The sequence below is a fragment of the Rhinatrema bivittatum genome, chromosome 2 (assembly GCF_901001135.1).
Source record: "Rhinatrema bivittatum chromosome 2, aRhiBiv1.1, whole genome shotgun sequence".
Taxonomy (NCBI): Eukaryota; Metazoa; Chordata; class Amphibia; order Gymnophiona; family Rhinatrematidae; genus Rhinatrema; species Rhinatrema bivittatum.
The window spans coordinates 784,957,999-785,030,087 of NC_042616.1; positions in this window are offsets into that span (position 1 = coordinate 784,957,999).

A 72,089-nucleotide genomic window follows, 5' to 3' on the forward strand; every position below is an offset into this window, starting at 1 on the left:
CACCTCTAACTGACTATTACAGCTGGTAAACACCTCAGACCAACCATGGAGAATTATCCTTAATTTTAACCAATTCCTTACCTCAAATAGGATTAAAATCATCATCAAAATCACTATCACACACTCATACACAAAACTAATGTTTCCTAAGATGTTTTGTCCTCTTCCACTTAGTCTAGGCCTCTGTGACAGGAACCTGTGACCTGGTTTCTCCCTTTCAGACTCTTCAGCTCAGCTCTGCCCTCAGTTACATAATTTGCTCAGTGAAAGTCCTCAGCAGAGATCCCTACTCCTCTGATGTCATTTTAGGAAATAGTACTTATCCACTTCAGAAAACCTACTTATTCTTCTAGGAACCTCTTTAAAACCCCTTGGCAAAGGAAAACATCCTCAAGAAGAATTTTTAATAAACTCAAAACATTTTCTTTCAGTAAATTACTTCTTAAATCTTCCTGTGCTTTGTCTTAATTTAGAATTGTTACACAGACCTGATCAATTAACTGCTTTGCATAAACATTGAGGTGGTCTAGTGTTGCTATATCATTGCTACAGCATTGCCTAGGGGATGGCTAAAGTAGGTTTTTTTTTATTTCTATGAGATCAGAACAGATCTTATTTTTGACTACCTTTCACATTGCCCATTAAAATGAATAGAGAAAATTAGTTGAATGAAACCAATAAAAACTCAATTCACACAGTTTCAAACCACATCAAATTCTCAAGTTAGCTTCCAAATAAATGTAACATGTGTTCTGTGTCTTTTCATAACCATATTAGTAATTCAAAGCACTTTTAAAGATAATTATATGTTTAACTTAAGAATAAAATATTTCTTCCCCAAGCCAAAGGTCAAAGCCATGTTTTTAGGATCCCATCTAGCGACCACCACCAAACCCCAGTTTCTGAAGTGTTTTGATCACTTTTTAATCTCAGGGACCCCCCTCAGAAAAATGGGTGGAATAACTCAATTAATATTCACTTCTGACCCCTAATTCTTAATGTGGTCAGGTTACTGTAAAGCCTAAACACTTCAAAATATTCATCTTTATTAAAATTCAAAAGTTTAATAAACTTATTGGTGCCAGGTTCACCAGGGTGATGTAACTTAGGTGGGAGCCTCTTCTCATGTTCCCCAAAATGCTGACTTTTTGAATTTTTTGAATTGCTGGTTTCATTTTTAATTTTTAAACATTTAATTTGCCTTCAGGCACTTCTCTGGGCACTCTCTCACTGACATTACTTGCCGATGTCAGCAAGAACCCCTGGGCCTGGACTGCTATAGTGTTGCTGGCAGCAGGAGGCCACCTCTTTCTCTGGACCCCATTTGAACCCCAGGGGAGCTTGCCAAGGCCCCAGTGCTCCTTTTTATCATCACGGCTACCAGCCGCTTTCAATTCAATTTCGGCTTGGACCTGCTAGCAGCAGAAAGTACTATGCTCCTCCTGGGCCACACAAAACAAACAATTGCTGGTACAGCTCCACAGAGGCCTTCTTAGTGCTAGATTACCAACAGGCTATCACTCATGGACTTCCTTAAGCCCCAGCTTGATATCGGGCCACTGCTGCTGGGCTTCCCTAAACCCACCAACCACCAGGCAGACAATTATTTATATTTTCACCCCTATTTACACATCTAAAATGTTTCTGTTTGCCGCCAGCCCTTTTCCAGCCTGCAGCAGCCCTCTCCCTCTCCCGTTCCCTTTCCTACTCCCACCCCTTCTTGGCACCCCCACTCCAGGAGACTCACTAACTCCATAGCCAGCTGACCCTTTCAGTCCAGCTTGCAGTCCTCTTGGCTCAGCCCATTCCTTTTTCTGACTGTAGCTTGCCTCCACTTCTCCTTACCCCTTCCCCTCCCCGCTCCATCCCCGCCATCTTTCCAGTGAATTCCCATTGACTGAGTGCTACAGAGTCTGTTGCTTTAGGGTTTCCCAGGATCTGCACTACGCACCTACTTTAAAGGAAGGGCAGGGAGGGAAAAACCAGACTGATCTATGCTGTTCCTCCAGTGCTTAAAAAGAAAAATGAAGCCCTGGCCGACATGGAGAGAGCCACAGGACTCAAAGCAGCAGAGCTCCAAAATCCTGCTTTCCTATGTTGATCCATTGCAGCCAGGGTTGGTGCAAGGTTTTAGGTGTCATAGGTAAAGCTTACAGCCTTGTACACCCCCCCAACCCCTCCACACACAATTACAAATTATGCATTTATAACAGTTTTAACCTTAAAAAGGCCATTGAAAGTATATCTTATGAGGTAAAAGTATTACAAGTACATTATATTTACATGCACTGCTGTGGTGCCAACCAGAAAACCCTGCAAAATAAAGAAACACTTATTTTGGGTGCGGATTTGGTTCTCAGAAAGCCTTGGGAAACCTGAATTACAATTAAAATATAGTAAGACTCCAATACCAAAACGGCAACACCAGCCAGCATTCAAACAGCAACAACACCACATATGAAAAGGCAACACTACAAATATTACACCGGGCCCTTAAACACCAGTGTGGAAATCAGAACAAGCTAAGCAGCGTTAGATCCCTACATACGGTAGCCGAATACCTCACCTCTGACGCACATGCAGAACACAGGTCAACCCTCACCAAATACAGAATACAGAGATCTTAAAGTATAAATAGAAATGTGCCAACAAAAGCTGAATTGGAAACCAATGGATCATAATCAAATCCCCTTTTGTATGTCAAGCTTTTAGGGTGGGGAGGGAAGGGGCAGACGGAAAGGAAGAAACAGGGTTTTGCATCTGACAAAAAGCTTCATGTTCTCTGTTCCAGACTTCATTTCTAGTATTTGTAGTTTTTGTATTCTCTAATGGAATCTACAGTTGTACCTGGCTTAATTCTTAATGGATTGGGGTAGTTTCCCAAAAACCAATGAAATATTTTAAAATAGCAGACGCATCCGATAACACCCAAAAATTAAAAACAATAAAAATTTTAAAAAATCCCCTGCTTTCTATACTTTCCAGTCACCCTGAGATTGCTTTGGATTAGTGGGGGTGAGGGAATGCACAAACCTTCTCTTTCTTCACACACATGCTGACACATATACCCGGTCCCTTGCACCTGCTGACTAGGATTGCCAACTGGCTCCAGTCAGGTTGACCCAGTCCTGATTTTACCCCACTGTATGCAGGAAATTGTAGTTCTGATTTCCCTATTGCAGTTTCTTAGAAAGCAAGGCTACAAATCTCTGCATGCAGTGAGGTAAATCAGGTCTGGAACAACCTGTCCTGAAAATCTGGAACCAGTTGGCAATCCTACTGTTGACACATACACACACACTCCCTCGCAACCAGTAATACCTAGTACATACACACATTCTCCCTTGCACCCTCTGACACCTACACACACACGCATGCTCACTTCCACCGACACCTACACTCACACACGCTAGCACACACACCCACACGCACACACACACACACATGCTCCCTCGCACCCAATGTCACACAAACACTCAAACAAGCTCTGTCACACCCACTGACACCTGCACACACACGGTCCCTCACACCCATTGATACAAACACACAAATGCACTCTTGTACCCACTGACACTGACACCTACACACGCACACCCATGCTCCTTCGTACTCACTGACACCTACACATGCACACATGTTCCCTTGCACCCATTGACACCTAGACACATGCCTGCTCGCACTCCTGCACTCACTGACACATACACACACACTCACCTTTGCATCCACTGACACCTATACATACACATGCTCCCTTGTGCTCACTAACACAGACACACACACACACACACACACACACACACACACTCTCCCTTGAGCTCACTTACCCATACACACACATTCATGCATGCTCCCTTGCCCGCTCCCATTCTCTCTCTTTTCTCCTGCCCTCTGAATATTTAAAATAGATAAATAAATGAAATATACTTACATTGGTGGTCAGAAGGTGATGGCCCTGCTATGGGAAGAGATTAGAAAGGCCCAATGCAGGGGGGTGGAGTTATTTTTTTTGTGGCCCCAGCATAAGGGGGGGAGCCGGCAGCAAAAATCAGTAAGAGAGGCCTTCGGTCATGGTGATGCAGCAGTAGGATATCTACTGGCTGCCTCCCTTGGCAAAGAGAGATGGGGGTCAGGTAAGGGAAAGCCATGGAAGCATTTCCACCACTGCCTTAGTGCAGGGAGGTGGGGGTGGGGGGTAGGAGCAGTCCCACAGAGATCAGCGATGCTGTGGGGAAAGGACAAAAAAAAAAAAAAAAAACAACGCAGGCCCAGAGAGCTGCGGTTGCAGCTGCGGGGACAATAAAAATGAAAGAGAAGCAAAAGCCACTGGAACCATGGGTTCAGTTGTGGGAAAACTGAAAAAAATAAAGAAAACCAGAAATGGGCGGAGAGCCTTAGTGGAGGCTCCCGCTCTGCCAGAACACCTGCTGTGGGGCCGGGTGTTAATCGCTGGAGGTCCGCAGCCATGGGGCCACTGCGATCAACACTAGTGTCACATGACTGTCCTGACTGGCCCACCGGGGCACGCCCGAAGCCCCAATAGGCCAACCCGCCCCTGTTTTTGATAGACATTCACTTTAATGCCGGTCTGTCTGCACGGTGTCAGATCAATGTCTATGCCTGGAGTGAGAGGTATAGCCTTCTGCAGAGATGGGATACTTAGATGGCCTGTAGGGTCACCCAAGCTGCTCTCTTGAATAGATTGTAAGGTCTACATAGAAGGGACAGTCTACAATGCTGCACGCATCTAGTAGTGTGATAGACATGATAAGTAGTGGGTGAAACAAAGAAGAGGACTAAACAATAGGGGCATGAAGAGAGAACATTGATTTAGTTTTGATTTTCCTGCTTAATTTTTCATTGCTTTTTAAGAACATAAGAAATTGCCTTGCTGGGTCAGACCAAGGGTCCATCAAGCCCAGCATCCTGTTTCCAAAAGAGGCCAAACCAGGCCACAAGAACCTGGCAATTACCCAAACACTAAGAAGATCCCATGCTACTGATGCAATTTTGCTGGGTATGCACATAAAACCAATGCATGTGCATAAAAACATTTATCTGCCTAAAGTAACAAAACAAAACAAATGCACGTCCCTATTAAATGGTCAGTTTTCCCTCTAGTTCCCAGGTAAAGAAGATGTAGCGCTAGAACTAGAGGCCTTGCCACAAAACCAGATTTAAAACCAATTTAACAAAGTATTTCTTTCATTCAACAGACAATTAAGCTGTTGCCTGAGGTCAAGGTCAGTAATACAGCTCGGTTTTAAAAAAGCCTTAGACAAGTTTCTGGAGACCACGTATTGTCCATTAACAACTATTAGCCAGGTAGACTTGGGGATTATCACCTCTTATTTCTTGGATTGAATCGCCCTATTTGGATCTGCCAGTTATTTCCAAGTGACCTATGATCCCTGTCAGATATAGGCACTTCTTATGGTTTTATTCTCCCAGGTACATCCCCAATATACTAAAAGCCTTCTGTCCTGTATTAGACCTTGACGTGAAGTTCTTTCTGAGAACAATTTTGTCTATTCCTCTGCTGCCTGCAGGTAGCTCTTCTGAGAAAGTCATAGATTTAGCTTACCAAGACCCCTCACAAGCACCTAGAACTGCTCTTCAACCCTTGTCATTGGTCATTGGTACCTAGATGCATAATAACAAAAGCCATTTCACTTCTCACACTTTGCATCTGTCTAATCTCTGAATCCTATTCCCCAGCTTTCTTTTTTTTGTAGCTCCCCTGACAGCACCGGTTTTCCATCTCCCTATGGTTATTTCCCTAATATACAGCTTTCACTATGGAGTCCTCTACCAGAAATTTGCATTTTCTTCTTCTGTGTTCCTAGGTGTCTATGTCATCCCTTTTTTGGGTCCCTTGTCCTCTCTCATCAGTTTTGACCTTAATCCTCATGCTGCCAGTGGCTGTTTCAGCAGCACACGCATGTTATAGGATTTTCAGACAGGCGCCGGGACATGGAAAACATCTCTGATCCTCAGTGCAAGTTCTCCCTGAGCCTGCAGTAACATAGATGCTCTTACTTATGGTGGGGGGTGGGGGCGGGGGGAGAGATGGACTGATTTGCTAGGGGGACTATATTAAGTGGTCTCCAAGTGGTTCTTTGAATCCACTCTAATTCATCCCGAGGTCTGATCATTTACATTTTTTAACCAAGAAAATTGTAAACAAATCTGGCAGTGTTGACGTTGCCAAATGTTGCTTTGAATACTGCAGTCACCAAGTACACTTTACTGCTCCATTCCCCTTGTCCTTCATAGGTAACATATTTTTATATGTCACCTCTGGTAAACAAAATAATTTCCTCTGGGTCAACTGCACAGGTTATAGGAGCAAAGCTAGAGAAAAAAAAAAACCTTCTGAAAATTGTGCACAGTATGTTTAATCATGAATATGAGGAGTTTGTCCTAATATAAGCTTGTATGATTTTGTTAGCTACAACAGAAAAATAATAAAGTTTAGCTATTAACTTGATCAGCTTTATTGTCTTTGCTTATATTCAACATTATAATAAAGAGGCATTTTTTATGTCCCAGGGGACATTCTATGCTAGCTAAATTGTAGTGCATACTTATAAACTCTACACTTGCAGACATAAATGAGTTTCTTAGTATACCCAGTGCTTTATTTTTTTTGCATACAGTTACCTGATAAATATGGTGGTTTCTAGCCTCCAGAGCTTCTAGCTTTGAAGTTAAATTTTTGGAAATTACTATTCCTGATATTTACGAAAACACTGTAGATGTAAATACACTGCTATGTGTGCCTCTCCTATTCTGTAACACTGGCACATATCGGTTGTTGATAGGGAATATAAATCAACACAGCAAAGAACCAAAAAGATGGAGATAAGTGACATGAAAACATAAGACTGGAAGTCGGGTGTAGTATGAAAAGGAAACTACATAGAAAGGTAAAAATTGAGCATCCAAAGAAAAACGTTTTAAGGCTTCAGGCGAATGTGGAAATAAGGGGAAACAGACAAAGCAAACTGGGAATGAGGAAGAAGCTAGGAAAAGATGGGATTATACAAAGTTAATAATGAGTTACAGAATTTTTCTTGAAGCAAGACGTCAGATAGATTATGGGGCAGTGCAAATACATTCCATATTTATAGTAAAATATACCAACATTAGCTGCCCCAACGGCTTAGTGACAGTGCTGTGCATACTTAGGGCCAGTTATGGAGTCCAGCTTCTACTCCCTGTTATGGCTGGGGTTAGGCCCCATGGATGGGTGGGAGTGTGTCCTAGTCATCTGCATTGTCTTGGGTTAATGGAGGAAAAGTTTAATGGGTGGAATACAAACAAGTAAGACACATTGTGTGTGTTCCTCTGAGATTCCTCAAGGTATTATGATGACCTAGTTTACAAGAGGCAGACCTTAATCTCATCACAGGAGTTGGGATTCATGAGGTAAGTCAGTGGACTGTAATGACAACTAATTGCCAGAGGTAGCAGTGGAAACAGGATACAGCCTACAAATATACACAAAGAAACAGAACCATAAATCAATACAGAAAGCACACAAAGAAGGAATAAAATATCATCATCATCATTATCATCATCATTTATTTATTACTTGCATTTCCAGTGGAGACTTAAAATTGTGTTTGAGAATGGCATTGTTAATACAGTACAGTATAGTGGTTCCATTATAAGATAATAGTTAAATATTAGAAAATGGTTGCTATATTAATTTGCAATAGTTAATAACATTGCCTGTATAAGGTACATTGTATAAATAATATGATAAGATATAATGATTTCATATAACGTGTTTAATATGAATTGTGTTATTGGTTGGTGCAAAATACTGCTTCAAAGAACCAATTTCACCAATTTTCTGAAGAATAGGAGATCTGGGGCAAGTCTGATATAAGGAAGTAAAGATTTCCACAGTGTTTGGGATGAATATGTGAAGGTTCTTAACCTGGTACTGGTAAGATGTCTGAGTTTGTGAGCATAGAGAGAGGGTATATGTGTATAGGGGTTGGCAGCTGCTACTTTGAATAGAAGCTGTCTAGGCTGTTGTGAAGGCAGCTACTGGGACAGGGAATAAGACTGGAGATAAATATTGAGGAAGGTGCAATGGGTCCCGCTCCCTGGATTGATAGAGGGAACAGTAAATCAAGCAGCCCAAATGAGTCAGCAAGGAAAAAAGAGCATAAGAAACAGCAGGGGGATTGAGTCATGGCCAGCCCATGGGAGAAAAGTAGAAGCCCTTATAAGGTAGGGAGGATAGCAGTTCAGAGCACACTCAGCTTACTGTTTGGGAAGAGAGACAAAGATAGCCTTTGAAGGAGAAACAGCTCTATTTTAGAGCTGAGAGGCACAGTATGAGTATTTTTTTCTATACAAGGTGAAGAAAGGAAGATTTGCTTTGATGATTTAATCTGCATTGGTGAAAGATAGAAAGACCTTATAAATTGATGATAGAGGAATTAATTTATAGCAGTTCAGGAAATTTAAGAGGCAAAACTGTTAGGAGAATCTCTAACAAAGTGAGAGTGCAGAGTAAAATTCTTTAACTGTTTGAATTTTGACAGTAACTTAAGTCCTGATACCTATTAAGCCAGGAAGAGTAAATTCATTGCATGAGATACAGAAATCACAGTGAAATTGTACTCAAGCTTCATTTTTTATGTGGAAACAAAGAGAAAGAAATAGTGGGAGCACTGAGAGAAGAATTTCACCTTGCTGGTGGCTGAAAAGAATCGGTAAGTACTGCTTGGGGAAATTTTAGAGCTTAAAAGTTTTGGGAAGAAGTAAACTATTTGGGTATATTCTTTAGTGTGTTTGTATTAAATAGCTAGTTAGAGGGTAGACAAAAACCAGGAGTTTTCTGTGTTTGTATTATATAGCTAGTCATATGGCAGGCAAAATAACTAGGTTCTTTGTGTTTGCATTAAATAGCTAGTCAGAGGGCAAGCAAAAACCAGTTTTGTTGGTTTGTATTAGGTAGTCAGGCAAAAACCAGGAGTTTGTATGTTTGTATTAAATAGCTAGTCAGAGGGCAGGCAAAAACCAGGAGTTTGTATGTTTGTCTTTCCCTCCCTCCCATCTCTCTTGACCCACCTTATCCTTTAACTTATAGGCATTCTCACTAAGAAAAAAAAAATCGGCCTTTAACTTAAATTCAGAAATTCCCGACACCTTATCAAGAGTTTAGTCATTCCCTTGTAGGTCACTACCAGGTAAATAGTGTATACGCCAGTACATTTAAAGGACCCTAATTGTACAAATTCCTACTTCCATAACAATCTAAACTTAACAAGGAACTGAAAAAATTTTAGATGAAGGAAGCAGACCAGCAGCAAGAAGGGGGCCTCCCAGTCTTTTGCATCAAGTGTCACAAGTATGATTTTTTACCCATCAGTGAGGAGTTGTATGTGTGCACCCAGGTGCAAAGAGTTCCTGACTCTCAGAGGACAAGTCTGATCTCTAGAGGCTACAGTGGTAGACCTGGAGGAGCTGAAGCAGACAGAGAAATATATAGATGAGACCTTCAGGGACATAGTAGCCAAGTCCCAACTCCAGTCTGGCAGCCCTGGTGCTGCCTTGGAGAAGGAAGGTCTCTTGATTGGAGATCATCAACCTGGTGTAGCAGGAAATAATCCTGTAGCAAGGACCTGCTCTCCAGCTGGTACATTGTTCTCTCACACCAAGGATGTGTCTCCCAGGAGGGAAGAGTTAGGTTGGCCATCATAGTTGGTGATTTGATTTTTAGGCATGTAGACAGCTGGATGAATGGTAGCTGTGAGGATATTCTGCTAAATGCCAAACTGGTGCGAAGGTGTTGGACCTCACGCGTCACTAGATATCATTTTAGACTGTGCTGGGGAGAAGCTGGCTGTTGTGGTACATGTGGGCAACAATGACATAGGAAAATAGGGAGGGAGGTTCTGGATGCCAAATTTAGGCTCTTAGGTAGAAAGCTGACATTTAGAAGCTTCAGGATGAAATGTTCCATGTTCCTCAAGCAGGTCCATCGAGGCAGGCAGAGCTCTAGAGCCTCAATGTGTGGATGAGATGATGGTGCAAGGAAGAGGGATTCCGTTTTGTAAGAAACTTGAGAACCTTTTGGGGAATGGGGAGTCTTTTCTGAAGGGATGGGCTCCACCTTAACCAGGGTAGAACCAGGCTGCTGGTGCTAACCTTTAAAAAGGAGATAGAATAGCTTTTGAACTAAATCAAAGGGGAAAGCTGTAGAGATGTCCGAGTACAGATCCCTGAGGCCCTCCACTGTTTCTCTTTTCCACTGAGAAAATTGACCATTTAATCCTACTCTCTGTTTCTTGTCTTTTAACCAATTTGCAATCCACGAAAGGACATCGCCTCCTATCCAATGACTTTTTAGTTTTCTTAGAAGCCTCTCAGGAGGGACTTTGTCAAATGGCTTCTGAAAATCGAAATACACCACATCTACTGGTTCACCTTTATCCACATGTTTATCCACCCCCTCAAAAAAATGTAGGAGACTTGTTAGGCAAGGCTTCCTTAGGTAAGCCTTGCGGGCTGTGTTCCATTAAACCATGTCTTTCTATATGTTTTGTGATTTGATTCTTTATAACAGTTTCCATGATTTTTCTCAGCACTGAGTCAGGCTCACCAGTCTATGGTTTCCCGGATCACTCCTAGAACCCTTTTTAAATATTGGGGTTACATTGGCCACCTTCCAGTCTTCAGGTACAATGGATGATTTTAATTATATGTTACAAATGAATTGAAATAGATATGAAACTTCATTTTTTAATTCTTTTAGACCCCTGGGATGTATATCATTTCAGTTTTTCAATCTGGCTTACCACATCATCCAGGTTCACCATGATTGGTTCAGTTCATCTATATCGTCACCCTTGAAAACCATCTCCGGAATGGGTATTTCCCTAACATCCTCTTAAGTAAACCCTGAAGCAAAAACTTTGTTTAGTCTTTCCCCGATGGCCGTATCTTCCCTAAGTGACCCTTTAACCCGTCAGTCATCTAACAGTACAACCAACTCCCTCACAGGCTTTCTGCTTCGAATATATTTTTTGATTAGTTTATTATTAGATTTTGCCTCTACAGCCAACTTCTTTTCAAATTCTCTCTTAGTCTGTCTTATCAATGTTTTACAATATACTTGCCAATGCTTACGCTTTCTCCTATTTTCTTCTGAGAGATCCTTCTTCCAATTTTTAAATGAAGATCTTTTGGCTAAAATAGCCTCTTTCACCTCACCTTTTATTCATGCCGGTAATCGTTTGATCTTCTTTCCACCTTTCTTAATGTCTGGAACACATCTAGACTACCTTTCTAAGATGGTATTTTTTAACAATGTTCATGCCTGTTGCACTCTTAATGTTCCTAGCTGCACCTTTCTGTTTTTTTATACTATTTTTATCATTTTATCAAAGTTTTCCTTTTGAAAGTTTCGTGCTAGAGCCGTGGATTTACTTACTGTCCTCCTTCTGGTCATTAATTCAAATTTGATAGTATTATTATCACTATTGCCAAGCGGCCCCACCACTGTTAGCTCTCTTTTTCCAAATCCACACTCCACTGAGAATTAGTTCTAAAATTGCCCCCTCTCTCATCAATTCCTGAACCAATTGCTCCATAAAACTGATATTTATTCCATCCAGGAACTTTATCTATCTAGCATGTCCTGTTTCACTTACCCAGTCATTATTGGGGTAATTGAAATCTCCCATTATTACTGCACTACCAATTTGGTTAGCTTCCCTAATTTCTCTTCATATGTCACTGTCCGTCTCATCATTTTGGCCAGATAAAAGGTAGTATACTCCTATCGCTATACTCTTCCCCAACACATGAGGAATTTCGACCCATAAAGATTCAATTGTGCATTTACTGTCTTGCAGGATCTTTTATCCTGTTGGACTCTATGCCATCCTGGACATACAGCACCACCCCACCACCAAGTTGCTCCTCTCTATCATTGTGATATAATTTGTACGCTGGTATAGCACTATCCTATTGGTTAGACTCGTTCCACCATGTCTCTGAGATGCCAATTAATTCTATGTCATCATTCACTGCTATATATTCTAATTCTCCCATCTTACTTCTTAGACTTCTGGCATTAGCATACAAACATTTCAAAGTGTGTTTTTTGTTTGTATTAACATTCAGCTTTTCAGTTGACAGGGATAAATTGGAATCTTTTAGCTCAGGTGAGTTTTTAATTATAAGGACTTAGACTGTTTTTCTTATTATTGGAACCTATCTGTTGGGATGCCCTAACTCTAATGCTATTTTAGTATCCTTTGCAGATACCTCCCTCTGAATCATGCGCTGCTGAGTGACTGTCAGCTTTCTAGGGATGTGAATCGTTTTTTGACGATTTAAAATATCATCCGATATATTTTAAATCATCAAAAATCATTAGACCCACGATACAATAACAATTCCCCCGATTTATCGTCAAAAAATCGTAAATCGAGGGAAGGGGGAGGGGAAGGGGGAGGGCGGGAAAACCGGCACACTAAAACACCCTAAAACCCACCCTGACCCTTTAAAATACATCCCCCACCCTCCCGAACCCCCCCAAAATGCCCTAAATTACCTGGGGTCCAGTGGGGGTCCGGAACGACCTCCTGCAATCAAATCGTGTTGTCTTCAGCCGGCGCCATTTTGAGCCGCCATTTTGCAAAATGGCGGCGCAAAATGGCGCCGGCCGTAGACAACACGATTCGACTGCAGGAGGTCGTTCCGGACCCCCGCTGGACTTTTGGCAAGTCTTGTGGGGATCAGGAGGCCCCCCAAGCTTAGATTTGGAAGAGTAACTAAATCTAAAATCCAAAACTAAGGCATCTATGTTTCCTCTAGTCCTTTGACGTGAGGGCTAGGGAAAGAAACACACCAAAAAAGTGAGACCTTAAATGGGGGTGGTGGTGGGGGGGGGGTTTGAAGAGTGTCTAGAACAACTAAATATACCCCAAAGAGTGAGCTATAGTATACCACTAATAAATAAAAAAAGCGGCAATGTTAAAAATTGGCTAATGCATGCTTTCATTATCCTACAAAATTAATAACAGCCTCTGCCCTTCCTCCTGGGCTTATTTTCCACTGCATGCTAGGAAGAGAAATGAGAAATGAAGAAAACAATCCCCAGCTACCTGGACTCTTTCCCCCGGAGAGCAGATAACATGTGGACAATTAGTAGCTTTCTAACCCCTGGGATGGAGACAGTATTCTAGTGACACTAATTATTGTATAGCCTTAGTTTAACCAAGGCGCTGGGGACCGTGCGCGTGACATAAATAGAGCACTAATGACAAGTTGCTTTTTTTTGCTGTGCTTTGCCTGGCCCTGCCTGTTTCTTCGTAAGAGAAAACACATAAAAGGGATCTCAGAACCTAGCTGCGCTCTTTTAAACACGTTCATGTTTTTTTTGGTTTTGGTTTTTTATTATGAGCTCAAGGGTGCTGTAAAACACTTTCCGCGCGGCTCTTCGAAGGTCCCTGTGATAAAGCCGCGTACGGGGGTGTGTTTGACAGCCGGGGTGAAGTGTGTTGTTAGCGAAAACGGTTTCGCACTTTGATGTCGAGTTGAAAAAATTCCACGCGAGGAAAAGCAGTTTGGGGATTACAGCAGAAGGAATTCCGGCCCAGCCATTTGATGTAAAACAAACGCCGGGGACTGTAAAATGGCGAGATGAGTGTTTGGAACGAAAATGCTTTGTCTCTGCTCTTTTATTTGAACTTCAGCAGCAAAAGCTTTCAATAATTCCCGCAGCCGGCTTTCAAGGGGTTGGACTCGGAGAGAATCTGCTCCCCTGTCTGTTGGGCTATGAAGGCCGCGCCCTTCATAGCCCAACAGACTATGATGTACAAGAGGCCCTGCCTCTTGTACATCTTTTGGTTGGAGCTCCTCTCAGGGGGAGACTCTCCTGGCTAGCACATGCATCAGTGGCTTCAGTCTCTGCTCTCCTGTAGACAAGGCAAGTCCATCTTGGGGCTTTCAAGGAACTCCCTGTGCACGTAATTTGTAAGCCTTTGTCATAGCCACAAGCTTGATTTTTTTTTTTCAAATACTTGCTTTGAACTTGCTAGAGTGTCATCATGAAGAAAGGTGAACTGCATTGCTATAAAACAAAACTATTCCCCTAATAATACGAATGGTAGATATGATTATCATTATTAGCGGGGGTCTGATAAGAAAAAAAATGTTGTTTTTTATTCATTTATTTTTTAAAATCTTTTTTCATTTTGGTTCATTTTCTTTATTAGAAGTGAAATAAACACCAAAGTGAAGAGAAATAATAAAGGAAAAAAAAAGAAAAGAAAAAAAGAAAAGGAAAGGAAAGGGAGGATCCTGCCTTCACTGAAACCTCCACCTAAACCTGCTGACATTTAAAAATTGACCCCCCCCCCCCGGCCTTCCACTATCCGCACACTCTCCCTGGATGCCTCTTACCCCAGTGCTGTACAGTTGTTCTATAAAATGGGGCTGGCTTCTGGCTTAACTTAGCCAGCTAGCACAAACTTCCTTCCCTCCACACCCACTTAAGGGAAAAAGTAAAGGGCCATGCCCCCCACCCTCATGGTTCCCTCTTTCTCCCGCTGCCCCCGGCTTCCCCCCTCCCTCTTGCTAAAGTGAAACAGGGTGGGAGCGAGAGCCCGCCCTCCAGTGGAACTTCAAAATTTGAGGGGAGGAGCCAACAGCTTCCATCCACCATCCCCCCTTTCTCCCTCAGAAAAATATTCCACAATGTCCCAAAACTCACCTTTGCTTCCACTATCAGAGCTAGCATGGTTTTTGAATGCAATATGGGAGCCAGAAGACTGGAAGGATTACAGGCTGCTCTCCTGGGAGAACGAGAACCAGTTAATGCCTAGAAGGGATTTGATGTGGTGGCAAGCTAGCAAGATCAGGCCATATTTCCTTGGGCTTAGATGTAAGAAGAAAGCTCAGGGACTGTTGTGGACCCTCAAAGGCAGATTCCAGGAGCAGCACCTCCTACTTTCCTTATATTGATGATCGAGGAAGTCTTTTATCATAATATCTACCAGTAGACCTCCTCACTCTTAGTAGAGATGCTGAAAAGAAAAAAAATGCATTATTCAAAACTTTCTTTTATATGACTACATTTCTGACAATCACTTCTAATCGCATTGTGATGAAACGTTTTAGTTTTATTTGTGAGTGCATCAATCAATCTAAACTATAATCTATCCCTAGACAAAAGAACAGTAGTAAAACTTTGGCATTTTACGATGCAGTTTTTGCAGAAACAATTATTTCACTCTAGCACAGAGGATTCCACTTAAAAAGACTCCTCTTCTAATAGCATTCCCCATTCTGAGCCCATTATTTCAAAGTCCCAATGTATTTCTAGAAGTAAGAGCACTCTGTCAGGAATTCCTGTCAGACCATACCTGTTTTGTCCTAATTTATTTGAATGTACAGTAGAAATGGGAAAATCAGTTCTGATTAAATGTGAAGTCCTTTGCCCTCATTTCCCTCTATGGATTACATGTGCTTATGTTTTGAGTGTACACTGCATCTGAATTTGATCCCAAAGGGCTTGACTTCAATGTATTTAACAATCAAATAAATGCTCTTGATTCTGTCCACAAGGGCCTAACCTAAACTGAAGAATTGTGTATATATAGACATTTTCCTCTAAAATATGCAATTCTGGACAGAGAGTCAAACTGAATTTAAAACCGAACCAAAATCCGAACTGAACCTTTATTTTTTTTTCTGAATTGGAACTGGAACCATTATTTGAAAGTCTACAATAAACTTGAACTGGAACAAACCCACTGAAAACAAATCCTGGTTATTGATTCAAAATAATGGTTCCCCTAAGGAAACAAGTGAGATAAGGGTATGCTTAGGGCCAGATTTTCAAAGGGTTACATGCCTAAATCCTCAGGATTTAGGCATGTAACCGCTCCTGCGCGCGCCGAGCCTATTTTGCATAGGCCCGGCGATGCGCGCATGTCCCGGGGCTTTATGAAAGGGATGGGGCGGGGGTGGGGGCGGGGCGGGACCGATGCATCCGGCACAGCGGATGCGTGCCCAACCTATGCCTGCCCAGAGGCAGGCGCAACTTATTAAACAAAGGTTGGGGGGGGGGTTTAGATAGGGCTGGGGGGTGGGTTAGGTAAGGGAAGGGAGGGGAAGATGGGGGGGGGGAGCAGAAGGAAAGTTCCCTCTGAGGCCGCTCTGATTTCGTTGAAGTTGGATTGGGTTGGGGGGTGCGAAACAACCATTATTCTTGTGTCACAGATATGAATTAGTCGTGACCATGGCCATTATTGTGAGGTCAGAAGTGGGTGAGAATCAAGGTCCAGCATGGCCATGACTTTTGTGCCTGTAGAGAAAGAGGGGGGGGGGGGAGGGTGGAATTCAGGGCCCATTATGATCATTATTCTCATTTTAGTGAATGTGGAGAACAAGGGATGCCATGTGTCAGGTGATGGAAGGGAATTAGGAGGGACCACAACATTATTCTTGTCTCGAGTAGTGGGAAAAAGGGGAAATTAGGTAGCACTGTGGCCATTATTATTGTGTCAGGGGATTAGGAGAACTGTGACTTTGAATTTTGTATTGGTGTTGGACAGATGATTAGGACAATGTATTCCCTTGATCTTGCTAAAGAGGAGTTCAGAGTGTTTTGTATTAGAGGAGGCCCCGAGAGCAGATCTTTCCCACAGTATGAAATGTTGGCATGTTGGCCCTACAGGCATACTAACATTTAACACTACTCTGAGATGGATGGTTAATTTTAAGCTTTAGTGAATTCACACAAAATAATGCATGGGAGAGCATGGGAGAGCATACTACGCAATTTCCTTTGCTCCTGCTAAAGTCTAATTTGCGTACGACATTCATCCTTTTCATATGAGTGTGCACTAAATGCTTCCAAGTATCTATTTAGCATGAATGCTAGAACTTTAATGTATATCACATTATTTAGCATATGCACTAGTAAATAGCCTTACATGCAAGCTAAGCTTAAGCACATAATCTCCAATGTATCTTACATTCAAATTGTCTCATGTGAACCAGAACTGCACTGATTCATGTGTGCCAAATTGCTTACTGGACCTGTGTTGACTTGAACTGAAATCCAACTGGAAAAAATTCAATTGCAACTGAATCCTAAGTGGAACTAAGCCTCTACCATGCCTCGGCCAAGGGTGGCAGGTAGAGGATTACACACCGTGACACTTATCTAGCCGCTAACTATATCTACGTGCTGAATATAACTGGCTAGTTTAAAGTTGTGAGGTTTAAACATGTGAGGTATTTATCATATTACCTAGAGTAATTGTGATACAACGCTGTGGGAAAGTATACTGAGAGTTTGAAGTCCACAAGAACAACTTTATTGGATTTCATATAACACATTTTTTTAAAAAAACAAGCAAAAAATATTGTTTATAAAAAAGTTCACATAAGGAGGAGGTTGGAGCTAAATGATTATAACATGCATTTGAGGTGCAGGGACTCCTACACGATTATATGAAACCTTCAACCAATTCCTATAAATATTCTAAAAAATAGTTAATGATCACACATTTATCACAATAAATTTTGTACCACAGTCGTGTAGGTTTTACAGATTCGGCATTAAAAAATACCTATATTGATAGTAAAAGCATTTTACAGTGTATGTTTAAAAAATGTTTTTGGTACAGCGATTGAATAGTTGTGTTCTTTTTTTGTGATTGAAGTATAGTTTAAAGTTAGCCAGATAAGTTTATCCAGATACCTTTAGGATGAGTGTATGGGCTCATCAGATTTAGCTGGTAACGTTATCTGGCTAACTATGAATACTGGAATTAGCCAGATAACTTACCGGCTAACTCATCTCTTCTCTATTATGTCATTTTCCTCCCACCACTTAGCCAGATTAATACTTAGGCAGATAAGTATTTACCCGACTAAGTGGCGCTGAATATAGCCAACACCGTGGACAATTTTGAAAGCTATTCATCTGGGTAAATACTATAGTGCTTTACCTGGGTAAACTGATCTGAAATGTGCTTTCTCTAGTTGGCTAAAAACATGTGTGGCTTCCATGGTGTATATATATTTGTAGCGGATTAAAAAGAGTAATTTCTGGGGTGTGATTAGGTCATAGGAGTAACACATCATGCGACATTAAATTAATATACAGACATCATTTTACAACACCTCCCCCACCCCCGCCAGCTTGGCCGTCCATATAAATAGCAGGTATGCACACCCTTTGTAGGCGCATGCAATACCCTAGCAAATTTTTAAAAAGAAACTAACCGAGTAGTTTCTTTTTGAAAATTACCTGCAGAGTACATGCATTACAAGTGGATGCACACTTGGCAGACGGGGGGTGGCGAGGGGGCTTTTTGCAAATTGTACCCATAATGCAGGGGAAAAGTGATTCACACATTATGGACTTTAAAAAGGTTACTAAAAGTATTCATGCAAAAAGTCAGTACTGAAATACAGAAGCAGCACTATAAACTCTTCACCTTATTTGTTTTCTACCGGCTTGCTGCTGCTCATGGGGCCTCCTAGGACTTGTCAGACGGGTTGGAGCTCTCATGAATTCTCACTCTTGTGTGACCCCCATGTGAAGGGAGCAGACAGCACAATGTACAGCACGTGCAGTGCTGAAGGGCTGAGTCCTAGAGAGAAGATCAATTATTTTAAGAAGATCGGAGGAAATGGCCTCTGACAATAGAGACTGTAGCTATGCAAGCCATAGGAAGAGTACTGACCGTGCAAAGCATGCAAACAGGGCAAGTATCTGCAGGGTCCGCAGCCTGCAGACCCCCCCATGGTTAGCTGCTTCATGCATTATCATCAGATACCTTAGCTTATCTCTACTTTTCGCTCTTTGGTCTTCTTTGCCTGCTGTATTCCTCTTTTTGATCTATGATTGATTTAATGAAAATGAAGGGGACAAGGGAGTCAATGCAGCTCAGGTTGTATGGAGAGATAATCCCCCCTCCCAAAAAAAAAACAAAACCCAAAACAAAACAACACAAAACCAAGGCTTGGAACAAAACAAAATCCCTGCTTAAACTGCTCTGATTCCTTTCAGAGCGTACACTACAAGTGGCAGAAGCACTGCCTCTGCTCTGCAGGAGCTGAGGAAGCCACGGGGAGCATGTCTGAATTGGCAGCTACTTAGTTTCAGTTGCATTGGAGTGATTTTATTTTGCTGTTAATGTTTTAAAGACTTTGGACTATTTGGTCTGGGTGATTGTACTAAATTGGGGACACTAAGAAGAGTCAACCGATGTTCCCCGTTCTGTTTCTCTTTACCTGTGTTCGTGAACACAGGTATAAAATTGACTAATAAACATATTTAAACATAAAGTTTTAGCTTTCTAATTCTGGATCCTTTCCAACATTGACCTGAGTAAATTCCACATAGAACCCTAGTTTGTTACAGCATAATCTATGCATCTAATGTCCCTTTTATGAACAGAGGCAAAAAAGTGGATCCATTTCTAAAAGCAATAGAGCAGTGGCTTAATGGTTAGAGCTATGGGCTCAAGGTTCAAATCCTGCTTCTCTTACTGAAGATTCTTGTGACATTTGTTAATCACTTCACTCTTCAAATATAATACTTCCTTGGGGTGTCATTTACTTACCTGCTTTAGGGTTTTGCCACAGCATTTCTTGTATGGTAAATGTGTTATCTCCACCTCTCAAAACCTGTTGAAACACAGGTATTATAATAAGCTGATTAACATGCTAGATACTTATAAGGCTACTCCTTATAATTCCCGCAGAGAGCTTAGAACATAAGAACATAAGACATGCCATACGGGTCAGACCACGGGTCCATCAAGCCCAGCATCTTGTTTCCAACAGTGGCCAATCCAAGTCACAAGTCCCTGCCAAGAACCCAAACATTAAATAGATTCCAAGCTACTATTCCTTATTGTTTAATAGCAGTTTATGGTCTTCACTGGGAACTTATCTAAACCATTTTTAAACCCAGTTACACTAATTGCCATAACCACATCCTCTGGCAATAAATTCCAGAGCTTAATTGTGTACTGAGTGAAAAAGAATTTTCTCCAATATGTTTTAAATGAGCTACTTGCTAACTTCATGGAGTGTCCCCTAGTTCTTCTATTATCTGAGAGAATAAATAAATCATTAACCTGTTCAAGTCCTTTCATGAGTTTGTAGACCTCTATCATATTCCCCCAAGCTGAACAGCCCTAACCTCTTTAGCCTGTCCTCATAGGGGAGCTGTTCCATATTCCTTATCATTTTGGTCGCCCTTCTCTGCACTTTTTCTAGCTTGCCCTAAACTTTATTGGCCCTCAGCTACTGACAGTCTTGCCCTCCTATGCATAAGCTCTTTGCACGGATGACAGGATGCATGGGTTCCAGCATGTGCTCTGGAGATAGACCCCAAGCCTTTGGAAGCCGTCATGAAGCTAATGACAGAGAGGAATAATGACATGAGATGAGGGATTGTCCAGCACTAGACTTCAGGAGAATGCCTGAGGAGGAGAATGCTGCATATTTTTCACCAGGATATCCAGCAAGGCCTGACTATTTTGCAATATGGCTCAAAGACAAAGCACAGGCATAAAAGGCTATCTACAGTAACTAGACTAACCACAGGTCAGTGATATGCATTAAAGGCAAGCAGATTTTTAAAATCAGGAAGGATCATCTCTATATTGGGTATCAGCATAAACCAAAGTAACAGTGTGAATTTCAGGGAAATTCAGCCATAAACCAGACAGGGCCTTCCATACACTACACTATATAAGGCATACAATAACACAGGTATTCCGATGTATTGTTGATAATTCTAGACAAAGGCTTTAGAAACTCAATTCATACTCTTTTTACCTTGCCTATAACAAACATTTGCACACATGGACAGCCCTAAGCTAGAGCTATTGTCCGAAATATAGAAAATATATGGTCGTGGAAAACATTTGTTTAAAGATACCTAATTAATGATATGGTACAATAGTAGCCAACTTTGTCTTAGAAGTATGTCATACTTCTCATGTCTATATTATACACATATTTTCAAGGGCTACTTGCTCTTCTTCCACAAACTTTCAATTTACTTCCAGGAACTAACCTAACTGTACAACGAAAACACGTTTTATTTCAGCAGCAATAGCATCCCCTGATGTTTCTTATACTTAATATCACCAAGGTAGCCAGGAGATTTAATGGATAAATAATGCTGTCTCCAGATGAGCACAAAGACATGTGTGCTGCCAACATGAGGTTCACATATGTCATTGGGGAGGACATAGCACACATTTGCACTGTGGCAGGCCTATTTTCAGACACAGCCCTCTTAATCACAGTTATCATAGTTAGCCTGGCTGCAGTTCAACATAAGAACATAAGATATGCCATACTGGGCAAGACCAGTCTAGCATATCAAGCCCAGCATCCTGTTTTCAACAGTGGTAATCCAAGTCACAAGTACCTGGCAAGTACCCAAAAGTTAAATAGATCTGAAGCTACTATTGCTTATCAATTAATAGCAGTTTATGGATTTTTCCTCTAGGAACTTATCCATCTTTTTTTAAACCCATAACCACTAGGGATGTGAATCATTTTTGAATGATTAAAATTATCATCAGATAATTTTAAAATCGTCCTAAATCGTTAGAGTGCACGATACAATACAAATGCCCCCGATTTATCATCAGGGGCATTTGTATTGTATCGTTAAATAGGGCACGGGAATTATTTGGGGGAGGGCGGGAAAACCGGCACACCAAAACAACCCCTAAACCCACCACGACCCTTTAAAACCAATTCCTTACATCAGCCTTACATCAGCCCCTATTATAGAGTATAGTATGATAGGGGCTGATGAGTAAAGATGGCCAGCGCCATCTTTAAAGACGGCGCCGGCCATCCAGTGCTCCTACCATGTGGCAGGGGACGGCCAATGGCATGGATACCCTGTCACATGGTAAGGGCAAAGGGGCATCGGCGCCATTTTTTTAGCGCAGCTGATGCCTGGGAACGGAAAATTGCTCACCGAGGCCCCCCTGGACCACCAGGTAATTTTAAAAGGTTTTGGGGGGGTCGATTTAAAGGGTCGGGTGGTTTTTTTTTTTTACCGGCGCGGGCCTCTGTAAAAAAAAAAAAATTAGCGATGTGAATTGGAATCGGAAACGATTCCAATTCACATCTTAACGATAAGATTCCCCCTCCCCCCCCCCAGCCGAACCTGATCGTTAAGACGATCTGGCACACGATTCACATCTCTAATAACCACATCCTCTGGCATTGAATTCCAGAGCTTAATATTCTTTGATTTGTTTTAAATGAGCTACTTGATAATTTCATGAAGTGTCCCTTAGTCCTTCTATTATCTGAGAGAGAAAATAAGGAATTTATAATAACCTGTTCAAGTCATTTCATGATTTTGTAGGCCTCTATCATATCTCCCCCTCAGTCATCTCTTCTCCAAACTGAACAGCCCTAACTTCTTTAGCTTATCCTGATAGGGGAGCTGTTCCATGACACTTATCATTTTGGTTGCTGTTCTAACTGGGGTAGTCGACCCTTGGGCTGGCCATGCGGAGTGAAGGCGGAACGTGAAGGAGACTCCGCAGAGATGGAATGGCCGGGAGGTGGCACAGAGCCAGGAGACAGAACAGGAGCTTCGCACTGGAAGCCCGATGTTCCCCTGGGAGGAGCCCGTGAGAACCCAGACCACTGGGACTTAGGAGGGGTGTCCCGGAATGGAGGATCAGCAGTATGAAGGACGGTCTAAGATCAGGGCTGGCGGCCGACAAGGAAAACCAATAGACGAATCAGAGTTAGGAACCAAAAAGTCAGTCCAAGGGTAAGGCAAGGCTGAGACTGGAATGGAGGCTGGTCATGAGCGGAGGATGGATCAGGAACTGTTAGGATCGTTGTCCTGGAGTTAGCAATCTGTTAGTTATTTAGGAGAGTTGTGGGTGGATCCTTGGACTGGTGGCAGATGACCACGCCCCCGGGAGAAGATTCCGAGAGGGACCACTGGTCAGGCTCAGAGTATGGAGACAGACACACACTAGTTCTTTTATTAGACAGTGTACTGAACCACCAGAGGTGGCAGTAGTGAGCTGGAATGCCCGGGTGGGCTGTAGTCCCTCAGATACTGGAACAGCGATCCCTGGAGCTGAGCTGTAGAGAAACTGAAATATCGTGAGTAGGCAGGGTATGCAGGGTTCATGTACTGAACCAGATGGGAACACTCACTAGGGGTGTGCATTCATTCCCTATGAATTGTGAATCTGCAATGTAGAGGGCCCTATTCGTTGTATTTGTGGGGAAGTGAAACGTATTGCGATTCCCCACGAATACAACAAATCTTTGCCGAATTATTCGGCTATCTAAAGGAGTCAATTTAAACAAACCCCCCACCCTCCTGAACCCCCCAAGACTTACGAAAACTCCCTGGTGGTCCAGCGGGGGGTCCAGGAGCCATCCCCTGCACTCACACCCTCGGCTGCCGGTTTCAAAATGGTGCTGATAGCCTTTGACCTACTATGTCACAGGGGCTACCGGTGCCATTGGTCAGCCTCTGTCACATGGCCATCGGCACCATCTTGTGCTCCTACCATGTGACAGGGGCCGATGGTCGGCTCCTGTGATATAATGAGGGCAAAGGCTATCGGCGCCATTTTGAATACTGGCAGCCGATGGCCAGACTGCAGGAGGTCACTCCCGGACCCCCGCTGGACTTTTGGAAAGTCTTGTGGGGTCAGGAGGGTCCCTCAAGACTTACCAAAAGTCCCTGATGGTCCAGCGGGGGTCCGGGAGCGATCTCCTGCACTCGGGCCGTCGGCTGCCAGTAATCAAAATGGCGCCGATAGCCTTTGCCCTTACTATGTCACAGGGGCTACCAGTGCCACTGGAATCAGGGGTAGCGGGTACCGATCACCTGGTAATGGCGTTTAGTCCTCTATAATCAATGCAGGGATGAAGAGATCCGTCCTTCTTCCCTACAAAGAAGAACTCAGCTGACCTTTGGAGTGAGGAAACTCAACCAAAGATGAGATTTGTGCAATGTTCTCTCAGCCTAGCTTGATGGACTCTCTACCTGGGTAACATCAATCTAGGTTGAGAGAACATTGCATAAATCTCATCTTTGGTTGAGTTTCTCACTCCGAAGGACAGCAAATCTTCACAAGGGAGCACTGTTCTGTTCGTACATCTCACTTTGAATGTCAAAGTGGTCCCTAACCCCTACACGCCTACCTAAACCTCACCTCGAGTAACTAGGTGGGCCTTATATAGAGGTATAAATACTTACATAGTATGAGGGCCTTATAGCTAGGCTTGCTCTCTCTCTCTCTCATTTTCTCACTCTCAGGCCCTGATAACTAGGCTGGCTCTCCAGCAGCTTAAAATACTAAAAACACTATTTGAAAAAACATAAAGCCATATCGCATGGCTTAAATCCGTGTGATATGGCATTACAATGCCAGCCCACTTGGCCCCAAACTCCTCCCCTTTTACTAATTTGCATCACGCCATGTATTATGGCATTTTCGCATGTGTTAAAGGCGTATTTCGCATGCGAAATACGCCTTTAACACATGTGAAAACGCCATATAGCACTTTGATAAATGACCCCCAAAGATAGGTCTGAAATATTAGTGCTGGGGGAGGAATAGGAGCATAGTACAAGGAATGCTGATCTAATTGTCTTCACAGTGAGAACCTTCCTTGAAACTTAGCAAATAAAGCATTGGTCACAAGCAGAATTTTCATATGTGCAAATGTTGTCTGGCCTTATCACTGTGAATGCTAACCAGCTGTCACCTTCAAGGTCAGAAGAAGCATGTAGGAATATGATGTTCATGGAGAAGGCGACATTATCACCTTTATAGCAGAACTACCAAGTAACCCTATTAATAGAGGGTAAAGGCTGTTCTTTCAAGAGTGCTCACCCTATTTGGAAGCATTATTGGTCCTGCTATATGTAGAAGCAGAAAGTACCAATAAAATGATCTCTGGGGACGAGCCTATAAGTCACCTTCCTGCAGCAGAGTCAATTTGTAGCTCTGAAGAAACTCCTCAGTGACAGAGTTTTTATTTTTATTGTATTTAAAATATTTATGTTTCGCCTATAGTGACAGTCATGAAGGCGAAAATGTACCTCTATAAGTCCCATTTTCTATAAGAATCTGCACACTTGTGTTGTAGAAGCTATGCGCTGGTGGTTTGTGTCCTGTTTCTGCAGCATTGATACAGACAATGAGCTCCCTTTCAGAGACTCTTTACAAACCAGGTCTCTCAATGAGGACAAGCTTGTTAGTTTCATGCAGCCTGTTGACTGAAACCTCTTACCTAACAGCCACATACACCTGATAGAGCTTTACCACACGTCCAGTACGTCTAACCCAGCATATCAACACCCTCACATGTGCCACTAATGGCTTCTACTTCTAAACTCTGCTGTCAATGCAGACCTAGCAATTAGGTAAGTAATAATCCAAATTCCAAGTTGAAATGATAGAAGTCTTTCAAATTTGGATACTTCTCTGCTTAAATAATTATTTGGCTATGTATTCAATAAATGTTGTTAGGGGCCAATTAGAAGATATTTAGTTTTTATCTGGCTGAAACTTATCCAGCGAGGGGGGGCCCTTTTGCATGGCCAATAGCTTTTAACAATTAATTTATCCAGGCATATTTCAAAATTAACCAGTTACACATGCAACCCTGACTACGGTCACCAAGCAGTATGGTAGAAATTTCTGAAGGGCTCCAGCTTTCCAAGTTCATTAAGGAGTGTATTCAGAGGGTTCCTGCTCTATTTAAGGTTATCCAGAGTACAGAGAGTTCTGGTATTGCAGAGATCATGTAGTTTACAGGGTTGGTGCACTTTGCATATGATTTTTCTGTTAAGGATGGGGAAAGGGGGATTAGGAAATGGTTTTTGCAGGGGAATATTTTTTAGATAAGGTATTACTAGTAGGAGGAACATGTCCTCTAAGGGAGGATGGGTATTTAATGGAAGGTTATTAAAGAGATAACAAATCATTTTGCAGATACATCAGAGAAAGGAGAAATGTCCAAAGTGATATCGTGAAATTGAAAGGTTAAAAGGATCAATGTGTGGAGAGAGATGAAGATACAGTGGAAATATTAAACAAATACTTCAGTGTTCACTAAAGAAGACCCTAGAAAAGGACCATCACTAGTTAACAAGACATTGGAGAGGAGTGGAGTAGGGGAAACTCCATTTACAGAAGAGATTGTATGGGAAGAACTAGGAAAACTGAAAGTGGACAAAGCCATGGGGCCAGATGAGGTTCATCCCAGGATACTGAAATGTGCTGGTGGGTCGCTGCATGACCTGTTCAATAGATCCCTGGAAATGAGAGTGGTGCCGAGTGATTGGAGAAGAGCGGTGGTGGTCCCATTTCATAAGAGTAGAAGCAGAGAGGAGGCTGGAAACTACAGGCCGGTTAGCCTCACCTCAGTGATGGGAAAAGTAATGGAGACCCTGTAGAAGGAAAGGATAGTGGATTATTTACAATCAGGAGGATTGCTGGACCTGCGGCAGCATGGATTCACCAGGGGAAGGTCCTGTCTGAGTTTTTTGATTGGGTGACTAAAGAATTGAATCGAGGAAGAGCACTCGATATGATCTACTTGGATTTCAGCAAAGCTTTTGCTACGGCCCCACAAGGGAGGCTTGTGAATAAAATGAGCAGCTTGGGAGTGAGCGCCAAAGTGGTGGCGTGGGTTACAAACTGGTTAATGGATAGAAGACAGCATGTGATGGTAAAAGGTCCTACTCTGAAGAGAGAACGGTGATAAGTGGATTGCGGCAATGATCGGTGTTAGAACTGGACCTGTTCAACATCTTTGTGAGTGACATTTCTTGTAGATGATAGATACTAAGGTCTGCAACAGAGTGGACACACTGAAAGGAGTAGAGAATGAGACATGATTTAAGGAAGGTTGAACAGTGGTCAAAGATATGGCAGTTGGGATTTACTGCCAAGAAGTGCAGCATCATGCATCTGGGGTATGGTAATTCAAAAGAGCTGTATGTGTTGGGGGATGAAGGACTGTTGTGTACGGAGCAAGAGAGGGACCTTGGGTTGATAGTGTCTAGCGATTTGAAGACAGCAAAGCAATGTAGAAGGCAATAGATAAAGCCAGATGAATGCTGGGCTGCAAAAAGAGAGGAATAACCAGTAAGAAAAAGGAGGTGATAATCCCTTTGTACAGGTCCTTGGTAAGGCCTCACATGGAGTATTATGTTCAGTTATGGAGATCGGATCTCAAAAGGGACAGAGACAGGATGGAGGCGGTCCAGAGAAGGGCGACAAAAATGGTGGGAGGCTCCATCAAATGACTTATGAGGAGAGGTTGAAGGACCTAAATATGTATACCCTGGAGGAGAGGAGGTGCAGAGGAGATATGATACAGATCTTCACATACCTGAAAGGTTTTAATGATGCAAATTTTACAAACCTTCTCCATTGGAAAGAAATCAGTAGAACCAGGGGTCACTAAAACCAAGGAAATATTTATTGATGGAGAGGGTGGAGCCTCCCACCATTTTTGTCGCCCTTCTCTGGACCGCCTCCATCCTGTCTCTGTTATCTATTATTGAGAATCCATACCCCCTGGAATGCCCTTCTGGAAGAGGTGATGAAGACAAAAAAGTGAAGGATTTCAAAAGGGCAGGGGATAAACACTGTGAATCCCTAATGGCTAGATTATGGAAAAGAGGAAAAGAGTGCATGGGAGTAACTTGCTGGTGTGACGGTTACTACCCTTAATCAACAAGCCTTCAGACTGTTGATGCAACTCATTATTGCTCTCTACTTTAACAGCAGAAGGAAAAGAGGTAAAGGGGAATTATTTTTGGACAACAACCAATAAGGTCATGAGTTTTACGGGCTGCGTGTAGCTTTGACAGAGGAGATGTGGACCCCTTGCCCGAGGGGGAGATGACGTTACCTGCCTTCATTTCTATGTTTCTATGTTAAGATGCTTTTCCAGGCATCTTAACAGAGAGCAATTTAGAGTTGGACTTGGGAGTTTAAGGACTCCTGAGACAGAAGGGACTGTTATTGCTTTGGGAAGAAGTTGTAAAGATTCCTACTGCCATCCAGAAGGATGACCCTGAAGTCAAAGGCATACTGTCCTTGCTGGGGAAGCTCCAGGAAAGAAGTTGACCCATGCTGCTCAAGAGACCTTGGGGCTAAGTGGTATTTTTGTCTGATTTCTTCCTCAAAGAAAAGTATTTGAAGAAGAAGTTTCTAATGTTCTTGTTTGAGTTTTGGATTGTATCCTGTGATTCAACAAGATTTCTCCTGTGAAAAATTGTTTTACCTTTTAAACTTTCAATTGTTGTGGACATTGAACTCTTTTATCTTTGGTAAGTCTTCCCTTGGGCCTCCCAGAGACTGATCTGGTATCTACTGGTGATCCCTGGAGGACCCTGATTGCTTCTGGTGCTGCAGCAGTGAAATAAACCCTTTATTCAGCCTCTGAAGATGACCGCAAAGTAAAGGGGGTTACATAAATGGCACCTGAACATAGACCCAAAGGGAAGTGAAGAAATTGTTCATACCTGGTTCAAAAAGCTGGTTTAAAGAATCATCTGATTTTCTTGTTTTTTCACTATTTTTCAGATTTTGAACGTTTCCCGCTAATTTTTCAAGATAGCCACCATTCCCATGGATGGCTGTCTGAAAATTCGCACAAGAATATGGCATACTCGTATCCACTGGCCAATGGAATTGGGAGGCGGACCTTTGAGCACATGAAGGACATGGTCCAATCAACTCAACTACGTTCTTCAAAAGAGCGTGCAAGGAGTGCCTGAGAGCTGGCGCCATCTTGGACTCAAATCCACAGCAAGGTTTGGAGTGAACAATCAAAGCTCAGGGTGTCTGACTTAGAATCAAGCAAGGAGACTATGCTAGCCGTGATGAGTGCATACTACTGATTGAACAATCAGGTATTGCTGGGTATCAATGATGACGTATTGGTTGCCAGGGTGGAGTGTTCTTGATGCTGCCACATTCAAGAACACAGGCCTGTGTTGCTCCAATGTGCGCTAGGCTCTGATCACCTTTTCCATCAGGAGCAGCACAGATACCACTGTCAGCCCTTGAAACGCTGTCCGGTCTTATTGAACATCTGCCTGTTTTACCTGATGCTGCACCAGACGAGATCCTTAATGGAGGAGCAATGGGATCTGGAGAGTTAGGATTGCCTCCTGTTACAGAGCAAGGGAGCCAAAGCAGCCAGGGTATTCAACTGAGCAGGTCAAGGACCATAAATCCACAAATCACTAGCAGCCTTTGGTGACCATACCCAGGAGGCGTCTGAGGTGAGTGAGCAAAGTGGGGCTGGAGGCAATTCAGAGAATCCTCATAGGGCTATAATTAAAAATACTGGGCATGGCGGTGAATTACTTCATCCCATTAATCGCCATAATAGCAGCGAATCCCGGGAAGAGGTTTTGGAGACCCCTGATATGCGGGCCTATATTGACTGGGTTGGGCCTATCTACTGGAGATAACTGTAGGCAAGGACAGGACTTAGCTAAGTGGTATGAAGACCCCCTTAGGTCTCGCTTGAGAGCTGGAACCTACATGGGTTGGAGGCCTGGGAGGTGAAGAATGTAATTGTATCAGTTGTGACTTCGGTGGCTAGCCACTGTATCCATACCATCAAGAAATATATTTGATCTGGGTTAATCAAGTTGGAAACTATACAAGACTATGTAGACTTCACAGTGGGGACATTAATGTGGCAAGCATCCAACTCTGGAATCTCTCTAGGCTGGTCTATCGCCAGCTCTGATTGGGATCAACAGTTGAGTGCTAGTAAATATCAGGGAGGATGAGGTGCGAGTAGGCCTTGCGGAGTGATGATGTCTTTCTATGTCCCTGAAGTAGATCTTTCTACTGTACTCATCACCAATGCCATGTTGAACGATCCTTGGATGGCTTCAGGCTGTCCGGGCTGGAGAAAATTGACAAATTAGTTAAAAGAGGAATTGTGGGTATGGAGGATGGTATCAGAATACTGGAGTTACATTTATCTTTACGTATCTCTCACCATCATGAGCACCGTCAAAATCAAAAGAGAGGAATGGGTGGCCAACCAGATTTATTAAAGAATCAAGCGGGAGGCTTGTTACAGGGGTCTAGTATCCGACCATCCAATGATCCAAGACACCATCAAGGTGCAGTGCAAACAATGGAAAATATGGTGCTGCATTAAGAAACACACCATGAAGATCATGGAGCCAGATGGATGGTTGCAATACTACTCCATGACAAGAATCCTGCCTGACCTGGCTTGATACAGCCCTTAATTCTGAGGCTGCTCTAGTTCAAGTAACTATCGTTCCACTTGCCTGTTGCAAGCTGGGATTTCCAAGGGCCCAACTGGCTTGAAGGGACATTTCTTTTTGTACGTTTGTAATTTTTTACAGGTGCTGAGACTCCATCAGCATGGACATTAGTTGCTGTTGGAGAAGCATTTCCCCAAAATTGATTGACCATCTTAAAAGCCTATGAACCAGAAGGCCAGAAGCCAATGTTTATGGACAATTGATTCTCATCTTGTATGGTTTTTACAGGTTTTACGGTGCCAAAAAGGACACGTTGATACAGTCCTTAATTTAAAGATGATTACTTATGAGTTTTGTTTAAATAAAAAATGGAAAAACTGAAATCAAATTTATACACTTTGAAAAAGGTTCCAAATGCCTGATTTTTGTCTTCTTGTTTAATTATCTTATTATACTCTATACTAACTTGTGTTTCCTTCACAGGAAGCTTAATTAATCATTACTTAAAGGTAGGATGGAGGAGAATTGGCTTTCCTCTGGGAGCCAATAACATGTAGTATGTTCTTTGATTAAGAGTGTATCTGTGACTATGCAATTAACATTTTCATCCCCTAGAGAACAGTGTATTAATGTTGCTAAAGGGATATTGACCCTTGTATCATGGGTGACCAAGGGATTTCTGCGAGGTTACTTGCAAATGCACAGATTGATCAGTGGAAGATATTATTCTATCTGACTACTAATTGTGGATTTTCATTGTTGTACCCTTGATTCCAGGTGGTAATGGTGTTAGGTCACATGAAGTAGAGGTTAAGTAACATCCAGAATATTGTTATCCATGTTTCTAGTTTTGGGATTCTTCTCCAAACCAAAAGAGTTACTGCTACTGGAGGGATTGCTGAATGTTACATGTCAAGATAATTGTCAGGGGAAATATGTGTTTCTATTATGTGGTGTTATTTATTAACTTGTTATTTATTTATAGCTGTTTATTCTTTACTTAACCTTTGAAATTCTAGGTGCTACCCTGTGCTGGATACAAGAATCCAGGGATATGGTACTAATCTTTGCATGGCATGGCATGGCATGGCATGGCATGGCATGGCATTATTATTTGGGGTGTCTAAAATCAATATACTGTATGTATGGTAGAAAATTGGTTCGTATATTTCACCACTTTTGTCTGCACGGGGAGGGTGTAACCTTGACTAGGGTCACCAAGCTGTGTGGTAGCAGTTTCTGGAGGGCTCCAGCTTTCCAGGTTCATTAAGGAGTGTGGCCAGAGGGTTCCTGCTCTCTTCAAGGTTATCCAGAGGACAGAGAGTTCTGGTATTGCAGAGCTTGTGCAGTTTACAGGGTGGGTGAACTTTTCCTATGCCCTTCCAGTTAAGGAGGGGGGAAACGTGGATTAGGACGTGGTGTTTGCAGGAGATGGTTTTTGAGATAAGGTATTACTAACAGGAGGAACATGCCCTCCGGGGGGGAGGGGGAGGGATGGGGATTTGATGGAAGGTTATTTAAGATGCTTTTCCAGGCAGTAGAGAAAGATTTGGAATTGGGCTTGGGAGTTTAAGGGCTCCCGCGAGAGAAGGGAATATTACTGTTTTGGGATGAAATTGTGAAGAGAGGACCAGAAGGAGGACCCTGTAGTCAAAGGGGTACTGTCCTTGCCTGGGAAGCTTCAGGAAAGCAGTTGACCCATGATTCCCAGGAGACCTTGGGGTTAAGTGGGATTTTTTTGGTGAAGTCTTCCTCAAAGAAAGGTATTTGATGAAGAAGCTTTCTGCTGTTCTTGTTTGAGTTTTGGACTGTATCCTGTGCCTCAACTGAAGATTTCTCCTGTGAAGAATTTAATAATTTTTATTTTTTTTTATTTGGGACCAACAATTGTTGTGGACATTAAACTCTGTTATATTTGGTAATTTTAACCTTGGGCTTCCCACAGACTGATTTGGTCCCCACTGGCAATCCCTGGAGGATCCTGATTGCTCCTGGAGCTGCAGCAGTACAAATAAACCCCTTCTGCAGCCTCTGAAGGTGACCCCCAAGGAAAAGGGGGTTACACGCACAAAACTCTTTCTGAGAACTAGGAATAATGGCTGCAAGAGGGGCAATTTCAGCCCTGCCGAAACAAGACTTAACATGTCTCTAAATATTCAGGCTCAAGCTCCCTTCTAGGGTAATGGTTAAGGGTATAAAGAGGTAAAGACTAAGCAAGCTGCCAACGTCCACCTTCCTGTTGTTAAAAGGGTGTCACTTATCTTGTTTGAAGATAGATGAGGTGGCCATCCAAGGGCCTTGATACCGCCAAGGCTACCAGGTTCTAAAGAAAGTAATGCACATTTCTTTTGTATTCAGATTTTATGTCTCCGTACTGGCCCCTGCCATGGTACGGCAAGCATTGCACTAAGCCGACTACGTTGTGGTTTCACCAGCTATGGCGTTTGTACAGAGAGAGAACGAGAGCGGTAACCTTTTTCATTGTGAAGCTTTCACTGTTTTCTTGCCACCAAAATCCCTGCTTTCCCTTCTTTTATGTTCTTCAGTAGCTCCTCTGAGAGTATGGGGTTTGAGCTCTACAAGGCCTTATGGCTTGGATTACATTTCAGCAGAAAACATTTTTTTTCTGTATGCCACAAGGCCAAAATGCAGTGAAATGGGACAATGTAAGGCAACTGGGGGATGTTTGACTGATGCAGCTCATACACCGTGTTGTGATACCTCTCCAGCTCCCAGCTGGCTAGTGAAACTATCAGGCCTGTCTTTTTTTTCTGTGATCCTACACATTTGCAGTGCTGTGGCAGATGCCATATGGCTACCAGATAAAGTAATATTATGTGCAGCTGCGAAAAACTGCTATGCAGGTAGGGGAAAGCTGATTCAACAGTCCCTTCTCCTGTTTAACTACCAAAAAAGAGGCTCGCCCTTTGCCCCTTTACTCTAGCTGTACAGGGTACACTTCATAGAACCGTCTGTCTGGTGCAACCTTCATGCTGCATGAGCATTGCAACTGTATGTGAGTGGTGAACTCGGCACCTGTATTGGCCATCTTCCCTTCTTTTAGGAGATGACAGCCAGGATGATGAGGCCATGGCTGGAGTTCACCAGCAGTTTCAAGGCCAACAGCAAGAGGCACTGGTGGAGTGAAGCAGAGCAATTGACCTCCCAGGTTTACAGGCATCACGGATGGAGGAAACAGAAGGTGAAGAGGTGGCCACTGTCTCTCCAGCCTCTTTGGAAGAAGACCAACGAGAAGCTGGACTTCAGGAATGCTGGTATTTGTACGGCAAGTGTCTGAGGATGTGCAGGGAATGCGAGCATCTCTGGAGCAGCAAACCCAACATTTAATGGTTATAGCCACATCACTGCAGCTACTTCACACAGCAGATAGCCCCCACAGTTGCAGCTGCTGTGGCACATCTGTAATGCTGCCCCATTTCAGAGGTTTTTTCCTCTACCAACCATGGCAGACTGTAGCTGCATGACTGGGCCCCTTCCTGGCACCTCACGAAGCAGCAGGCTGACTGAGAAACTGACAGAGAGGAGTACAACCTCAGAGGTTTCACCACTAAGGAGCACCACTACAGCCCAGCCAGTAAATTTCAGACCCTATGGAAGGGAGCTGGGGGGGGGGGGGGGGAACAAATGTAGTCACCTGCTTACAAATTACTTTACATTGCACTGTGAATAATTATGCACTAATCACCTCAAAATCTTCCTGAATCAATGATGCTCTTAGCTAAAGGCCCACTGGTGCTTGTACCTCCTAGTCTGTTATGTCTGATTCTGTGTTTCAGCGTTACTGACCTGTGGAGTCACCTCCTTAGATGATGAGATTCTTTGTTGTATAGCTATTTTGTGGAGACCCTAGCAATCCATGAAGATCTGGCAGTCCCTGTTTGGACTATATAGTAAGACATCCCTAGTCCTGTCCAGAAATCTAAAGCAGGTCTTCTAAACACCAAAGGTTCACTCTATGACCGATCCGATATGCAGGTGTTTTATCAGCAGGTGTCTGTGGATGTTTCACAGGGGTAATAAAGAATATCCTCTATCACTTGTGAGGAGGAGGGAAAATGAAAGTGTGGAGCTTAGCAGCTCTTAGGATGACAGGAGAACAGCATAGTACCAAGAATAGAAGCATGGATGTGGGCCCCAAGTGCCATGTGTGTCAGTTTGTAGCTATCAGTGTCCATTGTCTTACTGCAAAACAGCTTGTGCAAGAAAGGGCAGCTTATCCTTAGGGGGACACCATGGAGTCAGGGGTGGGTTCTATGTGGGAATTTGATTGACTTTAGGAAGATGAATATAAAATCCCAGACTAGATGGGCCTTTTTGGTTTTATCCACTATCTTTTGTGGCGGAGGAGTTTGGCTTTCCAGGCAGCTGGAAAACCACGTCATGGGAAGAAAAACTCCATTGCCATGTCTGACTGTTTTTTCCTTAAACCTACTCTTAGTATAAAGAAAATGTTTGCTCCGACCACAGCATATGAACAGCCCCCAGCTAACAGGAAGTCAGCAGGAAACATCTAGTGCAAGCTTTTCTGCAGCCCCAGAATAGCTCATGACCTACTTGCTTTTCACACCTAGATAATTTAATACAAATGCCCATGACCAGCTAATGACCTCCCCCCTCCCTGCCTGAAGACTGACCGCTTGCACCTACTGCCCACTTGCACCCACGTAGTAAAAGGTCAGCATAAACATTTATGTGGAAATATTGTAGCAGTAAATATGTGACGTATGTAATGATTTTACAATAAAAAAGGGGCTGCCCAAAAAGCTGGGAGCACGCTTCACCCTGAAGACCGTCTGAGGTGTTTTCATTGCGACATGTGGTGAGCCCGACGTGATGTAAGTCTTGATCCAAGGAGTGACCCGAGACGTGACAACTCCCTGCTCATTCGGCTGGACAGAAAGCCTAGATGCGCATCGTAAAACAGCAAAACTCGCTCCTACAAACGTAAGTATTTTTCTCTCAGCGAGTTTGCTCCCACCAACAGACCCGTCGTAAGTATTTATTCAGCGAGTTTGTTCCCAAACATTCGTGAGTATGGGAGATAGCATTTCAATTCAGCATAGAAGTCATGTGGAAGAATTGAAAATATTAGTGAAGAATCATTATTTAGTCACTAAGGGAGAAAGGGTACATATCAAATTGGGGGATATGGAAAAATTGATGAAAGAAATAGTTTGTCGTTGTCCCTGGTACCCCGAATCAGGAACTCTAAATGTAGAAGATTGGATCCAGATAGGTAATAGTCTGCATACATATCCACGAGCTCCTTTAAAGCAGTTATTGCTCTGGAAAAAATGTACAGAGACTTTAGAACACATCAGGACTAAAAATCTCAAGGCACCACTTTTAGTTCATGCGTCCTTAGACACAGACAGTAAAGAAACAGACAGACTGTCCGTCAGCACAGCTAGTACACACACTCATCCCTTACCAGATTTGCAAAATCCCTCAGGAACAGCAACTTCGCTGTATCCTCGGCTTCCCATGCCAGAACCCATGACGCAGTCCATTCAGACTTCCCAGTTTGCTTCAGAAAAACAGCTCCTAGGCACAATTGAACCACAACCTGGCCAGTGTGGTCCAATTTGCAAAGAAAATCTTACAGGAGAAGAATTATTAGAAGGACTTCAAGTCTTTCTCATTAGAGAAAGGACTAATGTACTAGGGAGGACAGAATATGAATCCATAGAACATCTGGGAACACACACTCACAAGGCACAGTCCCCAACCACGGCTCCCGTGGTTTCCTCTGCGTTCATCTCAGAGAAAAAACCTCAGGAAGCTAAAGACACTGAAATCAGAGAAGCTAGTCTCTCTCCGCCTTACCCTAAAGCTCTTTCACCACCCATAAATTCCCTGTATCCTGAACTGTCACTGCCTCCTGACCTTCCTGAATTGTCACTGATTGAACCTCCTGACCTGTCACCTAACCCTTGCCTCCAATCCATGCCTATTTTCCTTGAGAATAATGAGGAAGGCACGGACAGTAAGGAGGAAGTTGAAAAAGTCACTGTAGCTTCAGCTGTCGCTGGTCCTCCAGCAGCACAAGTTGCCAAATTAGAACGTTCATTTTTTTATGTCACCATTTGGGTTGATTCATTTCATGGATGGACGCTTGCCTTAAGCCCACAAAAAAGAGTTTGTCCTCTGGAGGGATCTCTGACAGCATTTGAATTGAATACCGCCCGGAATGCCGTACGCAGTAAAAATGCTCCCAGGTCTTCCAAGAAATTAGCATATATGACCTTGGGCCAGGCATTCCTAATATTGCAGCAACATTATAATCAAAAAAGGTTCCAACGTGAGAGAAATGATTTAATAAGACAGTACAATGCTCTATTGGAAACCAGAATAAACAAAACATACGTATTTAAAGCACATTTCCCTACAGGAAATGATAGGGGCCCTTCGCACATCAAAAAATATTCAATGTATGTTACAACTGTGTTGAAATTTGGCCAAGACACTATAAATTTCATGTGAAATGTTTCCCTTTTCACAAAGTTAAATTGGACCAAAATTAAAATGACCTCGTGATTCTGAACCTTATATTTCATAGCTATTGATTACATTAATAGTGCACAGAATTAGTTTTGTTTAGGATAAAGTAGATTAGGATAAAATCTGACTATTGATTCATTGAATGGAGTTCTCTTTCCTCTGTTTATTTTTCTCTTGAGAAACACACTGTCTTTCTGTTGTTAACTCGTGTGGGGGAGGGAGAACTTTTGAAAAGAAAAAAACTGAACTTAGTACTGCAGTTTATCTCTCTAATTTTGTATTTGTATATATCTGATACATTTCTTTAACTGTGCGCTGAAGCTCAGATCTTCTGCTGATCCAAATCTATTTTCCCTCAAGCTTCAAAACTAAAACTTTTTAATGCTTTCAAACTGTGTTAATACTGAATTGAGGTTACTGACAATCTGAAAGGACATTTTAACCACAGAGTTAAACTGTCTCTTAGGGAAGCAAAAGTTGCTTTACCGTAAAAGCACTGTTCTAGGAAACTGCTTCTGTCAGTTCAGTGCTGAGCAAAGAAAAAAAAAAAAGACAAAGAGGAAGTACGTTTTGTGGTGACAGGCACAGCACTGCTTATAGACGTATTCTTGTCAGTGACTTGTGCAGCGAACGGAAATAAGAAAAAAACAGTTACTTTTGTTTAAATGGAGCATATTCAAGCTCTACTCATTTGATAATTAACTGATGTTTAAGTTCTAATTATTCTAATTACTTAGTATTGCACATTATACTTCAGCTCAGAATCTTATTGCTTAAATTTATTCTAGGTTAACATCTATAAAATGATGATAGTGCATCCACTAGGAGGCACTGTGTTATTCTACCAAATGTTACTACCAGATATACCATATTGTTTTTTTGTTATCTTAATAACTCTTTGAATACTAGTTTTATTTCAGGAAACTTCAGTTTTATTTTCTTTTTCTAAATTTTATTCAGAATTCTGAACTTTTATTTTTTGCTCATGGAGGTTGCTACATCTAAACCAATCCCTCCCAAGTCTTTTCTTGCAAATCCAAATTGATTTTATTAAATGGTATAATAGAATTAATTCTCCAAGGTTCAAAATGTAACAATTTCACTTTAATCATTGCCTTAATAATTTTTTGCTGAGTGCTAGATTTTAATATTTTCCAGATTGACAGTCTTCCTGTCATGAGACATGTGAAGATGAACGCTTTACTTTGCAGCTTCTTTTAACAATTTTTTCAAACATTTCTTACACATCCTTTTGATTTTTGATCTTTGATCTAATTTATTTCTGTTACATCTTGCTATGACACTTAAGCTGATGCTTCATTGTTTTTACTCATAAAGTGGAAACACATTATATAAGATTAGTAATAGTAGAATTATAGCCATAATGAAATGTCATTAATTAATCTGAATTTCAGTTTTTTCCCTATATTAGGTACCCGACGCTACAAGAAACACATATCACAATTTAAGCCTTGATGAATGAAAAATTGATACACCTTGCTGTAAGATTGACTATGACATCATTAAATTTTATTAAACTTGCTGCAGCAGTCAGCGCAAAAAGCAGAACTAGCTGCAGTCATTCTACCCTTGCAATTTTTATCAATGCTAATTTCAACATTATTTCTGATAGCCAGTATGTTTGTAATGTTGCTTCTTCTCTTCCTGGAGCATAAACACAAACAAACAGAAAGCGGGAAATGCCATGCCATTGGACTTTGCCATTGGTCTTCCCCCTAAAACACTTTAAATCATCTAAATATATCAACTTCAAATCAGACCACAGTCGCGGATAATCATTATGGGACTAAAGTTAGTCACCCACAACCGTCAGTTTTGTATTGCCTAATACTGTCTGGCATGGTCCCGTTCCCGGGCATGCTACTGTGCTTTCTTTCACAGGTCCAATTTGGGTGCCAATCCATTGTATGAAGCCGTGGAAAGATGGAAAGGTGTCCGGATCCACAAAACCCGATCCCAAACTTCTCCCTGAGCCTCCACAATCCACAGACGGTCAGAGACCGGACTCCCCGCAAAAAGCAGCCCCTGATGACCTGGAGATAGATCAAAGCCCTATCCCACCAATCTGCACAACTCCTGGAACAGCAAGGCTTTGAGAAAACTCCAGAGAACTTCTTATTAGCTGCCTTTTCTTGCCTGAATGCCAACTCATTAACAATTGTGTTCTGTATACTCATATTTAGCTTCATCTCTCCTGCCATTGCGATGTCTGAACAAGAACTATTGACAATCCAATATGTACATTACCGATGCACAGACTTTATCACAACTATTGAACAAACAGATTGCTGGGTTTGCATACACATGCCAACCCATTCCAGAGAAGGACTATTGATGCATGCAGTTCTTTTTAACCTATCAGGATGGACTACTTACCCATGGACTTACCAATGGGTCCTTTCTAAATTCACCAGTCAATTACACAGTAATGTATTTGAATAGTAGGGTACAAATTAATGCTGTTTTTATTGGAATATAATTATTACAGTATCACAGGGCTCAGGGTAAGGGAAATACTCATATTGCAATCAAACCTTCATTCTGCACCACATCATATCTAGAAAATACTCCTTCCCTAATGCAACCATCACTGACCACATGCACAATTTCACAAACATCTCCTGGCTCCAAGTCTTAGAAAGACTATTCTCATTGCTATATATATATATCAGATTATAAAACAAATCTCACACATACCATAGAGCAGATAGAGGCCATGATTGCAGAAGTGCCACCCTCAGATAGTACACCAGCATCCCCCTGGGACTGGCTATAGTCCTGGCTTCCTAATATCGGTGGTATCACACGACTCCTTCCTGTTGCATTCCTGAAGATAGGCTTCCTTGTTTGGCTTGCTGCGTTCAGTACATTACCCCATCTCATATCCATTCTAAAACCTCAATCTCGGCCTGGATAAAGAGATGTTCTGTATGTTGCTTACAATTAAATAAAATTAAAAAATAGAAAAAGACGAGATATGGCGGAGGAGTTTGGCTTTCCAGGCAGCTGGAAAACCACGTCATGGGAAGAAAAACTCCATTGCCACGTCTGACTGTTTTTTCCTTAAACCTACTCTTAGTATAAAGAAAATGTTTGCTCCGACCGCAGCATATGAACAGCCCCCAGCTAACAGGAAGTCAGCAGGAAACATCTAGTGCAAGCTTTTCTGCAGCCCCAGAATAGCTCATGACCTACTTGCTTTTCACACCTAGATAATTTAATACAAATGCCCATGACCAGCTAATGACCTCCCCCCTCCCTGCCTGAAGACTGACCGCTTGCACCTACTGCCCACTTGCACCCACGTAGTAAAAGGTCAGCATAAACATTTATGTGGAAATATTGTAGCAGTAAATATGTGACGTATGTAATGATTTTACAATAAAAAAGGGGCTGCCCAAAAAGCTGGGAGCACGCTTCACCCTGAAGACCGTCTGAGGTGTTTTCATTGCGACAATCTTTTACTATGGGCCCCGTATTCAGGGCCAGTTAGCTGGATTAATACCGACTTATCCAGCTAAGTGGTGGTACCTGAATATCTGGCCATGCTTAGTGGCTGCTACTTAGCTGGATATCTACTTATCTGACTAAGTCAGTGTTCCCCAACCCTCTCCTGGAGGCACACTGAACCAGGATATCCATATGAATATACATGAAAGAGATTTCCATACATTGAAGACCAAATATATGCAAATCTATCGCATGCATATTCACTGTGGTAATCCTGAAAACCTGACTGAATAGGTGTGCCAGTAGCTGAAAATGCCAAGGATGTGGTCAATTTTATATGTACTTCCAAAGTTTGACTTCTCTGCATGGTATTCTCAAGATCTCCTTTTACCAAGTCACAAAACTCCAAAATAGTTTGCTTATAGTAAAGCTATATCTAGTGAACAATTGCTCTTCAGAAAAGTCTGGCCCTGTTTACACTTTGTAGTGATAACTCCTTCTTGTCTTTTTGCCTCTGCTGCTGAGCTCATCTCCTTTGATGCCTTTGTGCCATCACCACCATTTCAAGCAGGATTGTTATCTGGACAAAGTTATTTGGGTATTTTAAAAGTCCCACTCCTGCAGATTTCCAGAAAGCAGTACTAAATGTAGCTGCATACAAAATAATGAAGGGGAGTAAGTAAATTTGAAGGACAAGGAAAGTGGCTGGATTACCATTGTTGTGAGTATCTTTATTGATGTTGTGTTATTTTATATTGGATTTGAATACTTTCATGAATGTTTTATTGTTTTTATTTTTATGTAACTTATTGTTTTAGAATGTAAACCGGTATGATTTCCTTTGAATACCGATATATAAATTGAAATAAATAAATACAATAAACAAAGTTTTGGCCACATCCCTGATACACCCAAAATGACTTTTCCTTTAGCTGGCTAAATGCAGCCATCCAGCCAGCTGAACCACTGAAAATCCACTGTGATATGTCCTATTTAGCAGGTCTTTCTTAGCTGGATAAATAGTGCCTAAGTTTTTGAATATGGACCTCTCAGTGTCCTTTCTTCTCAATGTTTCGAGTTTCCACACTAACTCTTTGAGTACCTCTTTCTGCAATCAAAGAAAGATTTTCAGCTCCTTTATCAATTTTAGCATGCACATTTTGGGGTAGATATAGAAAACCAATCTGTTTTTCTAAATTAGGAAAATAAACATATCCAGCTAACTTAGGGGGTCATTTATCAAAGTGCTATATGGCGTTTTTGCATGTGTTAAGCACCATAAAGCATAGTGCAATGCAAAGCAGAGGAGAAGTTTGGGGCCAAGTAGGATGGCTTCACAATTTTGCAAAACCCTATTGCATGCCCGTAATGCTGATTTTAACTACAGCTTTTGCAAAGGCAGCCTAGTTATCAGGGCCCGCATACGAGGAAGGTATTTATACCTCTATATGAGGCCCACCTACTTACTCGAGGTGAGGTTTAGGTATTAGTGTAGGGATTAGGGGCCACTTTGACATTCAAAGTGAAACGTATGAACAGAACAGTGCTCTCTTGTGGAGATTTGATGACCTTCAGAGTGAGGAAACTCACCCAAAGATGAGAGTTGAGCAATGTTCTCTCAACCTAGCTTGATGGACTCTCTACCTGAGTAACATCAAGCTAGGATGAGAGAACATTGCACAAATCTCATCTTTGGGTGAGTTTTCTCACTCCGAAAGTCATCAAATCTTCACAAGAGAGCACTGTTCTGTTCGTACGTCTCACTTTGCATGTCAAAGTGACCCCTAACCCCTACACTACTACCTAAACCTCACCTCGAGTGACTAGGTGGGCCTCATACAGAGGTATAAATACCTACCTAGTATGAACACATAACAGCTAAACTCAGTCAGTCTCTCTCTTGCTCTCGCGCTCTCTCATTTTGATAAATCCAGGTCTTAGACAGGATATTCAGCAGCACAGCTATGTTGCTGAATATCCCCGAAGCAAATGCTACTTAAGCAGATAAGTCATATCCATTTAAGTTTAGACCTGATGTTCAGCAGGTCTAACTTACCTGGCTAACCTATCCGTCTAAGGCAGAATATTACTACTTGGTCAGATAACTTATCTGGCTAAGTAGCACTGCCCCAATCTGCCCACCACCTTCCCACAACTTATCCAGCTATGTAGCGAGCGCTGAACATAATGGGCTTTCTAGCACTAAACGCGCTTTGAATGTCCGGCCCCATATATCATGTATACATGTATGTGTGTGTGTCTGTGTAGGTAGATAGATAAATAATTTCAGACCAATGAAATGGCAGAAAAGTGATTCCTCCCCTCATGATGCCTTACAGTGTATGCATGAACACAATGGCATCATGCATAATGATGTTAATGTAGATACGTGTGAACAATTTTATTATTATTATTTGTACCACAATCGCAGAAGCCCACAGTGAATGTGGACATGAAAACAAAACAGTAGTTGCTTGGAAGTCTTCAAAAGAAAACAGTTTGGTTTTTCTAAATTTTGACAAGCAATGGTGCTTCGTAAATCCAATGCTACGTGCTAGATCAAGACCCTGTGACTTGGTACATCGGCACGGCAGGCCTTCTTGAGTGAAGGACCCTTAAACAATGGGCTGGGAGTGGAAAATGACATGGGGGTTGGTAGGGGCCTTGTCTTTTCCCCCTTGCTGCAACGAGGCCTGAAAATTCTGAGGGATCTTTTGGAATAGCCCACAAAACACCTGTGCTCTATTAACACATGTAAGATAATGCTGCATTATTTGTAAATAGTTCCCTGATACTAATTCATGTTATGTTACCTGTTATTTAATCTGATATCCTCTTACTTTTGCCTATTTGCCTTGCCTATACGCATATTACTTCCACAAGTCACAGTTTATGCTCCCTGTTTTAATGTAACTGCTTTTCACCTCTCAGCCTCTCCCTTGTTCGATGTAAACCGGCATGATGTCCCTGATGAATGTCGGTAAAGAAAAGCCTTAAATAAATAAATACATGTACTTTGTAGCTACTTTTGAAGGAGACACTACCAAGGCATCTTCTTTATGAAAATTAGCAGGGAGGGAAACTTTCAAACACCTGTGCGCGGTGGCATACATGCACGTATAAGTCAGCATGTAGAATCGACTGCCGCATTTTATAACCTGTGCCTATCTTATACGCACATATTATGAAATATGCATATCTTTCCCCCGGAACATACACGGGTATGTTTGCTTTTACGTGAATACATGCAATGCATTGAAAGCAAGTATTTCAATACATTGAACGTGCATACCTTTTTTTAAACCTATTTTAAAAATATATATGTGTGCGTATTTTACACGGGAAAATAAAGTAGAATTTACTCCTGTAAAACCTGATTGACATGCGTGCATTTGGCATACCCGCCCATTATTGGTATTAACTGGATTACTGTTCCACCACTCTTCCAGCATTTCTCAGGATTATTGAGACCCGCCTTTTTCTTTAGGCTGAACTCCCCATAGTTCACCAAGTGTTGCAGTCTGGGAAGCTGCAGTCCTGGTGTGGACCCTTGAGCCGAACCACCCTGGGTAGAGTAGCTCGGGAGGCACAGATCTTCACCCGGGAACCGGGAACCCCCCAGGAGGAGCCCGTAGGGTCCCAGAACCTTGGGACTCAGGAGTAAGGTCTCAGTCTCTAGGAAAGGCCTGGAAAAGGTTAAGTCACAGAGTCCAGTGGCAGGGAGCAGGTAGGCCCAGCAAGGGCAGGACAGACAGGTAACTGGAATGATGTCTGTGTAACCTCGTGGAGTATGACCGGCACAAGGCAGGACCGGAGCCAGCAGCGTGTAGAGACTCAGACTTGGCAGAGAGTAGCAGGAGAAGAAACCCAAGTCAAACTGGCAGCCAATGGAAACAGTCCTGTGAACAGACCGGGGTTGGAGGCTGGCGGCAAACAGGAGCGGAGTCGGGCACAAGCTGAAGTCGGAGGCAGGCTGCAGGCAAAGGCGGAGTCGGGTACATGCTGAGGTCAGGGCTGGCAGCAGGCAGAAGCGAAGTCAGGAGCGAGCAGAGGTCGGTGGCAGGCGGCAGGCAAAAGCGGAGTCAGGAACGAGCAGAGGTCAATGGCAGGCGGCAGGCAGAGGCGGAGTCAGGAACGAGCAGTGGTCAATGGCAGGCAACAGTACAGCAGAGATGCAACTAAGAACTACAAGCAGTAGCGACCCTCGTTGCAAGGCAATGAGAAACCCGATGAACGCCGGTTAAATCAGGCTTGGGGCGTGGCATGGTTAACTCAGGTGGAGCCAGACTTCCGGTGAGCGTGCGTCCATAACGCGCGTCCTTGCGAGCACGCAATGCCGCAGAGAGACGGCCCAGCAATGGCAGACGCCCCATAGACCCAGCAGAGCCGCGGGAGCGGCGTTCCCGGCATAGAAGGTGAGCCCTGAATACGGCAATTAGGGGGGGAAGCGGTGGAGACCGCAACACCAAGACCTCCGACCCAGTCAATAATACACAATAAACAAGTCTAATATCAGTTACGCCAGATAATTAATAGGTGTATAATTATGCAAGTTGCCAAATGTACCCACAAGTCTTTTAAAATAGCAACTTATGTGCATGACTATTGGCCGTACCCCGTAACACCCCTAGACCCTCCCCTTTTTACACGCAGATATGTATGCACGAAATGTAAAGCACACATGCACTTTTGACATTTATAAAATACCAATTCTGTAAGCGCAGGCTTCTTACGCACATATAAGCTAATTTTTATGCACAGCTCTCTTTTAAAATTCACGCCTTTAAGGTGAATTGTAAGAGCCCGGCATGCACATGAATTAGGGGATGCATGAAGAAGACAGGCTCACATGCATCAACCGTACTTTAAAATGGGCTCAGATATGCGCATAAATGCCGCAGCGTGCACATCTGAAAAGTTTCCAAAAAGGTGTGGGATATGGGCGTGGTCTGGGCAGGGCTTGGGCATTTTATGACCTGTCCAATAGATGTGCCCGTATGTACTTATGTGCTCCGGTGCCCGCCCCGGTCCCCTGCCGCATAACTTTACTTCTGCTTTGGTTGACATGTAAGTCATGAAATAAAAGGATCGAGCCATTCCTGAGAGGTTTAAAGGGTCTGGGGTAGCTGGGGGGAAGTGTTATCAAACCAGGGAGGTTGTTGGAGCTGGCTATTAAGTGGGGGAACTGGTGGATGAACTGGTAAACTGGGAATGGCGTGGGCATGTGCCCCCTTTAAAATCCCCCAATTTACACGGTAGACGTGGGATTTGCATGCCCAATTAAAATTAGGCACATATGTGCATGCGGCCAGGCTATTTTATAACATGCACGCATATATGCATGCAAGTTATAAAATGGCCATGTCCCTGGGCGTAGGTCGACACACGTGCAAATGTGCGTCCACTCACTGGTTGGAACATTACTGACCCAATGTATATGTACTAATAGCCCCTGCATACTTTACATCTGCTATTTGTGCTGGTGGCTGAGCCTAGGCAAAATAGTGCATATAGATATGGAAATCACATGTGCATGTACTGTTTTCCTCCTTTGACTTTAACACCACTTTTTTTAACCACAGGCACTTTTAACCAGATCATTTTAGCCAGGACAATTTACCCGGGATGGACCCAAAAAACAGACCGGAAGCTGATCCAAGATGGCTATGTAGCGACCAAAAGAAGGCGAACTGGATCGGTGTATAAAAAAGAGCCTTTATTCTGACAATATTCCAGCCTGGGTACAGTCCTGAGACTAAGGATTGGAGAACTGAAAAAAAAGCTGAAATGAAAATACCCCACTGCCATCCTCTGCCTGATCTGCCCCATGTGGGGCTGAAAGAGAACTGCTGCTGCTGTTTCCTGAACCTCCACTCAGTGCCAAGACTAAGGAAGGGGAATGGTACTTCTGTGTACCCAGCCAGCAGGTGTAGAACTTGCCTGCAGGAAACTGTAAGCCCTCTGGGGATAGGCAAATATCTACGGTACCCGAATATAATCTGCTTTGAAATGCCGAAAAGTGCAAAAAGCGGAACATAAAAATGTAAATTGTCCTATCAGAACAGATGAGCTCAAGATGCACTGGAGCCAGAGTGAGCTTGTGGTACTGCATGGCCATGCTGAGCTAGGGGGAGCAACCTGAACCCAAAAACCCATTACCAGTAGGAAGGGGGCAATGGGGGGGGGGGGGGGGGGGCTGGCAGAGACACGAGCAAGGGTTTGGCGAGATGGAAGGAAGACAAGTTGATATTCCATATTGAACAGGGAGAGGGAAGGGGACCTAGCTGGGGGGGGGGGGGGGGGGGGGAGATAGAAAAAAGAGATACTGGGGAGTGAAAGAGGGGTATGTTAGTCAAGAAGGAGGGGGGAGAGGGAGGGATATGATGGAAAGATAAAGGAGGATGCAGGAGGAGGGGGAGGGAGAGAGACAGATGCTGAGCAGGAAGAGAGGGAAGACTGTGACATGGGGGAGGGAGTGAGGGCTAATGATGGCCAGTGGATGGGGTGGGAGCAGAAGAGAGGGTATGCTGGCCAGACAGTGGGAAAAAGAGAGAGAAAGGCATAGTGGACAGGGAAGAGAAAGAGGGGGCTGTTGCTGGGCAGGGAGAGGAAAGAGAGGGAGCTGCTGTTGGGAGGGAATGGGTGAGGAGAAAGGTAGACTGCTACTGGGTGGAGAGAGACATAGGATGCTGCTCAGGAAAAGGTGGGGGAGGGAAAGGGGGAAAGTTGTGCTGGTGGTGCTGAAACTGGAAATGTGTGTGTGGTGTGTATGTGTATAGTGTGTGTGTGGTGTGTGGTGTGTGTGTATGTGTGTGTGGGGTATGTGTATGGAGAGTGTGTATATGTATGTATGATGTGTGGGGTATGTGTGTGTGTGTGTGTGAGGGGGGGGGGTATATGTGTGTTGTTGAATATCTGACCCGGGTGCAGAAAAAGCTGGTCCTGGAACTACCCAAGTGATTCATTTTGTTTTGGAAAATCAGATTTTCTCTGACATAAAAGAATTTTCTTTGTTATAACCAGGTCAGCTCATTACAGAAAATACTACAAAAGCTAGACATCTGAAAACCTATTACCAATAAAAGACAAAAAAAGATTGAATAAATTAATTCCAGGTAAGAATATAACAAATTGTGCAGTCAGCCATAGCTGGGCTACCATATCAAGTCACAATATTATGTCCAAGTGTTTGGTGTATTAGATTGTCAGAGGTTTACATCATAAGCATTTCTTTCCTCTTTCCTCTGTACTGAATGAGAAAGACCTCTAAATATACAATTGACCAGTTTTTCCCAGCTTCTAATTACAAATTCTACTATGCGATACCAAAAAGAAGTACATGGTGCTGTAAACCTCCAGTCCCCCACATATTATTTGTAGTTTGCTTGAACGAATGAAAACCAAGACAGAAAAATAGACAATCACCTGCTACAAGAAAGCGATCTCCATTAGTTCAGCTTTAATAAAAATGTTGTCCTTTATATATTCATTTCTCAGAGTATAAAGTTATCTATGCTTATAATATTACCTTGGGAGGCGTGGGACTGCCAGGGATGGGATGGGCTGCGGCACAATGTTTTATTAGCCCCTTTCATCTCTATTGTGCTTCTAAACCCCCTAATTACTGATAATGCTACTTGGATTTTTAAATAATCCCCCTTTATTCAATTAGCCTCAGAAATAGTTGGGGACAGACAAGGTTACTCCTACATGGGATCCTGTTAGAAAGTATTGTTCAGATGCAAATGTTTATTAAGTTGCATTGTCTATGCTGCTGTTCTTATGAATATTAGGGGGATGCAAAGACAATGATTTTGTTTTCCTTTGTTTTTCATTCTGTTGTCTTTTTACATTTCTTTTTGTTTATTAGGGTAAGAGAAGCTGGAGGGAGGGCCTGAGTGTGTTTTTTTTTCTTCTCCCATGAGCCACATTTAAAAAAGAAAATGAAGGAAAATGCAATTTGTTTTTCTTTCATTTTAAAAAAACAAATTGAAACCAAACAGGAATTGTGTTAAACTTTCACATTTTGTTTCAGGTGAATGCACGTCCCTAGTAGATATGATTATCTTGCCTTCTTTTGTCTTTAATAAAAATATTGATCTCTAATACAGATGGGCAATTTTGAACTTAATAACCTTTGAAATGCAAATTCCAAGAAACAGTTCATAAAAAAAAAAAAAATAGGACTAAACTTGATCAAAGTTCCAAGTTACAGCTTCCACTAAAGACTGGCGCCCAACCAGCTGCCATGGGTTGGCACAGTTATGACTGCTGACCTCTTAATTCCTTGTTCTGTGTGACTTGTCTCCCCGTCTTGCCATGATGCATCAGATAAAGCTAATCATGCTTTAAAGAGCCTGCTATTGCAGGGAGATAAAAGGCACATTATATCTCATCCTAGAATGTTAAACATCTGTGATCTGGGGCAGGAAAAGTAGAGATTAATTTTGACATTTGAATGAAAACCCTGCAATAAAAACAATTAGGACATTAATGGAAAAAGATTTTGTGTTTCTTAATTTCATTGACCTTTTTAAGCCCATTGAATCCCTTTTACGATATGAGATTGCAAAGTGTCTGTAAGGGCTCATTGGGGAAAAGAGCAATTTAGAGAATGGAAAAAAATGTATTCATTTTTCTTGGTTCAGCACTGCTACAGCTCTCCAGTATTACCCAGGAGATGCATTGCTGGGCTACCATTTCTAATGGCAGTGACTTCTAAAGCTGCAGCTCCTAGACAATTTCGTCTCCAGAAACGTCTAGGAACCTAGGCATGTCTGCTTTTCTGAATTGTCTCAGTTTTATAATCTTTAATGACAGAGTCCAATATGTTAACTTTTTTTTTTATGGCATACTGTACTAACTTTGCTTTGAAGCAGACACATTTACTTATTGGGAACACAAGTAGTCATGATTTGCACTCCTATGCTACACATAGAGAGAGCTTAGCATCTACGCACAAAATCCTACATTCTCAAGAACATGCACGTCCACATTTTCTGAAATATGTCTGCACCCAGTTTAGCACGTATAATTGTGTGTGAATAATTTTGGTGTGATAATTTCAAAAGGAGATATATGAGCATATGCATACTTTCAGCTGACACCTGCATGGCTTGACAGTTACTTCCTGTTTTTATTTTCCAAGCTAGGCACCATTTTAGCTCACTTTTCTCTGAGCTATGGGACAGACTGATTAGTTGTGTACATTGCTAGCTCAGAGAATTAAAGAAAAATTGAGAAAAGTGACTGAGAAGGCACTAGAAAAATTGTGAGGTGGCTTGACTCTGTTTGCTGTGTCCTTTTTATTTGACACGCTGTAACTGTGTGTCAAAATCCTTTCTTCTGTTTTTCAGTGATCACACACAGTGTAACTGTTAGTACTAAGGAAAAAAGAAGGAAAGTTCAGTCAGAGATCTGTATATGGGGTGCAATAAGCTGTGTACTGACAGAAGCAGTGACATGTAAACGGCAGGAATGCAGTGCACTGACTAGACACCACAGCAAAGGAACCAGGCTTGAATGTTTTCTTCTCCGAGTCTCATCTTGAAATGGAAGAAGGATTTACATTGCGAATACATTTTGTGCATTGTTGCATGCTGTTTTCCATAAAACGTGTCATCATCATCTCTGGAAAAAAACAGTACCACTACTGGATACAGGCAGGCATTCACTAGGAAGGGACTGGCATCCATCACTTTTATCTTTTCAGAAAAGTTGCTTACAATCTTTGCATTTTGAATTTCTCATTGTGAAGCCAGTTTTTCCCAATCATTTAAATTCTCATATTTTCATAAGCAAGTAAATTTAAAAGGAGGTTGTTTTTTTAACTCTTTATTTATGTGTTTATTCAATATATATATATATATATATATATATATATATATATATATAAGCATAACGTGCTGTGTAATACAGGATATTGGTAATAGAAATTCAATAAAAATAAGTAAAAACAAAACAAAAAAAGTATATCCCAACAAACCCTGTAAACCGAAGTGATGTATAACTATACGTACCTCGGTATAAAAGAATCTATAAATAAATAAAAATAAAATAAAAACATATTATAGGAAATACTTGGGGGAATCTGGAAATAAGGGAGAATAACAAAAGAAATGAAAAAAAAGAAATTTTTTCTTAGAGACAAATATACAATAACTACAACTTGTTCCACAGAGGCATTCCCCATTCCTACCCTCTGCTACCTCAGTGATAGAATCTGGGAGAGTTCCTAGAACTGAGCATCTGGAATCAATAAAGAAATGAAGCTGAGAGAGATCAAAGAAAAATAACTTTTCTGAGGTAAATGTGACCAACATTTACATAGAAATCTTATAAATCAAGCCCCAAGGGCAACAGCTTCATGACGCATATTAAGACCTCTTTTCCTATGCTCTTGGGTAGCCTTAGAAAAGTCAGGATATATCCAACTTTTAAAACCTATAAAAAGAATATGAGAGCAGCAAAAAATACAGCTTGAGGACCATATCTTGATCATGTAATGAAGTAAAAGTAATGAGCAAATTAGCCCGGGAATCTTCATCTATTAAAGTGGACGCCAAAAGTTCAGTGAGATCTAAATCCAAATCTCTTTGGTTTTCATCAGACCCTCCAGGATTCCCTAGCCACAGCTCGACCACCACCTGGGAGGTAATAGGCCATCAGGATAGAGGGAACAACTGTGGGGAAGATTTTAAGAATGTCTCTCATGTAAGATTTAAAATGTTCTTCCAGAGAGATCATGGAGACTGCAGGAAAATTAAAAGTCTGAAGATTCAGATTTCTAGCCACATTTTCTAGCCTCTGATTAATCAGAATACTATCTTGAACCAAGGAAGCTTGCATAGGCGACAACCCAGAAGTCTTTTGTTGTAAAGTCTCAATCTGTGAAGTATGAGCTTGTAAAAGATCTTCATGAGATTGGATCCCACTGTAAGCATTTGTAGGAAGAGCAGTAAGGGAAATCAAGGACTCTTCCACAGAAGAGAGTACTTTCCAAATATTATCAAGTGTGATAGGAGAGGGTTTTGGAATCCCAGATGAAATCAAAGCAGGCTGGACAGTTACAATAGAGCATTGTGCCTCAAAATTGGGTCTAGTTGATAGGGATGTGCATTCATTTACAACGAATTTGGCAATTTCAACAAAATTGCCTAGTTTGTTCTGATTTGGGAGACCTGAATCCCAAAATGGACTTTTCCCGAAATTCAGGAAAAATTTGTTTTTTGGGTTAGCATGGGGGGAGGGGCACATTTATTTAAAAAAAAAAACCAAAACCCAACCCTACCCTTCCAATTTTCTTAATTACACCCCCCACCATCCCAATCAGTCCCCAAGACTTACTGAAAGCCCTGGTGGCGCCATCTTAGAAAATGGTGCAGGCTATCCAATGCTCTTTCCATGTGACAGGGGCCGAGCAATGGCACTGGTAGCCTCTGACACATGGTAAGGGCAAAGCGCCACCAGCACCATTTTGATTACTGGCAGCCGACGGCCCGAGAGGGAGAGATCGCTCCTGGGACCCTGCTGGACCACCAGGGCTTTTAGTAAGTCTTGGGGGGGGGGGGATTGGGATGGTGAGGGGATTGTAATTAAGTAAATTTGAAGGTTTGGGGGGGGGGGGGTTTGGTTCATTTCCAAAAATGAAATGAAAATAGTTTTTGAGTTTGGGGAGTGCCCTCAGCCTCGGCTCCTGCTCTGGCCCCAGGTTCTGGCAATCCATCAACATTGCTCACCAAATGTCAACTGACTGGAGAACTCACAACAGTAGCCTGAAAAGGTCTCCTTGACACCATCAACTCTGCTTCACCACCATCCAGGGCTTTACCATCTACTCCTTCAGGGAACACCAACGGCATCTGTTATGGCATTGAAGGGGAAGAAAAAACTCTGTAATCAGGGCAAAGTTCTTCCTCATCCCCTAGCACCTGCATCTCTCCCTCAGCACAAGCTGCAATGGGAAATGCACCCGAATCAAGGGGCCGATGCAAAACAAGGGGCCGATGCTCAGCCGAGCACACTGTTTAACTCATGACTGGACACACGTTTTGGATGCGAGTCCACAACACCGTATGCTATAAGAGGATTAGCACATCCAAACCCCCATGAAACTAACAGCGCTCATCACATGCAAATGCATGTTGATGAGGCTATTAGTTATTCTCCCCAGATCTAAAAAAATATAGTACCCCAACACATACATTTTTATGCTCAGAAATTAATGCCTGTCCAGAGCAGGCAAATATTAAGTCGGAGAAACCAAATGGTTAAAAAATATGTTTTTTTTTTAATTTAAACGCAGAGTGCTGGCAGTCAGGTTAGGGAAATGGATGCTCATAAAACGGAGTGCCCGTTTTCCTAACCAGCTGACAGCCACCTCTTCTGGGTGCCCGCTGCCAAGGAGGCAATAGGGGGCACACATTTGTCCCTAGCGCTTCCTTGGCAGCACAACCCCTCATTTAAATATTGAATCGCACACCCAGGAGAGTTGGTTGGGCGTTCGGTAGGAAAGTGGAAGCTCAACACTGAGTGCCCGTTTTTCACGCTCATTTATTGCATCAGCCCCCAAGTATGGGCAGGCAGTGCTCAGGATTGATGATTGCCACTCAGGAAATACTTAGGGCCACCAAGAGGGGATTCCCCTGAAGTCTGCCTCTGCTCTTGACCATCTTAGGAAAAGAGAAGAGGAGGAATTAGGAACAGAGGATTGAGAGCTCTTTCAGCATTTCTTTCTATTCGGCCATGAGTTGTTTTTTTTTTTTTCCCTTTTTTTTACAGTTGATTAAACAATTGTCAGCTGTTAGCATTTTAGATATCAGCTCTTTTGAGGACTTTTCCTCCTTAAATTATAATTAATGGGTGAGATGTAATTGTTTCCTCACTATCGCTGGAATTCTTTCATTTTGATTTGTGAAGTTTTCTGTTTTGGTTCACTGGAGTGTATACTTCACAGTCTCGAATTAGTGTGCTAATTTATCAGTTCATTAGTTCTATGAAGACCTGGAACAGCTTTGCCAGGACTTCGTGGATAGGCTGGATGCCACTGAAAAGCAGCAGCAGAGTCTGCAGATGAGTCCTTGGCAGCAGCTCAGGCAGGAGAGGACTCCGAATGAGCCCATATCACAGCTGGTGGGCAGCATCAACAGATGCAAGAGAGAGCGTGCAGACCATGTCAGTGAACTCAGTTTAGCTGCAAGAGATGGCATTCTTCACTTGTAGCAGTCACCAGCTCTGCCCTCATCAGTTGCTTATGCTACCTAATCTAGAAAGAACTTCTCAAAGCAGCCCATGGCTCTCTGAAGCTGGAATTTGGAAAGGCAGAGCACGTTTCCCCCACCCAGCACCTCCAGGTGTCTAACAAGGTAAAAGACAACAGAGAAACGTACACCACAAATCCTTCACACCCAAGTATTTTTATCAATATATTGTGGCCGTCATAATAGGCACTCCCAGCAAGCAAAATACCTTCCATGCCTTATTTGTAATTATAGGCCAACGATTAGTCTTTTTTTATTTTATATGTATGCACTTAAAAATTAACTTATGTTAATAATGGATGAGTGAAACGGTGTTCCCCGACACAGGTCCGGGTTTTGAAATCCTGCATTGGAGGATGCACTCTGCTCAAAATCACCTCTGCTTCTTATGGACTTTTTAATGTTGCAGCATTACTAAAAAAAGAAATCAACAACTCTCAATTCCAGGCAGTTGCGTTAAAGGTACTTATTGCTTTTTATATCAACACTGCACTGGAAATATTTAATATGACAGCTATTTGATGCTATCAGCATAGACATACAGCAGAAATATTTTGAATTAGCTTTTTTTTTTTTTTTTTTACCATAGAATCATTTTGGCTCCAAAGTTAAAACCGGAAGCTGATTCAGACATCTGGTAACCACTTGTATATTAAAAGTAAATGACACATATTCAAATTACTGAAACCCATTCTATTTCAAGATTCAATCTTTGAGGGTTACTGTGTCCAAAAAATAAATCCAAAATTATTCACTCAAATTAAGGCAGTAGAAGAGGACCGCAAGGCTCATCTGCATATTGCTCCCAGCATCCCCCAGGAGAGTCCAGAGGTCACCGCAAGTGATCCAGGGGTTGAATTCCACAGCCATAGCTTCCAGAGGCCCCACACCCTTTGCAGTAGAAGAGGACTGGTTAGGCACTCGAATCTCAAATCCTTCAATTCTTTGAGTAAAGATCAATTTAATGGTGGTTAAAAAGGATTGGTAAGTATAGGTTTGGGAAATATTTGGACTTATAAAAGTTTGGAGAAAGGTAAAATAATGGGATACTTTCTTTAGAGTTTGTGTGTGTCTGAGGTAATAAGCAAGCCAGAGATACTAATGTCTGTCTTTTCCACCTATTCAACCCTTGATTTTTAGGCAAGAGATCCTTTCTCATTAGAAATCAGTCAGGCTCTTATCTAAATCGTACTATTATTCCAGCCCTTATTGAAAGTTTAATCATCCCCTTGCAGGACACTAGCTGATTAATTAGTAAATTCACCTGTAAATTTAAAGTAATCTCCCTTAGAATCCTAAACTTAACTAGCAGATTAATTAGTAAATACACCTGTAAATTTAAAGTACTCTAATTCCAACTCCTTTAGTATCCTAAACTTAACTAGGAACTCAATAAAATTAAGATGAAGGCAGCAGTCCAGTAGCAAGAGGGGGGCTTTCCAGTCTTTTGCATTGAGTGTCACATATATGATTTTTTACCCACTGGTCAGCTTCTAGGTGAGTCTCCCTTCCATATACCAGCATTTGGTTTACAAGAAAATGCAGTCATTTCTTCTGTTCTTTGGGGTCTCACCTCTGTCAACACTCTATCCGGGGGAATAGGAGATGGGGGGGTGGGGTGGTGATGGTGCACCGGGGCTCAGGGTGATCTCATCAGCCAACAACACCGTGGCCCACTCTGTTTCGGCAGTTGTACCGGCTGGTTCCTCTGGTCTCATTCCTGCTGTGGTGGCAAAAAATGTCTCAATCCTCGTTTGGTGATTTTCAAGCCCCAGCGAAGAAGAAGCTGCCTCTCTCATCTTGGCTTTTCTTTTGGAATGTGGCATTTTTCACAAGTAAGAATAACTTTTTAAGAAAATGGAGAGAGAGCGTTTTTGCCTGCCTGTTCACACAGCAGCCACCTTGCTTTTCCCCACTTATGGTCCATTTTAGTTTTGCTGCTGCTTGTTTTCCATTTCCAACCATTTTGGCATCTCATACAAATCTATTATTTTATTTTCAGCATCACAAAGCTAAAGCTTTTCATGAGCAGCCACTGTCTTTCTATCTGAAGATTTTGTTCTCATTTGACCTCTATCATGTACAAGTCTGGGCATGCCCATGGAAATTATATTGCATGGAACCCCATCATAGCAACCCCCACAACCTTCTGTGTCATAGCAGATCTGTGTAACGAATAAGCATCTTGATCTGTAAGCCATTCAGTTACTTGTTTTCTGGTCACTGATTAATTACTAGGGATGTGAATCGTTTTTTGACGATTTAAAACAATCGTCAGATATATTTTAAATCGTCAAAAATCATTAGAGCCGCGATATAATAGCAATTCCCCCGATTTATCGTCAACAAATCGTAAATCGGGGGAGGGGGAGGGCGGGAAAACCGGCACACCAAAAAAAACCCTAAAACCCACCCCGACCCTTTAAAATAAATCCCCCACCCTCCCGAACCCCCCCAAAATGTTTTAAATTACCTGGGGTCCAGTGGGGGGGGTGTCCCAGCGTGATCTCCCGCTCTCTGGCCACGGCTGCGTTAATAGAAATGGCGCCAGCGCTACCTTTGCCCTCACTATGTCATACGGGCGACGTCAGCCCGTATGACATAGTGAGGGCAAAGGTAGCGCCGGCGCCATTTTGAATATTGGCAATACGGCCCGCGTGCAGGAGGTCACTCCCGGACCCCCGCTGGACTTTTGGCAAGTCTTGTGGGGGTCAGGAGGCCCCACAAAGCTGGCCAAAAGTCCCTGGGGGTCCAGCGGGGGTCCGGGAGCGATCTCCTGCACGCGTGACGTCGGGAGCCAGGAACCAAAATGGTGCCGGCGCTACCTTTGCCCTGTCATATGATAAGGGCAAAGGGCCACCGGCGCCATTTCTATTAACGCAGCCGTGGCCAGAGAGCGGGAGATCGCGCCGGGACCCCCCCACTGGACCCCAGGTAATTTAAAACATTTTGGGGGGGTTCAGGAGGGTGGGGGATTTATTTTAAAGGGTCGGGGTGGGTTTTAGGGTTGTTTTGGTGTGCCGGTTTTCCCGCCCTCCCCCCTCCCCCGATAAAACGATTTTTTAACCAAAAAATCAAAGACAATCAGATTTCCCCCCCCCCTCAGCCAAAATCGATCGTTAAGATGATCGATCACACGATTCACATCCCTATTAATTACACGCTTTAGCAGCCTGAAAAAGAGGATGTATTCCACCAAAACTACCTACAGCGCCTGGTTTATAATACATTTTATTTAAGAGCTGTTTGGTCATGGTTGTTTTGTGTGTCTGTAAACACAGAGATCTGTTTTTTTAAAAGAAAAATAAATCTTGTTTTATTCACTTTTGCAGTCCCCCCAACCCCCAACAGCCAACATCCTGTTGTTAATTATCATCTGCCAGGATGTGGCCATTGGGACATGCGTATCTACAGTGAGGGAAGGAGGAAAGGAGGAGATTCTAACTGTCACTGTGTTCAGAATGAGAGAAAGCTTCCTGCCACCTCACAGCTAGTAAAATTTAAAAGAGGGGCTAGAAAAAAAAAGCTTCCAGCTCTGTCATCATTAAAAGTGACAGGGACATTTCTGATGATGTTCTAGGGGGCACATTTTTGGGTGTGGTTTGGGTTTGTGTTGTATTTCTGGTGAGATCATAAAAAATGGACAGAGTCCATTAATTCTGTTGTCATTGCTTCAATGCAATCTGTGAGAATGCTGCTCCAGATTGAATGATTCTGGATTCGAGGCAAGACTGTTCCATCTGGAGGGAAATGCAAAGGACTGTCACATAAAAGATAAGCTCCCAGTGGCGGTTTGGTCTGGACACCTTTAGTGTTTGAAGGAAATGCAGGGGATTGTTTCATAAAATATATGTTCCTATTTTTATAGTAAAAAGAAACAAAGAAAAAATGAAAAAGAGTTGTTGAATTGTGAAGACAAGTTTCCGTTTTTTATTTAAAATACGGATAAAATATTTTGAGAAAATAAGATAATAAATTTAAATGAGGATTGTATAAAGATCATAGGAAGGATGGAGGTTTTTGACCGATGATTTTAATGAACCATGACATACTAAGTTCATGTAACAAGATATGTCTGTATTTCTGAGGTCCTTTCCTCCCATCTCTCATAAATATATGAATTTCAGATATGGCATATGAAATTGATTTTTGAGTGGAAGTTTTACTTTGGGAGTCATTAAAAAGCGACAGGGCCTTCTGATGACGTTCTAGGGGGCATTTTTTTGGGGGTGTGGTGAGGGTTGGACTTCCGCTGATATCATACCAGTGACATCATAGGGGGTTTGGTTTGGGGTGGGTGTGGGAGGGGCCACTCCATTCACTTCTATAGGATGGGAGGAATGTGGGTGGGATTAGGGCTATGGCCAGGGGTTGGAGGGGTGTGGCCAGGGGCAAGGGGTAGGGCTTGGGTGTGGGACATGGGTGTGGCTTCACCCATTCACTTCTATGGAATTGGTGGGGAGTGGGTGGGGCTTAGACCAGAAGTGACTGCTGATTTGCTGACATCAGTTTTGAGTGACAGTGTTCTCATAGACTACTGGTAATGCTTCCTCTTTCCCCGTACCATGAAGAATCCTGTTATTTGGGGCTTGAAGAGACTGACTAATCTCTCTAAGCCCCAATATTGAGTTTATACCTGTGAACTCCAATCCAGGGGTTACATCCATTTGCATGCACTAAAGTTTTGAGTAATTCGTGTACAAACACCATATGTGGAACTTTCATTTGCTAGCACTGCTCCAAGAGTGCTATTCAGGCCCATTTAGACATAAACATCTTTGATCTTTCCCCTCTGGAACTTTAGCACCTCTGTCTCTTATTCTGTTATTGTTTGAGGTAGTTGTGGGTGGATCCTTGTGCCGGTAGCAGATGACCACGCCCCCGGGGGAAGATCCCGAGAGGGACCACTGGTCAGGCTCAGAGTATGGAGACAGACACACACTAGTTCTTTTATTAAACAGTATATTGAACCATCAGAGGTGGCAGTAGTGAGCTGAAGTGCCAGCGGAGGAGAGGACGCGGTATGGCCTAAGAACAGTCCTCCTGCAGGACTTAGGCCCATCCGTTTTCTGGACAAATGGAGCATGTAGAGACATTATGGTTGGGCTGACCACAGTACATGCAAAGACTGCGCTTCTTCCGAAGTCTTCTTTCTTTTGAAGTCAAATGTCCATGACCAAGTTGCATCGGTTCATCTTTATCAGCAGCAAGAATTACTGGAACCATCCAAGGTGCGGATATAGAACTAGCCTGTTTCAACCCAGGTAACACCTTAGGCCAGAGTTCCTTCACTTTGTCCTGGAGCCGGTGATCAATCCGAGTGGCCAAAGTTACTAATTCATCCAGCGAGTCAGGTGTTTCGCGAGCAGCCAGCTCGTCCTTTAAACGGGTATGCAGGCCTCTGCAAAAGAGTGTCTTGACACTTTTGGGGTCCCAGCAGAGTTCTGCCACAAGAGTTTTGAACTCGATGGCAAATTCAGCCAGTGATCTGTTGCCTTGCTTCAATTCCACCAAAGCAGAACCGGCTTACAGCAGTTCAAACAGGGTCATTGAAAACAGATTTAAACAAGTCCATAAATTCTTCTATGTCTTGCAAAATAGGGTCCTTGTGCTCCCACAAGGTAGATGCCCAAGACAAGGCCTTACCATCCAGGTAAGAAAGGATGTAGGTCATCTTGGAAAGAGCCGTAGGAAATAAAGATGGCTGTAAGGCAAAATGCATGCAGCACTGGTTTAAGAAGCCCCGGGTCTTCTGGATTTCACCGGAAAAGTGGAACAGCAGTTTTTAAAGTTACCTCCTATAACTGACCTTCATGGTTGGAAGCTGTGCCGTGAACCTTCTGTGTGTATAGCAGATGAAACACTGAAGTAAGTTTTTCCAAGGCTTCTTGCTGCTCCACAATGCGCTGGGCCAGGCCCGGTATGACCTGCAAGGCATTGAGTTGTGCCGGCTTCGTGGAGTTAGCAATCTGTTAGTGTTTGAGGTAGTTGTGGGTGGATCCTTGGGCTGGGAGCAGATGACCATGCCCCTGGGGGAAGATCCCGAGAGGGACCACCAGTCATTCTCAGAGTATGGTTCAATATACTGTTCTTTTATTAAACAGTATATTGAACCACCAGAGGTGGCAGTAGTGAGCTGAAGTGCCCGGCTGGGCTGTAGTCCCTCAGATACTGGAACAGCGATCCTGGATAACTGAGCTGTAGAGAAACTGAATATAGTGAGTAGGCAGGGTATGCAGAGTTCAGGAACAGAACCTTGATGGTAACACTCACACAATAGTTTCATGGAAGCAGCCCAGGAGCTGGAAATAAGCAGGCCCTTAAGGAGCGAGTACCTGGTTCCAGGGAATGCTCTGAGAGAGAGAGAAGGTAACTCACTGATGTTGTAGGCAGCGAAGACTTCCTGGCAGAAGTGGTATTCAGTAGCAAGTCCAGGAACGAAGGCCCTCGAGGAGCGAGTACCGGTTCCAGACTGCGATCTGAAAAGCAAAAGAGAAAGCGAGGCCCCCGAGGAGCGGGTACCCTTGGTAAGCCCATGGAGGCAGAGTAGCTTAGGTAGAGTAACCCTTGCTAACTCGATTAGTTAGCGATTTCAGAGACCTTAAATATCCGGTGCGGATGACGTCACCTTAGGGGGACGCCCCTGAGGTTCACGCCACTGCTGGTACTTCAGTCGGGGCCGCGCCACACACGCGCCCTTAGGCTCCGGGGAAATATGGCAGTGTGCAGCGTCTAGCCGATCGGGGGACGCTGGAGGAGGACGGCAAGAGGATGCCGTGGCAGCCAAACTTCCAACAGGCAAAGAGGGAGTCGCCAAAGCGGTAAGGTGGGCATATGGAGACGTCAGGCAGCGACGGTCGCAACATGTTCTCCTTCTTATTTTCTGTTTTCCACTCTCTACAAATTAATTATTTCTCTCTCTAACTGCCTCAGTATGGATCTTCTTAATTTGCAGCAAGGCTCTTTTATGGTCTAAGGAAATCTCTCCTATATGTAGGGATGTACGCATTTCTAAATGAATGAAACCCCATTTGATTCATTTTTGGGTCCCCAAATTAAATAAATCCTATTCATTCCACTTGTTTCAACCCTCTTTCATTTCTATGGGCCAAAGACTATGCTCCATAGAAATCAATGGGGAACAGGTGTCAGAAATTGTTACTATATAGAAAGTTAGCAGCCAACCCTTTCCAGTGAGTCATATGTGAAACTGTGAACTGTTGCCAAGGAGATCACATCACAGAGACAATATATCATCGTGATCCAGCATATCATTGCTTTCCTGATCCAGGGATGCATATATTGAAGACTGAGCATGAGATATACTGTGAATTTCCACTGTAGACATTGTCTTGGGAGGATGCTGTTACCTGCCATAGACATATGCCTACCTGCCTTAGCCCTAATTACACCATAGGGGACTTGCTGCACATGCCTACCTGTCCACGAAAGCCTTCAGTTTTAAGGAAGAAAAGCAGGAAGATCAAAAAACATAGAGAAGATAAAGCATTTACATGACCTGCATATGATCATAGTTTCCCCTCAGAAAGTCCATGTCACAAGAACATCAAAATTCCACCCAGTAGATTAAGTTCAATTAAACAATGTAATAAAAGCTTATCATAGTTCGTTTTCTTGTATTGAATCTGACAATTGACAAGAGTGCTTCAACAGAATGAATGACATCTCCCATGCAACTTTATAGCTCTCATGCTACATCTTGGGGGTGTTTGTGTCACTTAGACTTGCTGCCTTGCCCAGACGTTATGCCTTGAGTAGATCCTGCCACTCTAGGGATAAGCTTTATTTATTTATTTTACATGTTCTTATATACCATTCATTTCGGGGTTCCGTGCTGGGTAGTTTACTGTATCATCTCATGTTGCTTTGCTCCTCTTATGCTGCTATGATGTCTTCATGCTACTCTTTGTGCTGCTTGGCCCTTTTATTAGTGCCTTAGGTTTTCCCTGCTACCTTTTTTGCTTTTTTCCTTCTTTCCTTCTTTATAGTACCTCAGGATGCTGATGCCACTTTTGGGGTCAGTTTGCCATTCATGCTGCCTTCAAGGGTTCATGCCACTGTTGTTGGTGCCTTCTTTTGGAGCCTTGGGGTGTTCTTCCCACACCAACTCTCTTCTTGGTTTGTTACACTGGGATGTTTTGTCCCCAGAACAAAAATGAGAAAAACACAAAACAACATATACAGGTTCTACTACCATGCAACCTGTTGTTCTATAGTTTTTACAATCACAGCTTGGCTCTCCCTCCCATTCTTCAACAGAATGACCAGTATCTCCCATTCCACTCTGCCTTTATGCTATACTCTTCTAGCTACACCTGGGGGGCCTTGCTACCATGCACAAATTTTATACCTTGGGGTTCTTTCTACCATTGTGCCTTACTGCCATACCCCAGACCTTACCCCTTGAAGTGTTCCTGCCACTCTGGGAGGCTGTTTGTACTTTTCATGTTGCTTTGGTATGTTGATGCCTCTCGTTGTGCTGCTTGGCTCCTATACCAGTGCCTTGGGGTTTTCTCTACCACGTTTTCTGCTTTGTCTCCCCTTCATGGTGCTTTAGGATTCTGATGCCACTTTTGGTGCAGGTTTGTCTCTCATGCTGCTTTCATATCGCTGTTATTGTTGCCCTCTTGTCTAGCCTTGGAGTGTTCTTCTCCTTCTTGCTGCTTCTTTCCTCCTCTGCCAATGCCTTGGAGAACTTGTGCCACCTCTGGTATACCTTTATGGAGTATTAGGCTGTTAATAACAGTTTTGGTACCACTTTGCCACAGTCTAGGTACCATGGAGATGTTTCCTCCTTCTGCTGCTTTCTTCCACAAGTTTATTGAGAATTGATGAGAAAACCCACAATTGAGTTTAATAGTAGGTGAAAAAAAATCAAACAAATAAATGAATATTTGTTTTTGCTTTGAAAGTAAAGAAACAAACTGGAGTCCCCATGAAACAAAACAATTTTTTTTCTTCTGCAGATTCCTACCTATTTGTTAGAATCGGGAACAGGATTGTTTGAACAAGCTTATTCTATTACAATTTAATATTGTTGATTCATTTTAATACTTGACTATCAGCTAGCTACTGTTCTTTGTATTGATAGTTTGTATTAACATGTTGATGTATTTTTTAAATTGTTGCACTCTGCTGAGAACAAACCATCTGGATCAGCAGACTATAAGTGTACATTAACAAACAAACAAATAAACAGGAAATAGCCTACTTAGGCTTCAACACCAGCTTTAACCCTGGTGTTAAGAAACTGGCACTATTTGCCCTGCCATGTGGCAGTTTAATGAATATCTCCTGAATAACAAATTTCAGGATTTTTGCACATTAATATACTCTACATTTCGCACAGTATTCTACATTGTTATTATACAGAAATATGAGATAAATTCCCCTTTGCATTGGTATTTCCACATTATACATATTTTTTTTTCTCATGAAAAAGTTACTGCTGTGGTAAAAATGAGTTTCTTGAATGAAATTTACTTGAGATAATGATTTTTTCAATATGGAAAACATTTTATTGTGCATAACCAGTCATTTTTGAGGAATGAAAGCATTAGCACAGTTTAATGAATAGACACCATAGAATTATAGGGTTGAAACAGAATACAAGCAGTCATCTAGTTCAGCAGTCTGCCCACTGCTCCCAGTGATACATTGCCAATTTTCTATATCAAGGGACTAGTAGCTTGAGGTCATGATGAGACACCATTTGTTTTTATAAAATAATTTAACAAGGGGTTCTTGGGAATGTCCCCCTTTACTCCCCCCCCCCCCCCCCCCCCCAACAGCTCATCAGTGTTTCTGCCTCCAGGCAAGATCCCCTAAACCTATATAATTTTATAAAAATGTTTTTTTAGCCTATGACAGAGGTTCTGTCCTCTCCCCTACATAGCATGTTTGCCTAACCTCACAGTTAAAACATTTTTCCTAATGACTTAACCTAAATTTCTTTTGCTGTAATTTAAACACCATGGGGTAGATATCCAAAGCTATATAGATGTAAAACTGAAAAGTTATTTTAAAAAGCTTAACTGGCAATATTTTAGCCAGAAAATGAGTTATCCGGCTGGAATATAGTCAGTTAAGTTGACAGTATTCCAGGGTAGGCTATAGACATTCCTGGGAGGAGTGGACTTAGCCAAATATTGGAGTTATCCAGTTAACCTAACTGGCCAAGCCGTAATGCAGGTCTAAAGTTAGCCAGATACACCTAGATGGCTAACTTTAAGATGTCTGAGTATAATCAATCAATGCCATATATCAAAATGGAGCCGACTGCTGGGGTGAATGCACTGGAGTTAATTAACTTCAGCAGGACCCCAGGGGACAGCAACAGTTGAAGAAAAAAGAAGAGAATGTCGGATGCATTGGAGCTGCTCTGAGGCTTGGGCTCCAGGCCTGTGCCTGACCCTAGGATGAGGCCTAGGCATCGGACTGGCCTCTGGACCAGTCTGCAGCATTGGGCCTGAGCCTGAGCTCTGGCCTAGGCCAAGGCCTAGGCATCAGGACCTGGCCTCTGAGCCGGGCCCCGGCATTGGACTTGAATGGGATCCGGCTGAGGCCAAAGCCCAGGTGCTGGGACCTGGCCTGGCCATGTCTGCGGATACCTGATGGATCAGGTACGTTTGTACAGGGTTGGGGGACTCAGCTGAGGATCCTGCATTGACCCAGGCCTAGGCCAAGACTCTGGCATTGCTCTCAGGCATAGACCATGGCCCTTTGCTTTGGGCCTTGGCCTGTTCCCTGGACCCTTGCTACTCAGGTAGGCAGGTTCCTCAGAGATTTCTTTTTTCCTCTAACTCCATTATCATCCTTGTTTTGAAGATCCTCCCTTGCCAGTGTATGCTATAGCTTCTTGTGCTGGCTGAGTTACCAGCAATATTTTGTGAAATGCTCTCTCCTCTCACAGTTGAAGCAAGCTGAGCTTGTTGGCTGTGACCTGAGTATGGAGGCAGGTCTGTCCTATTCCAGAGACCCTTGTTGAGGTCTCACTGCCATGATAGGGAGTCTGTTTGGGTTGTCTTTTCATCCTCTGCTCCAATTATGGCATCAATTGAGCCTAATGGAACTTCCAATGCTTTCTCCAGTGTAAACAACACACCCAGTTTTGAGTGCCAACACTGCATGGGCCAGTTCAGTCCATCCAGGATCTACTCCAAGAAGACTTGATTGGCCACCTTGAGGCCTGACTTTGCCTTTGGCTATAGCCACTTCCATCTGGCATCTTGTAGCAGATGGAAAAGGCTGCATGGATTTTCCACAGATTGTATGGTACTCCTTCAGAACTGTTGTTTCATCATGTAACCTGCTCTTTCCAGGATGGTAGTTTTGACATCAGAATAATTTGCTCTCCCATTGGGATTGTGGCTTGAAAGGCTGCTTGGCTTTTGCTGATAAGTAAATTTGCCAGCAATGTGGTTGAAGTGGCTTCTGGCCAGCCGGTCCTGTGGGCAGTTCTTTCAAACATTTTTATGAATACATCCTGGTCTTCACTGGCCTTCATTTGAAACAACATTGAATGTACTGGAGTTGTCCATATTGTGCAGTTTGTAGTGCTTGGGCCATTTGTGTCAGCGCTCCATACTTCTGGTTCACAACTCTCAGCTGCTGGGTTATACTGTTCATGTAAGATTTGAACTCATTTCAGGATCTGCTGTGGCCCATCTGTGAGGCCCCTGTTAACTAATTGGGCCTCTGTAACACATGGTCTAGCCTATTCCAGACCTCTCAGAAATCAAACTTTCCCTCAGGAACAACAACAAACACACACACAAAAAGCCTGCTTGTTTGGCTCTTATTCACTATATATATATATACTCTCTGCCACTGCTGCAGTGAGGCCCCAGGAAAATGGAGAAGAAAAAAAGTTCCCTTTTTTCTTCTTTTTTTAACGTGCTTCTCTGCATGTGCTGAGCTTAGCACAGAAATTCCACTTCTGACACCATACGTGCTACTGTGAGCGATCTTTGGCTTGCCAGAGGACAGAATCAGTCTGGACTCAGGGCTTTCCTTTTGAAGTTTATACTCATAAATCATTTTGCAAAGTTCCTGCCTTCTCCTAGTCTTCCCTGGGGCCACTCTCCCTTCCTGGGCTTGGCTAGTTATATTCCTTTCCTAGGGTCCTCTACCCAGGAGCAGGATTCCCTAATGTATTAGATTTAAGGTGGACCGGGCCAGTACTCTGGAACCGGCCTTCAAGGTGTTCTGGGGTTTTCTCCTGTATAGCCCTTCAAAGGGAGATCCACACCCCCTCCACAATCCATTCTAATTTATCTAGCAGGCAAAGACTGAAGTCAAGCTCATAGCAGGAATTAAGAAAGACTTGGATAATAGCTTTATTCTTCTGAGCTAGGATCAACCTGTCAGATATTCCAAGGAAAATATAGAGAAAGAAATGGACATAGAAGAAATGAAGAAGGAAAGAAGAATATGGGGAAAGCAGGGGGAAAGGCAATATCTAAACATGAAACATAGATACAAGATGTGATGACTGAATACAATTAGCAGCTGGGTCTATCTGGCAGACTACGTAAAGGAGATAAGAGACTGGATGTTCAAGCAACCGCCTGGTACCGATTATTACAAAGCTTTGTTGCTAGATATAGGAAGAAGGAAGGGGTGCTGAATGCGAACTAAGTATGATATTTTGAAGACTCCTCTGCTCAAGACAGTAGAGCACAAAGGAGGAAGATAACAAAAATCATATTTGACAGGGCATGGTATCTCACAAGCGGTCACGTTTTATGACTGGCAGCTGGGATTTATCTCGCTACTGCATAGTCAGCCATTCCTTACTTTCGATAAGAAATTATTATAGGGTGGCATGTAACTCCCATAAGTCAGCAGAAAGTTTATACGCTTCCCTTTAAGGATCAGAATGCCTCAAAAATATTTTTGTCTGCCTTTGGAAAGGGTGATATGTTCTGTAGCGACTAAAACATGTTAACAGAATTTATAGGTACTAATATCTTAAGCTGTTTTCCATTGTATCGCTTTTGCTGTTCAAAAGATGAACAGGGTGCAATATAAATATACTGGGCCGGATTTTAAATAGGTTACGCATGCCAGGCCTATTTTCAAAAGGCCCGGCGACGCGCGTAAAGCCCCGGGATGTGTGTAAGTCCCGGGGCTTTACTAAAGGGGCTGTCTGTGGGCGGGGTGGGGCGGAGGAGGGGGCAGGGCCAGAGGCCTCCGACAGAGTGGCCATTGTCACTGTGTCAGAGGATCGCGTGCCGGCAAGCTGCCGGTGCGCGCAACTTTCGCCTGCACATAGGCAGGCACAAAAGGTAAGACAAGAGACGGGGGGGTTAGAGTAGGGCTAGAGGGGGAAAGGTTAGGGGAAGGGGTGGGAAGGTTAGGTTAGGGGGAAGGAATGGAGGAAGACTTGCGCGGCTCGGCACGCGCAAGGTGCACAATTGTGAACCCCCTTGTGCGCGCCGACCCCAGATCTTATAACATGTGCAAGCCTGCGCGAGCATCTTATAAAATCGGGCGTACATGTGCGCACGCCGGGTAGCGCACACACATGTAGTCCACACGCGCTTCTTTTAAAATCTACCCCATTGCGTGTTTCTCTTATTCTACTGTGCATGGACTTAAATATTGCACAGTTTTACTATAACCTACATGAATATAAAAATTGAATAAAATCAACAGATACATTTTAAACATGGTGAGTCCAGTTTTATAATATAGCGCTTAGGACTAAAGTCCATGTGATTTCAGCCATAATTTTTAAAATGGACTTATGTGTGCCCATCTGCTTTGAAAATTAGCAGGGACACATGAACACTCGCATGCCATATGTGCGCACATTTTACATCTGCATATTCACTTGCACGTTTACTTGTATATTTTTTTATTTCAGAATGTATGCCAGTAAATGGTTTCCTCACTGTAGCTGCGCTCCTGGGAATTCTTCTTTCAAGTACTCCTAAAAGTACACATGAAAGTGCTTCCACGCGTACAACCCTTGCAGTAATTTTCAAAAGGCCCGTATATGTGTGAAAAACACATTTTACCTGCATGTATGCTTTTGAAAATTCAGTCCTGTGTGTGTAGAAAAGTATAAAATAAGCAGTGTGTAGAAAAGTATAAGCAGTGAAGCATTGCTAATATCTAGCTAAGTAATTCTCATCAGCTTCACTCCATTGAATGACACAATTTTTATTCATGCATCTATTCAACAAGGGGCTTCCAAGAGCTTCCTGGAGTCCCAACTGGCTCATCACTGACACAATTTGGATAGTGCTTCATGCTAGTGTCTGCAAAGCAACAACGTAAGTGAGGAAAGGACCCGTGGAAGGTAACAAGCATGTTCAAGGCTTAGAGCAATTACTCTCATCAAATAAATAACTTGCTACCATTGCCCAATTGCCTCATTATCTTATAGATTCGCTTTCTCCTTTAGAATTTGATTCCTCCTTTGGTGCGGATTTGGTTCGTGTACGGTATGATCTTGGTAGTTGAGTACCCTTTATGGACATGTAATTTTAAGTGCAAGTTTCATTGCACTGGTAATGATGCTTGAATGCATAACAGAAGCACAAGTGCATTTTGGAAGAAAACCATAATAGATTTACATCCCTCATTGAATCTCTTACAGTCACATTTTGTTTCACCTGCTCATGTATAGTAGGGTAAGCTTGATGCATACAAACAATGCGGAGAGTTGTAAAAGTGTTGCGTCGGAGGTGGACCCCTAGGCCGAGCTGAGGTTGACGCCACCTGTAGGTAAGAACCCACGGGTCCCCACCGTCGGCAGGTGGAGTGGGCTGATAGGCAGAGGCCGCTGGATCGTCACCTATAGTAGCCCTCGTTCCCCGCAGGTTGAGCCTTTGGATACCGGGGCCGGCAGGACTTAGGTGGGCCTCTGTATATAGTTGCAGGAGAAGTTGGTTCAGCCCAGAGACAGCAGGCGAGAGATGGTACAGTTCTACTCTGGACTGGATAATGTCCTGGAAACTCGAGTGCCAGTGGAACGAAGGCAGACAGAGGGCGCTTGAGCAAAGGTAGGCCAAAGCCTGATAATCCACGCCCAGGGAGTAGACAGAAGAAGCATCCTATGGTAGGCTTGAGTAAGGGCTGGCGGAAATCCAGAGGTAATGGCAAGCAAGGCTGAGGTCTGATCACGGAGATAGTCAATAGCGTAGACAAGTGAAGTTGAGGTCTGATCACAGAGATAGTCAATAACATAGTCAGACGAAGCAAAGATCAGGGCTAGAGATAGGCTGTATCATAGTCAGGTGAAGCAGAGGTCTGGGTCTGGAGATAGGCTGTAGCATAGTCAGGCAAAGCAGAGGTCTGAGACTGGAGATAGGCTATAGCATAGTCAGGTGAGGCAGAGTCAAAGTCCGTGTACTTAATCTGAAGTATAAGCAGGACAAGAACAAGGAAACAGGAACCAGATACAGCAAGGAACAGGAACGCAGGGAAGAGACGAATCTCTTAGTAGCAATGAATACTTGACTAGCGAGGAAACCTGTTGCAAAGGCAACGCTAGGGAGCGGAGCCTGAGCTTAAATACAATGAATGGTTTGACATCATCATCTGGGGCCACGGCTAGGTTCCCGCTGCGGTCCCTACATAAAGATCAACTATGCGCACGCATGCGCCTAGGAAGGGGCGTGGCGCGAGTGGTGGGCCTGCGGAGGGGTCCGACGAGCAGTGGCATCTGGACCGGGAACGCCGGGGACTGTGGCAGGGCTGGAGGTACCGGGGGAAGCCCGAGGACGGAGCTGGCGGCCCAGCGCCGCGAGCAAGGAGGAACCAGGGGCTGGAGTCCCTGTGGAAAGGTGAGGGGGCCGTGCCGCGGGTCTGCCGCGGACGGCACACATAACAAAAAGTGCTTGAAAAGTAAGCTTTTAATTTTAGAAATAGTCTACTTCACTTAGAAATCCATATCCAGAAGATTTTTCCGGCTAAGTTCAGGACTTAGTCGGGTTTAAAAATATTCTCTCCACTGACCAGATACGTTTTAGCTAGGTAAATCATTATTCAGCTAAAACTTATCAGTATAAAAAAGAGATTGCACTCTGGCATAAACTTTATCCAAGTAGCACTGATAAGTTTAGTTGAGCAAGTCTAGTCTTGGTGGAAAGCAGGTCTGAAGTTATCAGAGGATGTTTACAAAGCCCTCCCAATGTCTAGAGTTGCAAACGTTAACAATGTTGTTGACAGAACAACAAGGGGTGCTTAGCCGGGAGGGCAGAGATTCTGTCCTTCTGGCTAGTCTTTACTACTTTTCAGGTAGCCCTATTTGGGAGTCAGGGGGAGGGAGATTGGGAGAGGGGCGGGTTTTCAGCAATGATTTCACTTCAGGTGGGTAGAAGGGGATGTGATTCTGGTTATTGGCAGACTGAAGGGAGGGGACCATTGGGCCATTTATTTTTCATGGCACAAGGACAAGAGGGGATGCCGGGGGGAGGGGCTAGTGGCTCCCCCACTCCAGGAGAGAGGGGGGTGCCAGCATGGCCATTTGGCTAGGGCCTACAATGTTCAAGAGGCCTACTTTTGTCGGGCAAAATTAAAAAAAAAAGCTAAATATATCAATTTCTAACATATATAAATAAAAATTTCAATTGTAATTGAAGAATTTGCTAACAAAAAAGCTCGTAAAGCCTTCTTAAATAAATAAAAACTATTTGGGAAATTTAGAAAACGATTTCTCTTATTAAGTATCACATCAGAACCTTACATAGGGGCCTATTTTTCTTAGCTGGCACGGACCTAATTCCTGCTCTCTCCGGCACTGGGCTCCCCTGTCATAACTTTTTCACATGGTGGAGAGAGAAGTTAGAATATTTGGAGAGGGTGGTGGGCCTCATTTTTCTGCAGGGCAAGGGGGCTATAGGGACACTGTGTTCTAAAGCTTTCAACTGTGGTGGTTAGGGCAGGGTTGAAGGCGGTGATCAGGCTACTAAGTTCTTGGAGGAGAAGTCCATTAATGGCTATTAATCAATTTTACTTAGGGAATAGCCACTGCTATTAATTGCATCAGTAGCATGGGATCTTCTTAGTGTTTGGGTAATTGCCAGGTTCTTGTGGCCTGGTTTTGGCCTCTGTTGGAAACAGGATGCTGGGCTTGATGGACCCTTGTTCTGACCCAGCATGACAATTTCTTATGTTCTTATGTACTATTTGCTCTAGATGATTTTTTTTTTTTTTTTACTTAACAGGCTATATTCAGAATATAAACTTACCAAGATAACTTTAGCAATATATATTCAGTGGCATGAGTGAAGCCATCCGGGTAAAGTTACACAGGAGATTTCTCCTGCTAAATATTCAGCTAAAGATATCATGGTAACTTTACCCAAATAACTTTGCTGCTCACCTCCCTACTGAATATTAACCTGTTAAGGGCCTATTTACTAGGGGTGGTAGTATTTTAAACATTTGTTTAGCTTTCATTTTCATTCCTGGAGTGGGCTATTTTGGGTTCACTCCCGTATCTTAGTTTTGTTTTTTTATTTCCCCATTTTATTTCAAATAAAACAAAAAAAAAACTTGCCCCCAACTCTTCCCATTTATTTCAATATTGAGTCCCCCCACCAGCTGATCCCTCCCGCCCATCCTACCCCACCATCCTGACTCCTCCAGCACTCACCAAAAATGCCTGCTGGTTTAGCGGTGGAACCCAGGAGCAACCTCCCACTCCTGGGCTGGCAGCTGCCATTAGACAAAATGGCGCTGGCTGCCCATTGTGACAGGGGCTTCTGGTGCAATACATGAGAAAAACAGGTTGCAGCTGTGCATCTTTTCATCATTTATGACTGTTTGTATCATGCATATCCACAATGCAATTCAAGCTGGGTATACATATATTGCATAACATATCTCATATAAAATATTACTATTATACAATACCTGCCTTATTATATAAATACCTGACATTGTACCCACTGCACTTGGAAAGTGAACTACTAATAAGATTACATGATGACCTTCGATTTTGAAATTTTTAGCCCTCCATCCCCTTCAGTTTTTGCTCCACACCCTAGAACACCAGCAGCATGTTTTTGTGCCTGTGAATGATGCAACCTCACAGCAGGTGGAATTAGAGGGATGGGAGGGGTAGAAGGAATTGCACTGATTTTGGGAATTACTAATGCAACTGTCATAGTGCAGACAGAGGTAAAAGAGCCTCACAAGGTGAATCAGAATGAGCGGAAAGAGATAAACATTCACCGGCATGAAAACGTGCCACTGGAGGTTCTAGGGTGTACAACATGTACAGAAAAGAAATGGAAGGAGATGGAGGGCTATAATTTTCAAAAATCAAAGGTAATCAAAATTTTAGAAATTCACAGAATCTCAACAGTCTGGGGCGGATTTTAAAAGGGTTACGCTCTGGGAATCTCAACACTCTGGGGCTAGAAAAAGGGGCAGGGAGTGGGAGGGGTGGGGCGGTCCAGGGGGTGGGGCGGGGCCAGAGCATGTAGGCACAGCGGCCATTTGCCGCTGTGCCTGGGATCATGGGCCGGATGTCGGCCAGCATGTGTACCCTA